Source organism: Durio zibethinus, chromosome 12, assembly GCF_047325235.1.
Source record: "Durio zibethinus cultivar Kanyao isolate XHJ-2024 chromosome 12, ASM4732523v1, whole genome shotgun sequence".
NCBI classification, from domain to species: Eukaryota; Viridiplantae; Streptophyta; class Magnoliopsida; order Malvales; family Malvaceae; genus Durio; species Durio zibethinus.
In genome coordinates, this window is record NC_143173.1 from 3,207,543 (window position 1) to 3,279,631 (window position 72,089).

At 30.6% G+C, this 72,089-nt stretch overlaps 5 protein-coding genes across 17 annotated transcripts; 4 read left to right on the forward strand and 1 right to left on the reverse strand.

Moving 5' to 3' along the window:
* The first annotated feature begins 11,297 nt into the window (after positions 1-11,297).
* Positions 11,298-12,235, forward strand: LOC111297273 (uncharacterized). The gene is made up of 3 exons (XM_089741598.1): positions 11,298-11,501; positions 11,595-11,659; positions 11,973-12,235. The coding sequence occupies exons 1-3, from the start codon at positions 11,414-11,416 to the stop codon at positions 12,120-12,122; spliced, it is 303 nt and encodes a 100-aa protein (XP_089597724.1). The 5' UTR covers positions 11,298-11,413; the 3' UTR covers positions 12,123-12,235.
* Positions 12,236-18,998: 6,763 nt separating this feature from the next.
* LOC111296544 (cyclic dof factor 1-like) lies at positions 18,999-22,695 on the forward strand. Its single transcript, XM_022890912.2, has 2 exons — positions 18,999-19,430; positions 20,846-22,695. Exons 1-2 carry the CDS (start codon positions 19,356-19,358, stop codon positions 22,211-22,213), a joined length of 1,443 nt encoding a protein of 480 aa, XP_022746647.2. The 5' UTR covers positions 18,999-19,355; the 3' UTR covers positions 22,214-22,695.
* A 2,353-nt stretch (positions 22,696-25,048) lies between these two features.
* Positions 25,049-27,989, forward strand: LOC111296491 (F-box protein At3g56470-like). Of its 5 annotated transcripts, none has more exons than XM_022890834.2 (3): positions 25,055-25,190; positions 26,362-26,461; positions 26,537-27,989. In XM_022890834.2, exon 3 carries the CDS (start codon positions 26,649-26,651, stop codon positions 27,720-27,722), a length of 1,074 nt encoding a protein of 357 aa, XP_022746569.2. In that variant the 5' UTR covers positions 25,055-25,190; positions 26,362-26,461; positions 26,537-26,648; the 3' UTR covers positions 27,723-27,989. The 5 variants fall into 5 exon arrangements, with proteins under 5 accessions (XP_022746570.2, XP_022746569.2, XP_022746568.2 ...); XM_022890833.2 differs by having other exon boundaries at positions 26,362-26,456; XM_089769074.1 differs by lacking the exon at positions 25,055-25,190 and adding an exon at positions 25,193-25,344 and having other exon boundaries at positions 26,362-26,456.
* A 5,451-nt stretch (positions 27,990-33,440) lies between these two features.
* Positions 33,441-36,369, reverse strand: LOC111297427 (cation/H(+) antiporter 4-like). The gene is made up of 3 exons (XM_089741599.1): positions 36,109-36,369; positions 35,011-36,003; positions 33,441-34,826 (listed from the first exon to the last, which is right to left on the reverse strand). Exons 1-3 carry the CDS (start codon positions 36,367-36,369, stop codon positions 33,702-33,704), a joined length of 2,379 nt encoding a protein of 792 aa, XP_089597725.1. The 3' UTR covers positions 33,441-33,701.
* Positions 36,370-40,120: 3,751 nt separating this feature from the next.
* On the forward strand, positions 40,121-49,678 carry LOC111295840 (WUSCHEL-related homeobox 11-like). 9 transcript variants are annotated; one of them, XR_016346828.1, is made up of 3 exons: positions 40,121-47,816; positions 48,615-48,790; positions 49,393-49,678. XR_016346828.1 is itself a non-coding variant. In XM_089769081.1 (3 exons), the coding sequence occupies exons 1-3, from the start codon at positions 47,235-47,237 to the stop codon at positions 49,408-49,410; spliced, it is 753 nt and encodes a 250-aa protein (XP_089625207.1). In that variant the 5' UTR covers positions 40,127-47,234; the 3' UTR covers positions 49,411-49,678. The 9 variants fall into 9 exon arrangements, 7 of the variants coding, with proteins under 7 accessions (XP_089625208.1, XP_089625207.1, XP_089625204.1 ...); XR_016346829.1 differs by having other exon boundaries at positions 40,121-47,793; positions 48,604-48,790; XM_089769081.1 differs by having other exon boundaries at positions 40,127-47,793.
* Positions 49,679-72,089: the final 22,411 nt, after the last annotated feature.

The following is a 72,089-nucleotide window of genomic DNA, read 5'->3' on the forward strand; positions in this document are numbered from 1 at the left end:
CATTTCTAAGTGCCCATGGTACTACCATCACCGTTCAGAACTGAAATTATAATGTATGTGCAATTAAGACCATCAAATCATGATCGCGTTACTACAACAATGAAAAGATCATTGATTACAGCTTAAGATATGCATGGAAGGCAGTATCAAAAAATGTCAAATGCAAAACAAAGTACAATTAGTATCACGCATAATAGCATGACCTTATGCATTTAACATTTTGTCTTTATTTTTGCTGCGACTATTGCCACTTGGATTTGATTCAGTGGGTTTTTTTCTTCTTTCTTTCTTTGCCTACAATATGTTATATATTTTTTTGTCCATCAGTTATCTTTGAATTATGGTACTTATCTTTTTAAGACACATGCTTCAGGAATTGTTGCCAGTATATTTACTTTTTTGCTCTCTTTTCATTTGGTTTTGTTGTATTAACAGGAAAGGCAACAAAAGCGAGCTGCTGAAGCAAAAAAGATGGGTCCTGCTGAGACCGCTGCGGAAGCAACCCAGCGAATGCTAGCTAGAAAGGTATCACATAGCTTTTTTAATTTTTTCTTGCGTAAGGTAAATGGCTGAATAGAGAAAATTTGTTCTGAGATTTTTGGTTACCCACAAACTGCACTTTCTCGGAAATGGGAACAATGTAGTTGTAATAATTCAGCTACTGGAATATTATCATCAGAAGTAGCTTTGGGGTAATGAAAATGAAACTGATAATGATCTCTCCCTTGATGTCTGTAACCTTTCCCCATTACTGTGTAATTTTGAAATAATAGGCAATCATAAATAGAGGTTTTATATATGTATATATAATCCCTTTGTCACAAAAGTTTTGCTGAAAAGAGCTTTATCTTTGAATTGGAAGGAATGATTGAACAAAGTGACATGAACAAGGTTAAGAGAAACTAAGTAATACAATATCATCATTTGTTAATATATTAATTTCTTGACAGTTATAAACCAAATGCACTCAAATTTTTTAGGATATTGAGAATTTATTTATTGAAATAATGTCAAAAGTTGTCATCTCATTGAATCGTACTACCTAATGAAAATGGAAACCTTGAACAGGAGGCTAATCTTATCCTCCTATTCCAGCCAATCTCTTTTAAATGAGATTTACAAGTTTGTAATTTTAATTTGCTACGCCCCAATAACCAGCTCCTGAGTCAAAACAAAATGATCCTGAACATAAGAGTGCTGATTTTCCTTGGATCCATTTGACAGGCCTAGCATTTGCACATTTCTGTTTGACTATAAGTAAAAGCAAAGGTGCATCTGGAATCCACATCTGTTGTTATAATCATACATTTGGGCAGGTTCTATTGTTTATTGGTGTGTCTATGCGTTGCTTAATTTGTCTCTTCAGTGATAGATATAAATACGGCTTCTATGCAGAGACTAAGCTCAAAAATCAACTATGATGCATTGGTGAAACTTTTTGATGAACCGGTAAGTTTGTCTAATTTGCCCTTAATTTTTCAAATGAATAGGTAGTTGTAGACAGACAAACATATACACATATATTTAGTACTTTCTTTTGTTTCTGCTTTTGTATACTTCAACACAAATACTTCCTCATTTGGGTGTTATGCTAGTGCTAGCTGATATTCGCTTTAGTCAGTAAAACCCACAAATTTCCCATGTATCTTCCTTTCATCTAATGTTATTGATGTCCTGCTATCATGATGCCGGATGTAAAATGTCGAGGCTTTGCTGTATCTATTAATGTTTGCACTTTGCCTCAAGAATGAAGTGCTTAGACTGAAAAATGCTAAATTTAAAGGGTTCAGCACTTTTGCCAACAGGATGCACCATTGTTGGCTATATATATCATTTTAACCATATTTAAAACATTTTTTTCTATTACTCTTTCATATAAAAAAGATTAAACGTTTGAAAATCAGGTTGTAACTTGTAAGTTATCTAATTCTTTCATCTGGGGTGATCAAGTAACTGAAATTTTTGGAAGCATAGTCAATTCATTGCTGCTTGGCATGCTTTCTGTTCTCCAAAACTAACTTCATGAAGTTGTCTTAGCTTTAACTTGTTCAGTAAGATCTCCATTTGTATTTATTTATTTATTTATGTAATTGTGGTTTGGTTTCTTTTCTATCACAGGTGGCTCCAGAGAAACCCAAGAAACAAAGAAACCAATCACAATCCTATGAGAAGGAAAAGAGGGTTTCTAAAATTGGCATAGAAGAACATAATTTAGCAGATGAACATAATGACGACAACGAAGATGAAGTAGATGAAGGAGGAATATTTGACAATAACCTGGATTTTGAGAACGAATCCTATGATTATGATTATGATTATGATTACTGACTCGTCTTTGGGCACCTAGTAATGAGTTAAATGTACAAATGTTAGTATGTAAAACCTTGAATCTTAAAAACTGTACGTGAAATTTCTTTTCCTGTATTATATTTTCAGTTTGTGGCTAGGATGAAGTTAAATTAAATTGAGTATTCAAAACAATAGTCATTTCTAATCCATTTATCTATGTTCTTTTATGTGAATTTGAAATTTCAAAGTTCTTAAAGAGAAAATATTTTGTTTATTTTCTTGTAATTTAATTCAATTAATGAATTAGGTTTAACTTAAAACTTTCTTAAGAAACAAAAAATTCGTAATTTTTTATGAAATTTTTATTGTATCTTATATATATTATTATACATAGTGAAAAACATTAGATATATTCATATCTAATTGATGCATAATTTTTAAAAGAAAAAATGATTTGAATATTTTATTTTTAAATGAAAAAAAATCAACAAAACCAAGAAGTTTAACAAAATCAATTAAATCATAGGAAATTCAGAGGACACAATTAAACAAAAAATTTGAACAGGTCATTTATTTCCTTCCCAACATGTGCCCAAAAAACATTAAAAAAAAAAAGGCTATAAATTAGAAGTTGGCAGACAAGAATACTAAGCTGACAAAGCATCCATAATAAACAGTAGTTGCATTTATCAAAACACCAATAAGCTTCAAAAACACATGTCAGAACAGCATGGCTTTTCCTAAATTTATTTTCTACTTCATTAGAATATTCATCAGGATAATTAGAGCAAAAACAAATTAGCTTCATTGGTTCACTGTAAGGGTTCCAAAAGAAGACAAAAATGATCAAAACCAGCCAATGAAAAATGATGTAATCCATAATTTTCTTATGATTCCAATCGCATTGTTGATAAGGGATTGATGTAGATGAATGATTTTTCAATAGTGTACTAGACTAAGCATGCAGGCGCAAACGTGTGTTTGCAATTGAGTGTTTTTGTTGGTGATCATAATAATGGGAGATGGCAGATTTAATAAATCAATGTAAATTTTTTTTCATCTTTCCTCTTTATCTGATTAGCTAATTGAGTAATGGAAAATTAAAATATATTTATTCAAAGCTGAGAGCGGTATCTTAGAAAATATAACGTCCTTGAAAAACTCTACACACTAAATATCTCACAATATCAGAGAATATTCAACAATGTTGACAATTAAGGTTGGATGGTAAGATTGGTTTTGATCACTGGTGCTGGTGTTGGTAATGAGATTAATTATGAGTAAGCTGAAATATGAAAATCAACGGGGAAAATATATATGTTTGAATGCAAACGCAACAATAACAGTGAAATGGGGTATTGCTTCGGCTGTCCCACAAAATACAGTGTACTGTCCTAAGTAGTTTACCGTCCTAGGGTCCAATGGGTTCACTGGACGATTTTCCTGTTAGAAATTGGGGAGGCAGTGCAGTTGGGGTGCTATCGTAATGCATCATACCATACGGTTGGAGGCAAAACCCCTGATGCAATGGAATCCAAATGAGGCCTAAGTTTTATCTGTCTAAACATGGATTACAGTAAATTCAACAATGAGCGGACAAACTTGTTATGATCTTAGTGCTCCAAGAAAAGGATTGTAATGGTCTTTATCAGCTTCTGAACTGTGGTAATCAACCTGCAAAAGTCCATCTGGTAAACAAATTTTTACTTCTATCAGAATCAGAAAACAGTTGTAACATCACTACCTCTACATTTCTTTCCAAACCAAATTAAGCCATTTATACTTTCAGGTTGCAGTAAAAGCAAGCCTTTCAAGTCTGTTAATTGAATCACTTCCTCTACATTTCTGAATTCTGAAGCATCCAATCAACTTCATAAGGCCAGCTACCCCACCAGTCCTTCAATTTAGACAAAACAAACAATATAGGCTTTAAAATTAAATTTTCATTCAAGAGAAGTTTGAGCATAATGTTTGATCTACTTCCAAAAAGCTAGTTCTCTCCATAACCAACAAGAATCTGTGCTTGAAATTAGTTGTCAAATCCAACTTGCAGGCTCAGGTGCAAAAGCAGAATAAAATAAAAATGCTCACCAAATCTTTCTGCTTAGATTAATGACTACAAATTTCCATTAACTAGATGTATTCTGAATTGGGCATATGATTGAAACCATTAGCCCTATTTTATGCAACATTCTTTTGAATCATGGGCAGCACCTAGCCAGGGGAATAACTAACTGCAAGTCGGTTTGTACTGGTTAGATGTTGGTATCAGTCATTGTATTCAATAATTGGGGAATGTTTCATAATAACTAAAATGTTGAATAATTGCCAACAGCCATGTGGTCTGTTGGCATAGTATAAGACTTTTAGTTTCCAATGTTTAAACCCAGACAACCTTAGATAATAATAAAAAAAACTTGTTGAATAATTAATTCTATTAGTTTTCAATAATGTCCATTAATAAAGGGAGACACATTTTAAACTTGAGGGATGTATGTTGCGTTATTTTTCACGAAGCAGTGTTGTCACACTGCTATATTTTGTGCCTGACAGAAACATTAGCTTGCCATTTGGAAGCAGCTTTCAAAATAAATAATATACTTTACATATACAAAATTCACCAAGAGGACTGATAATTCTATGAAGAATAATATAAAATATAGGAATATGTACTTGTGAGTTTATAAAAAAAAAATAGATGTACGACACTCTCCAACCATTAACTAAAAATGGTTGGAGGTTTTGGCAGTTTCTAGACCTTTTTCTTTGCAAGTGGATACATTGGGCCCAATGCCACCTGCAACAGATAAGAATAGCATATAACAATGAACAAGGAAAAGATTTCAGGATGGTGGACACACTTGATAACTTTTGTAGCTTAGACCAGAAATTTCAACACATTGTTTTATAAAACGGCAGCTGCAACAGATGTGGCATGATGGATGCAACCAGGGTAAAGGTACTGTGCTGTGTGGTGAAAGTGAAATGAAAAATGTCAACTGCTACTCTGCTAAGTGCTTCAATCTGATTCCAGGGATTGCATTATTGCATTGAATTATTTACATGGATCCCTCTGAAAGAAAAGAAAAAGTTTTTAGGTCATTCCAAAATCTGAAGTTTCAACAATGTCCACTAAAGTAGGCCTTATACTTCATTGGCTCCTTCTATCACTCTCTTAATATCAAATATGAATCTAAGTGAATGCCCGCGCACAGATGAAAAATTCAAATTGAATACTCATTTCTTATTTTGAGATTCTAATAATATATTTGCATGCATGCAACTTAAATATTTAAACTGAATAAATTTATTTATTTCTTCCAAAAAAATCTCTTATTGTAGTTCCTCTTAATCTTAGATGACATTTGGTATGTGTTACCAAAATGAAATATCTGTTGGGAATAATATCTCAAATCTCATAACAGATTTATTTGAAATTGACTACATATTGTTTAATGAATAAAAAGATTTGCATAAGAAGAATTCTAAAAAGAAAAAAATTCTCAATAGGCAAGTTAGAATGCTTATAAATAGGTGAAGTCTCTATTGAGTTAAGTATGAGAAAAATATGTAAGAGAGTTGTATGATTTTATGGAATAAATATTTCATAAGACTACTAAATATTTACGTCTTATGGGTATGTATGTATGTTTAAGTGGACTAGAGGAGAATAAGATAGTCCATATAGGTATGTTAGTGTGAATGTTTATAAGTAAACTAGAGGAGATTAAGAGAGTTCATATAAATATAGGTGTATTAGCGTATATGATTATGTGTTTGTTTAGGTTGATAATACTTCAAAGGATTAGAGAAGATTGAGATGATTTATGTGTATTAATTGTCGAATAGTTAATATAATTTATACGTTTGTAATTCTATACAATTAATAAATATTTTTTCTCATCCTTGGACGTAGATCGGTTGAGTCAAATCACGTTAAATTATCATCTCTTATGTGATTAATTAATTACTTAATTATACTTCCACTGATTTAATTGGATTGGAGCATTTTATCCAACAAATGATATTAGAGTTTTTGTGATTCCTAAAAGTAGATTAGTTTAGAAACCACTTACCGATAAATACTGCATAACTTGATTTGAAGTTCCAAATCTTTGGAAACTAATGGTGGGATTTTAAACTGATCTAAAAACAGAAGAATGCAAGGCAAAACAAGCTTCGAATTTTTGCTTTCCTTAGTACTATAAAACACACACACGGGCTAGTACATTGTTTGGATAATCTCCTACCCATTAACACATACCTTATTTGACTTTAACTGATCGACATGCTATAATTCATTCCCAGATTCCTAATAGAAACAAGGAAAATACGCATTATTAGATTGTTTGGTCAAAATCATGTAGGGAAAGAAAGGCCAGTTTCTGACCGCAAAAATGCATTAGAACTGTCATATCTCTATTGGTAATAAAGCATTATCGTATTCAAAATGCCTCTCTCACATGACTTTTTTTTATATGATCAGATTTTGAATTTTAACAAACCTATGTTTTTCAAGGGTATCAATCATCTTCATCATATATAGTGCTCTTGATAAATATTGAAAACAATATCCACTTTCTTTGGTTTTGAGAAACTTGCATATCTTAATTCGACTTTCCATATCAGAGATTTTAATTCAAGCTGTATCTGTATTTTACTAGGTAATATAGATACTTGAAATTCATGGTCTATAAGGAATTTTAATATATATATATATATATATATATTACTTGAATCTAAACTATCATGTAAACAACGTAGTATATGCCAAAGAATATGAAAAAAGTTCCAAAACGTGAAGCTCCAAATAAAACACATGAAGTGTTTGATACACATGCATTGCCATTACTTCTGTTTACCCTCTTCCTATTTCGTACCATTTAGCACAACTCAATAAATTAAGGCATGAGTTGCAATGAAGAATGAGCATCTTCGATAAACTGTTAGTTCAACAGTATTGGAGTCCGCTTTGAGTCTCGAGTTCAAACTGTAATTTTATAGCCCAAAACCTTAAAAAAAAAAAAAAAGAATGAGTATATAAAAGAAATGAAACTGGCAATAAAAAAAGAAGAATTTTATCACCACTTAATAAATAATATTGCCGAATCATATCAGGGGTTCTTTCCGATTAGGTTTCACTATTTTAAGGAAAAAACATATGGTTAATTGGTGATGCAAAGAAATGGTAATATCGACGCAAGTGGGTCTTAATTATTTTGTAAAATGTCGAAAGTAAAAATCATATGAAATCGATGTAAGTGGGTCTTAGTTATGAAATTAGTCAATAAACATGTTTTTTTTTTCTTTCTTTCTTTCCCTAGTTGATGTGTTTGCCATGAACTTTTCATGCGTATAAATTTGTTTGGTTGCTAGTTTGACATTTTCCTTTCTTGTTTTTCTTTCAAATGAAATGCTGACGTTAGGGTAGGGTAATGACTAAAATGATGACTTCAAAGAATTCAACTATAGTCGTTCATGACTAATTTGACTTACTTGTGATTTGATTCCCTCTTGAAGTACATTTATAAACTCCTAGAAATATTGAAAATTGCTTTGAATTAAGCTAACCTAATTTAACCAATTTGTGATGCTAACTTGGAACATTAATTCTTGTGATTTGAGAAGAATTTATCTAAAAAAAAATTTTTTCTCTATTGATTGGATGGATGGAAAATTCATTAAGCATAGTGGAAGAAGTATCCCCCGTCATGTTGCCAAATAAACCTTGAAACCATGGGCGTGAATTGGGGCCAACCTCAGCCACCCCTTGGATGAGAAAATAACACAAGAGACAAAAATGTGGCATGTCACATAAATCAGAATGTCATTTATTTGTTTGCCCACCACCCAAACTCAAATTTTTGGAAGCTTTTGCGTCAACTATAGCCTTCTTTAGATTCCATTATTCCTAATTTTTCATTCTCCTTTTTTTTTTTTTTGTCAACATTTAATTGTATAAGTCAAATTATTCCTAGCATAAGTCATTTATATATATATATATATATTAGATTAATTAATTTTTATCATGGAAATACATTTATTATTTATTGAGTGAAATATTCATGTATTAAATATTGTTTTATTTTCTTTCTTTCTTTTTTTTTTTCCACTTTCAAAATGAGCTTTTAATGCAATTATCAATTATCATATTAGTAGGCATATAGAACTGAAGCAAATAAAATATCTTTTATAAGAAAATCGTAACTCGAAGATAAGAGAAAAGATTAAAAGTAAATTTGATAAATTTATTTTTAAAAAAATGTGTTCTGATATGAAAAAAAGTTCAACGTTGATCTTATTTTAGGTTAACCTAAAATGTTTTTAAAACATTAAACTAAAATTTGAGGTGAAGGCAGGAATTGATTAAAATAGGTGTCAAATAGTAATTTCAAAAGAAAAGGGGGCCAAAATAATATTTTGATAGATCCGGATACCGTAATATAAGAGAGGTGAAAATTTTTTAAGAGGGCTGTAGCTTCTGCCTGTCCCCTGGCTTTGCCCTTGACTAAAACGCTAAATTAATTGAAACTAAAAAATAAAATAAAGAAGACGAACAATATTCGAGAACATTGAACTTCATGGCATGGAAACCTCTCTTTGAAGAACTTAAAAAAAAAAAAAAATTCCTTTTTTTTTTTTTTAAGAAACGAAGACTTGAATTATACTTTTAAAATCATGCATCAATTACTAAACTAAAATTTGAAAACTCAAGTGTCAAAGTATTTCAATATTTACGTGTACAAAATTTTTATAATTATATATATAACGGTTTCAAATTGTAAAATAAAATAATTCTATCTTATATCATAAATCTCATATGATTCATCACAGAATTCAAACTTTAAACTTTAAAAATGAAGAGTCAAAGTTTGAGAGAAATTTGACGTAATGAAGCAACAAATAAAGGTTTCAAGTAGGTATATTTGCCAACAATTAATATCAATTGCATGATATGTGAGGGAAATTTAAAGATTGGAGAAATCTTCTCAAGATGAATGTGAGTGGAGACAACCACTAAATCTGAGTCGTGATTTTGGTAACCAAAAATAAATAAATAAATAAATAAATAAACTCCAATTCCTTTATTAGTATCTTACTAATAAATTGTCATTTCTTACTAATAAATTGAAATTTTTGTCATTTCTTAAAGGGTGATGTCCATGGTATTTGTTAAAAAACCAAAAAAAAAATTTTTTCTTTATTGAATAATATGAGAAAATGCTATATAAAGGTATTCTATTTATGTTAAAAAAAAAAAACTTTCACTTACTAAAAGAAACTAAAACCAAAAAAAAAAAAAATTCTTTATTCAATAATATGAGAAAATTCTATATAAAGGTATTCTATTTAAGTTAAAAAAAAACTTCAACTTACTAAAAGAGAAAATTCTATATAAAGGTATTTTATTTATGTTAAAAAAAAACTTCAACTTACTAAAAGAAACTAAAACCAAAAAAAAAAAAATTCTTTATTGAATAATATGAGAAAATGCTATATAAAGGTATTCTATTTATGTTAAAAAAAAACTCACTTACTAAAAGAAACTAAAACCAAAAAAAAAAAAATCTTTATTGAATAATATGAGAAAATGCTATATAAAGGTCTTCTATTTATGTTAAAAAAAAAAAACTTTCACTTACTAAAAGAAACTAAAACCAAAAAAAAAAAAATTATTTATTGAATAATATGAGAAAATTCTATATAAAGGTATTCTATTTAAGTTAAAAAAAAACTTCAACTTACTAAAAGAAACTAAAACCAAAAAAAAAAAAAATTCTTTATTGAATAATATGAGAAAATGCTATATAAAGGTATTCTATTTATGCTAAAAAAAACTTTCACTTACTAAAAGAAACTTAGGAGAAAAATCCCACACGATGTTGTAATTATATTGTAAACTTAAATATTATTTTAATTATAATATCATAATCTCTGATGTTATGTTTGATTATATAATTACATAATATTATAGAATATTACATTAATGTTACAAAACATTACATTAACAAAATCAACTATACTATATTCCTTTATAAATTGTTATTATCACATTTATATAAATAACTTAGTCTTCAAAACATAATAAAATATATAGTTTTACTTCCTTAAAAAAAATTATGTAAAGTCTTTTGTGCATATTGGACTACAACAAGTTACAATTATTGGCCTTAGAGAGTTTTTAAATTAGCCATCGAACTACATGGCATTATGTGAAACTTATGAACATTTTAAACAAGTGGAAAATGCAATTTACCCATAAATAAATTTCTCTGGAAAAACAAATTAATGAAAATAAAAACAGATCTAAACTAACATAGCCAAATATAACTCATAATTTACATAAAAAATTTATATAACTCATAATTTTGAGCAACTTGAATATACAATTAGAAGGATCTACGAAATTTGAGCATTTAACTCAATAATAGATGTAAGTATTCTTTAATTAAAAATCAAACTTGAATATTCGTATCTAGATAAAAAAATAAAAATAACAATTAAATATGTAGTGGGGTGAGTCCAAATTAGTTAGAATTCATAAACATTAGTCCCAAAAGCTACTCTTCAATTCTTACAAATAAAAACTCACATACTTTTATCTGTAAATATTAATGTGCATACATTTTTTTTACAAGCAATTTTATGTAAAAGTTATTATTTATTGATATGAAAATGACATAAAAATAAAAAATTTAATTCAATTAATTCATACAATTATTTATAAGAAGTGAGATCCAATAAATTTATAATTTAAATCTTAATAATTGTAATTTTTTCTCTATCTTACACAAGAAAAGGAAAGGAAATAGAGTTAGGCAAGTGGGATCTCACCCGCAATAAAATAAAATAAATGGAAAGAAGTTGACCTTGTGCTTTTTTTCTTTTTTTTTTTTGCACGAAGCTGTACTTATAGCTGTATTATTGCTACTTAACTTCTTTTCAATTCTTTCCAATTTCCTCATTGATTAATTAGAAAAATGTATTAAAGATTAAACAGAGAAAAAAAAAAGGGGGGGGGGGGGGATACTTCGCTTCTTTATGCTATATAAAGTACCAAGCCCTCACGCTTTCCTTTGCCATCACCAATTTTCTTTCTCTTTTGTCATCATTGATCATTAGCATGGGGAAGAAAGCTTTTGTTAGATTGATGCTACTTTTTCTGAGTTTCTCTTATCTTCTGCTTTACTGTGCTGCTGTTCCCACAACAAGTAAGCCTAATATTTTAGCTTTTAATTGTGGATTTTGGTGTTAACCGTTTGGTTTAATTATTTATAAAAATTAAATTTATTTGGTTTATACAGGAACCCTCAAGTCAAATAAGGAACTACTCCTTTCCTCTTCTTCTGTCCCAGAATTTCTTGCTCAGGTCCCTTCTCTCTCTCTCTCTCTCTCTCTCTCTCTCTCTCTCTCTCTCTCTCTCTCTCTCTTTCAAGTTTATAATTTTTCTAGGCATATAATATATATATGCATATATATATATATATATGCATAGTATTGAACAATTTTTTTTTTTAGCAAAAAGAAAACTTGGAATGTCAAAGCTATGACAACCAAGGAAAGCTGTCAGGCTGAAATTGGTTTTTTTTTCTTAAACCAATGGACATTCTTACAAGTTTTCTCTTCTTTACATTGGTTGTATGCAATAATTTGGGTAAGGTTGTCCTTTGTTTCTTTTGCAGGATGTAATGAAATTGAGTGAAGCTGATCAGGAATTGTCTGGGGAAGGAGATGCATTCAATGAGGAAAGGATGCTAATGGAAGGCACAGATTATCCAGGGCCAGGTGCAAACCATGACCATGATCCCAAAGTACCCCCAGGGAGAGCTTAACTATAATAAATTAATAAATAAAACAAGCCCTTTATTTTTACATATTTCTTCAATTAGAACTATCATGTCTCTATTGGTAATGAAGCAGTATGGTATTCAAAATGCTTTTCTCAGTCTACTTTCTTTTATATGATTAGATTTTGAATTTTTACATACCCTTGTTAATTTTTTCAAGGGAATCAATCATCATCATCATCATCATCATCATATAGTGCTCTTACTTGATAAATATTGAAAACAATATTCATCATCATCATCATATAGTGCTCTTACTTGATAAATATTGAAAACAATATTCTTTCTTTGTTTTTGAGAAACTTGCATATCTTGATTCGACTTTTCAATCAAGAGATTTGAATTCAAGCTGTAACTGTATCTTATATATATATATATATATATATATATATATATATCTTTACTACTTGAATCTAAACTATCATGTTAACGCCATAGTATATGTCAAAGAAAATGAAAAGAACTATGGAGATGATGCAAGTAGAAATCATATGAAATTTGAACTATGGAGATCGATGCAAGAGGTTGGTTTTCTTACGACATTTGAGAAATTATAAAGGGTAGAAAAGTGAAATTGTGATTATGGGATTGAATGAATGAACAAATAAAAGGTGCTTCTAAATGCATCCATATATTTTCTTTTTACACTATGTTTTATTTTTTTTTTCAAAATTATCTCGCACCCCTATTCCATATATACATTTTTCGTAAGTTATATAATTTATGAAATTTTTATATCCTAAGTTATTTAAACTTAAAAAAAACCCTAAACTTTAAATTCTAAATTTAAAAACTTTAAACTCTAAACCTTAAATCTAAAAATTCAATTGAGGAAAAAGAAATCTTTTATCTTGAAGAATTCTACAACATTGATAAAAACAAGATTTGTTTCAAATAATTATAAATTCATTTATAAATTGATATATATATATATAAGCTATACAGTACTTGATTACAGCATGTGAGTTTTTGAATTTCTTTTTTATTTCAATAATTTGAGGGAGAGAAACGACTGATGCTCCTAAAAAGATTTCTAAATAAACTTTTGGTATTAAAACTTCTCTTGAACCATTTCATAAATTTCAAATAGAAAGATGGGTTTCTTTAATTGGAAGATGAAGTTATAAAAATATTGAAATAAAATTTAAAAAAAAACAATGACACCCTATGAGAAACTACCTAACCTAGTTCTATAATAATCTCTCTCATCTCCAACCAAATATAATCTCTCCCGTTATCCCAGCAACGAGGCACACAATTTTTGAAAAAAAAAAAAAGAACACCAATTGGGATAGTTAAGTTTGAATCCCTCTCAATTTCAATTATAAACAGATCAAAGGAAAAAGAAAAAGTTAAAAGAACAATAATTTTGCTTTTTTTTTATCACATTTCTCATAATAAAATAAAAAAATTTGTTCGATTTATTCTCAGTAATGTTTTTTAACTCTATAAATAGAATTAATAAAAATGATATTTAATTCTTTTTTATGGAGTTTTAGGTGGTAGCCCACTAAAAGATCCAAGCCCACATAAATTATTTTCTTCCAGTTATGATAGACATTGGTCCAAGTAAGCCTAATTTGGATTAAGATAGGGTTGTGCCAGTTTGCGTGTGCTCTGAATCACAAACTAATCCAGCCTGCTCGAGTATTTTGTTTCATAGACTTCAGCATTCGACTTTGAACTCGAACTGGATTTGGATGTAACCGGAGCCACGTTTCAATATGATTATCATGATATTTTGTGTAATCGTGCTGTAGTAAGAAGTTTGGGTAACAAATTGTGGTGCGATTGTTGTAAAATAATTCACGCTGGAACCTCATTTTTGCACCGGAGATTGACCTTTCCAGTAAAAGTTCTTCTGCCCACTGCAGCATTTTTTCCAATATTATCTAACTTTTTTATTTTTTTTCCTCTTTCACTCTTAAAATTATAATAATGAACAAATATATCTTTACATTTATATATTGTACATGATCTACTTTGTAAAAAACCAAAAAAAAAAAAAAAGAAGAAAGGTTTGTGCCTAACTTTTGCAGTTACATAGTATTAAATTTCCCCCCAAAATTTTCCAACTACAAAACCCCTATTCATCAGGTGTTTGACAGGCACGATAGAAATTCTGACTAAACAGACTGAGGCTAATTTATTCCTTTTGCACTTTTCCTTCATGGGGGCCAAAAACACTGCATTAACAATTAAAACCATCTCTTTATGTTTGCTTTAATGGTCACAAAAGAGATGAAATGAAGTGGCAGCTTTGTCCTCTTAAAGTTCAGGACTTTAGATGCTATTGTTTACTTTTGAAATTTTCTTCCGCCAAAGGCTGGCTTCATTTAAGCCCCTAGGGAGCTTGCGTTTTATGACCCACGTATTGAAGGTATTGAATTTAATAATTTATATTATATAAAATATTAATAATTTATATATTTATATCATATTTTATATTAAAATTATATAAAATAATTTAAATTAACATAAAAATTAAAAGATATTTATTTATAATTTTTATTAAAATTTTAAATTATATTATTTTTATATTATATTATTATATTATATTTTAAATTTTCATAACTCAAGATAATTTATATGTATATTACAATTGAGGTTTGCTGCTCCATGAAGTAACAAGAAAAAAAGGGGCCCCGAGTTAAAGTTAGCTAGTTTTTTTTTTTTTTTTTTGTGGGGCCAATGAAACCTTTTCTTTTGGGCACAAGCAAAAGGTAAGATTTTTGGGTGTCAATAAAAGTTTGGGAGGGTCCACTTTTTGCCAAAAGTAGCCATCACAAAAGGCCTAAAATGGGGTTGAGGTTGTTCTGACATTTCTCACCATGGCGTTGAGATCTTTATCTTGGTGCTCCAAGCCCTGGCCACATGTACTGGTCCCTATGGAAAAAACACTTGTGGGACTTTATCCAAAAACTACATCTTCTTTTTTTTCTATTTTAGTGTTTTGAACATTTTGACCCAAATTCTCATGGATTTTGTGGAGAGCACTTTTTTTTTTAATTTTTATATTATAATTAGTTTATTATAATCATAAGTTATGTAAAATTTATCAAAATATTTACTGTTATCAAACTTCATTTTGATACAAGTTAACATTATATCCAACTTTGCATCACTAATTTGGGTTTTTTCCTTTTAGTTTTTAGGGTTAATTTTTTGAGAAACTCTTAAATTATAATTGAAATATTTAATGTGATCATTGAATTTTAAAAATCTTTGTTATCATACATGAATTATGAGTTTTTAATTATTGTGATACTTAATATTAACATAATTAATTTTAAATGATGAGACATGATTAAATAATAGCTCTTTAATCATTATATTATTTAATAAATTTATAACTCATGTGTCATATTAAAAAAATTTTAAATTTAAAATTCACATTAATATTTTATTATAATTCGAATATCATTCAACTATTGATCACAAAGTCATTGAATTAAAATTTCAAATGCCATTCTCTTAAAAATGAAAATATCACTTAATTCCATAATTAATACATTATTTTGCTGATTTAAGCATACAAAAATTAAAATTATTATATTTTGAAGGTCATGTCCTTAGCACTTACACATGATTTTAAGATACGCACTTCATTTATATAAATAATCACATCATCACCAATGAAAAATAAAAAGGAGTTGATAAAGATATTATTAATTTTGCAAACTATTCTACCATTATTGTTCTACTCTTCTTACCTTTAACCTATTTTTTTTTTTTTTAAAGAGTTTATATTTGATACACTGTTAGTATATAAATTTTATACACTGTTAATAAATCAAATAATAACACCTCATTAATGAACAAATATAAACATTTAAAATAAATATATAAAAATTAATATTTTTTTAAAAATTACTTATTAATAAAATGACATCATCTAATTCACTTTAGTAATAAGATGGTATCATTTTATTTTAACAAATCTTGCTCTCACCAAACTCATAAAATATGTCAACAAAATAAATATGAAATTTGAAAAAAAACCTTTAAGGTATTTATAGAAAAAAAAAACATGACACACATTAATATCTTTAATCAAATATGATCGATCGTTCATTTGAAATTAAATTTCCACTTGAACTCCTCTTAATTTAAACTTTGAACCTCATGCTCTATTTTCTTTTCTAAAATCTTTGAAGATGTATAACATATTTTTCTTAGGCCTAGTACAATCTTGGTTCACAAAATTGCATGTACCTTTTGCTTTCTAAGAACTTATATATATACTTGTTTTATTTAACTAAAACTCCTAAAAATTTTGTTTTGTGGAATTTATGCCAAGTGACACTGTTCGATCATTGTTTGACTACACTTAATAAAAAGATTTTGAACTAAAGACAATTTTTCTTGGTCTACAATGAGACCCACGATGGAACAATTTCAATTGGCACAAGTAGCATTTCTCTCCCATTTGAACATTTGAATTAAGCAATTGATATATGAATTTTTATTAAAAAAATAAATTCGAATTTCTCATTATTTTCGAATAAAAAAATTACATCCATCAACTTGATCAATTAAGTCAACCTAATTGATGAATTAATTGAAAAGTTTTGATTCATGACATGATGCACAAGAATAAAAAAGTACAATTGGATCCAAGTAGATAGAGTATTGAAGCTTTGCAAATTGCAACAAAAAATTTGGACCCCATTTGGACTCCCAATTGCTAAACAAAAATATGAACATCCAAATCCAATATTCCCCATATTAAGTTGCTAATTGCTTACAATTTTTAGCAAGCTTTTTCTATCAATCCTTTTCTTAATGAAGGTGACTCCCTTTCTTTGCAAATTTCATTGGAAAAATCCAATCAATTTCCTCACAAGTTGCTAAAATAAAAATTAATTAAACTTTTGAAATATTTGATAAAATAAATAAAATTTTGGGGTCTCAAACGGACATTCAAGGCGGCGTCAAAAGCGACTCTCTTTCAATTTATTTTTATTTTTATTTTATTTTTACCTCTCTCTTTTTTCTTATAAAGGGCCCACATTTTTTGCCCTTTTTGCTTTTTCTGGCCCTTTCTTTTGTCTTTCTTACGTCATCTCCGTCCTTAGCCACTACATCTCTTGGCTATAAAATCCTTTCTCATTGCTGATTCGGATGACAGCTGGCACCAACCCCATTTATTTTCTCAATAAATGAAAGAAAAAAAAAAAAAACAATTTCTTAAATATGATATGTTAATAAAATATTAATTTTTAATTTTAATAATTAAAATTTACTCTCCACCGTCTTAAATATATATAAAAAAATACATAACTTTAAAAAATTTATAGTACAATAATTGAAAATCATTTGTTTAAATAATCTTAAAGTACATGAATGATTGCATTATATTATTATCTTTAAGATAATATGAAAATGAATACCTAATAATCTAATTATTACTATAAATTATAGATTATATGTTATTTTAGTAATTAATATATGAATATTTATTTGATACATTTTACTATATAAATTTTATATATTATCAATAAATTAGATGATAATATTTTATTAATAAGTAATTATCAAATTTTAAAATAAATATATATAAATTAAAATTTTTTTAAAAAATTATTTATTAATGAGATATCGTTATTTAGTTTATTTCATAAATGAATTATCATTATCTAATTTATTAATAATATATAAAATTTATACACGAACAATATATTAAATATAAACTCTTAGTATATATTATATTATAAAAAAATGTAAAAAAGTAGTTAAATTTTGTTCTTAATTTTTTTTTGTTACATCAAAAGAATAAAGTACTAATATAAATAAAAAGAAAAGAGAGATATTTAGTTTGAAATTAGGTCTTTGATATCTCCTTAAATACCTTTAACTACTAAACTAAAGGTTGAAGGGAAATGCTTCACAATTATGATTTTTTTTTTTTTTTGGCTAGAAGCTTCTCATTTATAGTTTAATCCACGTGGGATACATATCTTAACGCTTACTCATATTAACGAAGACAAAAGAAAAATAATGCATTTTGATATAAATAGGGACAAATGAGTAATAGGAGCCAAAGGGGACTTTGGTCCTCTCAAAATTTATATCTCTTTTTCTTTTCAATTTTAAATTACTAAAAATATAAAAAAATTCTCATAATTCACTGATAAATTGTGTAATTAATAATTCTACCATTAATCATAAATCTTAATGTTATTAAAAATACAATGTTTTAACAATAATAATTTTGTTTTATAGTTTTATGAACTTCTTGTGTTTTTGTTCGTATATTATTTACATTAATAAGTATGATAGAATATTAAAAAAAAAACATATATTATATATCATTAATTGGCCTTTTCAAAATTAAATGTCAATTTTTTTTATTGAGTATAAAAGAAATTATAATTTAAAAATAAAAAATTATAAATATTAAAATTTGAATGATATTCTACTTGAATGTTATATTTTAAAAATAATAACATAAATAATTTGAATTAAATTTAAATTTAAATAAAGAAATGGGATATGAGAAATGTTTTTGAGAATAACATAATGTGGACAATTTATTAAAAATGTACCTTCAGTCCATTGGAATGGTAAATTTTTTAAAAGATTTTGAAATAATTTAAATTATTTTTGGTATAAATAAGATTATAAAATCTTATGAGTCTTTTATTACATTTATAGTTTATTATTAGATTTAAATTTATAATTAATACATTATATTTTATTAAATTTAGTTAAATGTAATTTTTAAAAAATCATATTTATAAATACCAATTAATCCAACATTTTTAATCAAATAATTTATCAGCACTAAATTTGAAAAAAAAAAAATGTAAGTGCCGAATTTTTTATTATAAAAGTAAGATGACATGACCTAGATTTTATAACCCTGCCAATAAATAAAAACAGGTTTCCCTCACAGGCAGCTTATCTTTAAAAAAATAATAATAATAAAGCGAAAAAAAGGCAGAAAAGTTTAAAAAATTGTACTCTGATCCCTCACGTTCTTTATGCTTTATCTCAGACTTTTCATCGAAAATTTTCCTTTATACACTTTTTTTCTATGTGTTTTTAGAGAAAAAAGACTAAAAAACTCTATAAAAAGTTGCGTCCTTTCTCCTCCAAAAGAGTCTCCTTTTTCTCTCCTTTTTTCTCATTCTAAAAACACCCTGTTTTTTTGGTTTTAAGAGTTATGGTTCTTGCTCTTCGTAGTAGCAAAAACACCAAATTTGTTATGTAAAAATGAATGGTGGAGATCCAGCCTTCAAGCTGTTTGGAAGGAAGATTCCTGTGCCTGAACCTCAGATTCATGCTGGGGTAAGCTGACATAAATTCAAAGTTCATTTCTTTTTTGTTTTTTCATTGGTTTAATGTTCTTGTCTTGGTTTTTTGGTGATCTTTTTATGTTTTCTTCTGAAGTTAACTACCCATTTTAGCTGTTTTTGTTAGCTTAATATTTATGGGTTTTTGTTCTTCTTTTGGTTTTGTTATGATTTGTTGCAAAAGTTTGAGTTTTTCAAGCTCTGTTTTAGTCCCAAAGTTGAAGTTTTAGGATTAAAAGACATGTTCTTCGTATCTTCAGTTTCATATTTACTTATTTTTATTCAATGCTTTTATTTGCTTTTATGGTATTCAAATGAGAAACGATTTCATCTTTTTGTTTGTGTAGTTTCCTTTCTTTTTCTTTTTTTTTGTCTTTAAAAAATTTTTTGAAACCTTTTGGTTGATTTTGGCTGTAGAGATTATAAATTTATCAGGAATTTTCTAAAACATGTTTCTGTATTGAATTTGATTATAGGAAACTAAATTTCTTGCTGCCTTTTTTATTTTCTCTGTTGGGATTTTTCTAATATAGAATTCTTTATGTACCGGGGAGGTTTGGCCACTGTAACAACATTAAATGACTATTGTTTCCTTTTGATGAATTTTGTTTGAATTGATTTTTATAACAACAAGTTTCATGAATGTTGGTGCATACCTGTTCCTTGATTTCTGAAAATGGGAAGTTAGTTTTAAATTTTAATTTTCTTGGATGTTATAAAAGTTTTCATAGACAGAAATGAAGAACCAACAACCAGGTGTAATTTGTTTTTTAAACTAGATTGGATCATGTAATTCTGATATCCTTTTAGACTATCTTTTCCTGATTTCTGAATAAAAAAAAGGCTTTATAAAGACATATTTTATATATTTTTATTGTCTTGGGGTGATAGCGAAAAGCAGCTAGTCCAAGTTGAAGATGTTCTTGCCGGTACCTTTGCATAAAGTCATGTAATTATTACAGTCATACTTTCTAACTTGTTGCTAATCATATTCTTGTAAACTTTGGAATAGTCAGTCTGAACATTATTCTTCCGAATTCGGTCAAGAACAACTTTCTTATAATTTTACTTTAACTACAATTTGACTGATAGGTTGATGACTGCTAATTGCTTTTTTTTGTAACTGATATTTTGTCACAATCATGTTAAGCATATGCTTTGTTCTTTTTTGTCAATAGGAATATCGTTGGAGAATCCGAGAGTATTAGTCGGTTCTTTAACTTTTCTTTAAGTCTTTTTATTTGTGAATCACATAAAACAGAACAATATTTGTGATTTTCATTTCAACAAGAAATGTAAAAGACAAGAAAAATGGTATCTAGTGTTTTGTGTTTTTATTTTTTTTACTTCACCAAGTTACTTATGATTTCCTGTTAGAAATGAAACAGCTATTTTGATCTTGAATTTCAGGATATGAGTAGTGATGTAACAAACCCAGAAACTGAAACTTCTCACACAATCATATCTGGTGAGCCAGATAAGTTCATTGCAGTAGAAAATGATAAGGAAGAACACCAAACTTCTATAAAACCGAATGAGATGAAAATCGACTCTAAGCCCAAAGATGAACAGGCAGAGACAAATAGTACAGATCAAGAGAAAGTTTTTAAGAAGCCAGACAAGATCCTTCCGTGTCCACGGTGCAACAGCTTAGACACAAAATTCTGTTACTTCAATAACTACAATGTCAACCAACCTCGACACTTCTGCAAGAATTGCCAGAGATATTGGACAGCTGGTGGAACAATGAGAAATGTTCCCATTGGTGCTGGTCGGAGGAAGAATAAGCACTTGGCCTCTCAGTACCGTCAGATAATAGTTTCTTCTGATGGAGTACCAATGACTTGGGTAGAAACCCCCGACTCAGCAAATCAACAGCTTCAATCTCCTGGTGAATCTACACCTGTTTTTAAGCCTTCCATGGGAAATGGAACAGTTTTAAATTTTGGTGCAGAAACACCTCTTTGTGAATCCATGGAGACTGTGCTTAGCCTTGGAGACCAGAAGAGATGTGTTGAGACTGGTACAGTCAGTTGCGGAGAAATACGAGAGGAACCATCTTCTGCAACACCTTGCAGCATACGGGGGAATGAATTACCTGGACATGTCATGCAAAAAGAGAGAATAGGTTTGACAGGACCTAATGAGCTGAATACGCATCATCCGCCGCAGTGCTATCCTGTTCGACCCTGGATTCTTCCTTGGAATCCAGGTTCACATGGTGTAGCTCCCATGGCAGCTGGTCAGTGTTCTTCTGAGCGTATTGGTGCACCAAATAGCAGTACTTCCAATGCAGTTCAATGGTGCTCTACACCAATGGTGGCTGTTCCGGGGTTTTGCCCGCCAAGCATTCCTTTACAGTTTCTGCCTGCTTATTGGGGTTGTATGCCTCTATGGGCAGCTGGTGGAGGAAATTTGTCAGTCAGTGGCTCCAATGGTTGCCTATCTCCATCCTCTACCAGCAACAGTTGCTGCTCAGGCATTGGCTCACCAACACTAGGCAAACATTCCAGAGAAGCAAAAGAGGGGCAATCAGAAAAGTGCGTTGTGGTTCCAAAGACGCTAAGAATTGATGATCCAAATGAAGCTTCGAGGAGTCCTATATGGGCTACATTAGGTATTAAACCTGACCAGAAGGATCCTTTACAAGGAGGTAAAATTTTCAATGCCTTTGAATCTAAAGCAGAAGCCAAAGACCATGTACCAGATGGCACTCATATTTTGGAAGCAAACCCTGCAGCCCTTTCTCGTTCTCACAAATTCCAAGAGAGCACATAAGGGTCTCTCATAATATTTGCCCGGAAATGTCACCGTCTGATATGCTCTGTGCATATTGAAGGCACAAATTTCATCAGTTCTTGTGAGGGAGATCTGTTTTCTGGTCTGAACACTAAAACTCTAAACTCATGGGAAGAAAATCTGCTCCGGTTATTGACAGTGTAGGCAATGTATCAGTTCTACTTTGAGAGTTCTGTAAATAGTTGAAAACAGTGATTGAGTGGTGTTCATCATCTGCGGCCTATTCTAAGATTTCATTTCAGGCAGTTGCATATCTCTTTTAAATGTAACTTGACAAACAAGAAACAAAAAGATGAGCGGATTGCCCTTTGATTCTTATCTATTCGAATTATGTTAGCAAATACCCATGTTTGGGGTTAGTTTTCTTCTGAAAATATCGTGTACAATATCTCCAGTTTTGAACATGGAGAAAATTTTCCTAGCAAATAGATTTTCACTATTTTATGTTTTGTTTCCTGAAATCATCTGCTGCTGCAAGATCAGTTATTTAGCGTTGCTGAAACAATATTTTTTTTATAAAAGAGGCTACAGTATCAGGATAAGAGAAGGAATTACAGGAATTAAGATTTTAATTTCAGGTGTATCAAATGCCGCTAACTTGCACATGATGGAATTTGAATTGTAAATCTATTGAATCTCAAACTTACAGTTCAGGATAGATGTGTTATATAGAATAATAATTTAAGATCAGTAAAAATCTTGAATGCTCTAGATCAATGTAGAAGAGTGCATTCTCAAACAAAATAGCTTGGGGAAGGGATTATAGCTACCAATCTATTTTCTTTCTGTTTCTATTGATACTCTTCCTGTTCAGTCAGTAGCTCACATTCTCAAGAAAGATGGAATATGCAGTCTTAGTTGCTACCAGCTATCAACAATAGAATCAGAAAAAAAGTCATGGCTTATTCATCGCCATAACCATAAAGTTTGATCATTAAATTGTATGATCCCTTTGCAATCTTTTATCAGCGAGTTATAACATTTTTTATATAAAGAAGGCCGCAATGAAAAAAATTTATAGATATTAAAATTTAAATTTTATACATATTAAATATCATCTATAATTGCATAAATTAATTTGAATTTCATACATATAAAATATCATTTGTATCTACATGATTAACTGGTCGAAGTCTTGAATTCTTCAATCAAAGTTATAAATTATAAATTTCAACCGATTTACTTGCTTTTTTTTTTTTCCTTCGTTTCGAAAAGAAGTTTGAATAACATCAGGCTCTTCTTTCTCTTATGAATTTTTTGTTCTAATGCATTTAAGCAAATCAAATGCAGTTAATCACGGAAGTCTGTATTTCTTCATATGGGTAGACCATAATATCAATCTTCTTTCAACTCTTTTTTTTCTACATCTTTTTCCTATAATTTCATCCCAATTTCCAATCTTTTTTCCATTGAAAAAAGCAGAAGCTAGAAGCTTTCTTCAACCCCCAGAAAAGGGTTCAATTTTGAAGATTTGTATACGTTTCCTTCTTTTTCAGCAAAAGTTTCTCTTCTTTTTGGTCACAAAGGAAGAAGATTCAACACGCCTTGGGAATATATCCTTCCCTTATGACTCATTTCCATCAAAGGAAAATGGCAATAAACCATAAACTCATCCTTATCATCATTCTAATTACCTTCCCTTAAGAGGATTAAGGAAATGTTAATTCAGCTCCCTCTTTTTTGGGATTCTAATTCCAGCTTCTAAATACTTTTTCCTTTTTCAAATAAAGCCGTGGTTAAAGATAGAAAAAAAAGGTTGAAAGTACTACTACGATGATCCAAGTGCCAAAAAGTTCAATTTTCTTTTAGTAAATCTTCTGAATAAAAAAAATAAATTTAGAAAAATTTATTTTCTTTCTGAAATTGGACTCAACTTAATTTCTGATTAATCGAGATTTAAAATAATTATTAGACATCTAAAGATCTTTGACAAAAAAAATTGAGAGCATTGATATTTAAATTATAATTTATTAAATGTCATATTTAAAATAATTATATAAATTAATTAAATCAAATACGAATTAATTTTTAATAATCATGGATTCATATAATTCATCTAGACAAAAAATGAAATGAATATTATTGCTTTTTTTTTTTAACATTTTGGGAAAATATTTTATGACAATAGAAAATTTTGATTAACACACCTGGATATTTGATGTAATAATTAATAAGTATTTTTGGCTCAAAAAGTTAGATTATCTTAAGAAGCATACATTAATAGCAAATAAAAGTTAATTAAATTAACATACCTTAAGCCTTAAGGAACACAATTTTAGAAAGTTTTGGAATTTTCTATTAGGTTTAAGGAAAAAAAAAAGCAATTTTGCTATTAAAAAAAGAAAAAAATTATTTTTTATATATTTCATAATTTTGCTTTTATTATTTATTTTTGAGTTTAAATTTGGGTCTTTATGCAACACAGATTATAGAATTTGAAGGCCCATGTTAAAAATGTTAAAGCCCAACCTCCTATTTGGATTAAAAACGCAAATCTTTTTTTTTTTGAATAATTAAAAACCCAAACCCTTAAATTGCTTTTATGGCTTGAAGCTGGTTAATGGGTCATGAGCCATCACAAATCAATTTTTTTTTCTTTTTTTTTATTTTTTTTAATTTATAATAATTTTATTTAAATTAATTATCTTTTAAATCAATTTTAAATCAATTAATATATTATTAAAATTGATATTTAAAAATTATTAATTTATAAAAATTTATGTACATATTAATTTAAAAATAATTTTTTAATAAAAAATTTCACTAATTTCCTATAAAATAAAATTGTAAAAGGGAAACAAGATAAAGCTTAGTTAGCACGGCAAAGAAAGGAGCCATATAAAGAATAAACTGAAAATAGAAATTACCATAATCTTCTTCTCTTATCTAAATCTTCCTTCTCTTAGGACGGCATCGGTTCTGGGTATTAAGTTGATTGAAAATCGTCAAATATCAGGTGATTTGCTTCACTCTAGTTTTCGTTAGGATTAATTCATTCATAGTTTTTTTTTTTTTTTTTGATTAACCATCTTTTAATCATTGTTTAAAGGATGATGGGGTTTCCTTTTTTTTTTTTTTAGTTGATCATTACTTTCCTTTCATATTTTTAGGTATTAAGTCTGATTTCGATGATGGGTTTTTCCTTTTGTTTAAGTTTTTGTAGAAAATAATATCTAAGTTGATCAAATTTTGTGTTTGAAGATTGGATCTTGGTGCACCTTTAATTTTATAGGTTATTCAAACGTACAAGTTTCAATTTGATATCTAACTCTAAGATGTTTGGTGTAATTCTGATAAACATATAACATTTAACTGTTAGGGCTTTACCGTTGTTCAGTACTAATGCTTTCTCATAACACATCCATTTTCTCAGTTAGTAGGATATATAGAACATAGCAAGTTTGGTGGTTGAAAGTTGTTAGCTATCAGAAAATTTTATGTTAATTTGATGTAATCTTGATTTGGGTTTTCGATATATCAGAGTAGTACTATTTGCAAAGAACGGAATATCAGATTTATTGATGATGTGAACTAGCCAAAATGTTTGGTTTTTTTTGCAATAAAGTTTTAATTTTATTTTTACAAGTTAGTTCTTGTTTCTTGTGATGGCATATCAGAATGTTTTGGTGTGTGAGTTTTCATTGCATTTTCCTTTGTTTTAACCGTTCATGTCGCTTTAATTAAGAGGAGAGACTTATAAAATGGGAGGAAATTGCATCTCTTGAATGATCTTGGATTTTGTTTTGTTTTGAATTTGTTGCTACATTATTCATTTTTTGTATGCTAATTCCATAACCTTCTTAGGCGTAGTTGGCATTCGTGATGAAGCTGTGATAATTATGTTTGAAAAATGATGGTAAAAAGTCACATTTTTAAACTAAAATCTCAATTTGAGCTTAAAATTTTGTATCGTTCGGCATTACGGTTGTTGTTCAATTCATAGTTTCAAAACCCAAGCACAATGTCAAACTTAATCTTAATTTTTCAGAGCATAAGAACTTGAGTTTCTGAGAAATGCTTGAAGTTTTGGTTGCATTTTAGTATTCAGTAACCAGAATTATTTCTGGACTTTTGTTTTATTTGTAGCCCAAATTATCTCACTTTTCTTTTTCCTCTTAATGGAGCAGGGTAAATGTTTCTAAAGTTGCAAAAGCTATCTGCTAACCGAACAGCAAGGACCAAAAATTTTCTTTAGATTTATGATGCTTTTGCAAATAATATAGTTGGGTATAATCATCTGGTTTTTCTTTGTGTGATGAGGAATTGTTCGGATTACTTACAACAGCAATTTGAATCATGCAGCAACCAGGACTGAGCAAGAATTGAGATTCCAGCTTCCTTGCTCTAGTTAAAGTTCTTCAGTGGAAGAGAGTGTTTGCTGTCTAAAGAGGGAGTTTGTGAGGAAAGGAAACTTATGGCTGATGGACAGAAGCATATTTGTTGTGCAGAGGGGAAGCAGATGCAATATAGACCATGGTCTCATCTTCCTGTTGATATCCTAAATTTGATCATCAGACGACTTCCTAAGATTATTGATCAAATTTACTTTAGGTTTGTCTGCAAAAATTGGCATTTGGCTAAAGTTCCTCAATATGAAGGGAATGTTCCATGGCTACATGGCCTCCAATGGGATTTTGATATAAATAATGGAGGTGCCATGACTCAGCTGAGTTCATTCCATATTCCATCTCCTAATAACCAATTTCACATCACAAAGAGCATAGTGAAGAAAGAGGAAGAATTTTTTGGTGCTGGAATTTGTGCTTCCAAGTATGGTTGGTTGCTGTTACAGAAAAGTAATAAATCATTCTTCTATAGTCCTTTCTCTAGAAAAGCAATTAAACTTCCCAATATGGAGATTAACTTCAACAGGGCTACATTTTCCTCAAGTCCAACTTCTCCAGATTGCATTTGTTTTGTAATCGAAAGTTCAAAAAGCATTGCCAAAATTCGGATTAGTATTTGTTCCCCTGGTGGTCTAGAATGGCGCACCATTGCTGTGGATGGTTTTAAGAGGGCAGTTGAGGATGTGGTTTATAGTAATGGATGTTTTTATTGCGTCTTTAGTGGTGGGGTACTTGGGGCATTTTATGTTGCAGGTCGTGATTGGAGGGTGCTTACAGATATGGAGCCAATTATCGGAATTCAGTTTTGGGCCAGATCACAATTGGTTGAATCTAATGGGGAGCTTTTGCTGGTTTGCCGATCCACAAACTTCCATGTTTTCAGGTTTGATTGGTCTGAGATGGGTTGGATAGAGATACACAAGCTAGGAAACCAAGCATTGTTTCTTGGTTGTACCTCGTTTGCTATAGCAGCCGAGTGGAAAACATCAGCTTTGGCAGACAGGATCTACTATCATGGCGAATGTCACCGTTCTTATTTTTATTATTTGCCTACGAACAAAAAATATGCTTGTGAGGATTTTTATCCTTGGGTTGTTCACGATGCCATGGAAAGAGTTTGGATTGAACCGCCCTCATTTTAGTTCTTATGAATTCAGGTAAGTGATTTTCTGTCATCTGTTTGTTAGATGCCAGGTCAATACAACAGGTTTAGCAACTTCAGCTGTTTTACTTCAACCTTATTAATGGCACCTAGGAGTTTGCCATTTTATGCAGTTTTAGATTTACTGTGAACTCTTCTATGTATCGACAAGCTGTTGCATTTGGATTAGAACTATACTGATTAGTTTCAGTCATCCATCTCTGTCTCTTTCAAATTTTCTTGAATAATTTTTTTTATTAGAACTTAACCATATGGGCATCCTTTGTGATCCAGCTTACTAGGTTTAGCTTATTTTATTTCACTGTTAGCAGAGTACATATCAATTTCTTGATTTCTTGTTTTCAAAATATTGGGATTAGAACTCAGCTCTATTTTGAGATTAGTTCATTTTGTTTAAACTTTACAAACGAGTTCAAACTTGAATTTTCAAAATTTTTAGTAAATAAGCCAAGCTCGAACATACGAGTAACATAACTTGGATTGTTTGAAATCCATTCGCCTTTTAAGGTTTTGTCTTTCTTTTCTTACCTCCCCATAATTGTAAATGATCAAGATTGTACTAATTTTGCTTTTTTTTTTTTTTACAGAATTGTAACACTGAATTATATCATGATTGTTTGACACAATTAATTTTTAAAGTTATAAGTGAAAATTGTATATGGATTTGATTATGATTGTTCGATTTAATTAATTTTCAAAGATATTGATAAAGATCGAATATGAATTTAATAAAAATAAAAAAAAATGTTTCATTTTATTCTTGTTTAACTTAAATTGTAATATGATAATTTTTATATTTTATATATATTTAACGAAAAATAAATATGGGAATTGATGTATCTCTCTTATGATATTCTATATAGAGCAATAAAAAAGTGAAAATTGTTTGAGAATCACATCATGATCAGGAAGTAATTCCCCTGTAAAAGATAAACCAATGTTGATGATAACAAAAACAAACTAACTAGGAACTATTAGCTACGGATTCCATTATCTGCTAATTGATCTTTTGAAAATTATACATATGCTACATTTTCAAGCGATATTTGTGGATAAAAGCAAAAGAAGTACTGCCTTGAGATGACCCATTTCCGAAATTTATTGCACCATCCATGCTTCATTCAATCATAGCAGGGGAATAATTGTTTATGTGAATAAGAAGAATCTCAGTTCAAAAAATTTATACTAGAAACTACAGCTTAGGGGGACCAAAAAAAAGAAAAAAAAGAGCCAGAACCCATATTGTATATGCACTTGATTTACAGTTATCGTTGCTTTTTGAAACTGTTTAGGTTGAATGGAACATCTCTCCTGTAAAAAGAAAAGTCTTAGTTTCAGTCTCCATCAGGATTTCATGTCTTTTACGGTGCAATACGATTAAATTTATTATTTCATCAATCAAATTTAAATATTAATTTTAATAAAATCAAATTTATATAAATTTTATTAAAATTTTTTAATTATAATTATATTATATTTTAATAATAATAATAATAATAATAATAATAATTTTTAATTTTATTATAATTAATTTTATCATCCATCTAAATAAAGCTTAAATCTATAAGTCAAAAGCTAGGTATGGAATTAAAAAAAAAAAAGAAAAGAATTAAATTGAGTATTACCTTCATTAATTGGTTTAATAGATGCTATTTGAAATTAGATAGACAGTAATAATTGGTCTATCATCTTATAATTTCCTCAAATTCATGTATGTTGAACATGCCAAAGTGCCCCCATGGAACTATAAAAGATCAAGAAAAAGAAAGGAAAATGAAAATTGCTCCTGGTCAAGTTTTAAGTGAAGCACGAATTATTGCGTCAGAAGTAACATGTTTGGTCTATTTGTGATCCTGGTCAAGAAGCAACGAATAATTTATTGATCACTTCATGTTGGGTTTGTGGTCCAATCACAAATTGCCAATTTTATTTTTGTATTTAATAAAAAAAACTGTATCAAATCGGTCACAATCAGGAGCTAGCAGCGGTGAAACTGAAGTATAAAATGGTGTACGAAAAAGGTCAAAAAAAAAAAGAAAAAGGCTGTCCTGCCACAGTGAAGATTCCTTTCACCGTTAAATCAGTAGGAAGTTTCTTTAATGCCTAGAAAATGTTGTAAACGTCACAGATGTGGCAGTCTACCAAACGCCCACGCCATCTGTCCCATGCAAACTAGTATATATTTTTTAAAAGAGAAATTTGGAGATAATCTGTAGGGGACACCGACCAACATCTGGTTCTGCTTTTGGGGCACATGTAGTGAGCGTTTTCGCTTTGATTTGCTTAGTTCGACGGTGGCCAGTTTGAGCACTGTGCGTATCACTAAATTATCGTGGCGTTTGATTTACTCGTTATAAGATTTAAGAGAAAAAGGGATTTAGGAAGAAATTACTTAAATTTATAAATTTTGGAAAGTAAGTGATTTGAATGTTTGATTAATTTTATTGAGATGGAATTTTTTTTATTTAATTAGAAGAATATAACATTACTTAATTAAAATTTTTGTTATAATAATACGTGATATATAATTATAATTAATCAATTAACATATTTATTTAACACATTAAATTATTTATTTAAAAATAACTAAATAATTTAATATTTTTTGTGAAATTAATATAAATAAAAAATTATTAAAACTATATATCAAATAATATTTTTATAAATAAATATTTTAAAAATATTTGTATATTTATTTTGTTCAATTACATGAATTTTAATTATTATTTTAACGTTAATTATTCCCTATCTAAAGAAAATATGCAAATCAACTTCTGCGAGGGTGTGCATGTTTGTTTCACCAAACTATTTGTTTTTTTTTTTTTTTTTTTCAACATACATAATGGCGCAAAGCCTATATTAATCAAAAGCATTGCACTCGTAACAAAGACAACAGGTCAGCTGGCATACAATAATCCCAATCAATAGGACATCCCTGTCGAGTCATCTTAGCAACATAATCTGCAACACAATTGGCCCCTCCCCTAATATGACAGAAAGAGATGAGCTGTAAGCGTGCCATCAAAAACTGAAGATCATCTTCCATAGCCAACTTCTTCATTCATCGCAGCTTGATGACAAAGTTCAGCCTCAAGATTAACTTGCTATTATCAAATTCAAACATGATTTATGCCATCCCCTTCTTTCAACTAAAGTACAAAATAACGTTAATGCTAAGCCTCAGCCACTAATGCAAATCCTGCTTGCACGAGTGCGTTGGTTCCATCAATGACAAGCCCACTATTGTCCCCGGCACCACAGCAATTCTTGCATTTTTAGTTTTAGAATCAAACGAAGCACCTTAATCCAAGCAAGAGGGATTTTTGCCATTGCGAATGGTGCCTGGAGCTATAGGAGGGAAGAGATGGGTGTGTTAGTTCTTCAACAAGCTCTTGAAAATCTCTAAAAGCAACTTGCCAAGTGAGAACAGGGTCACCTGTTTTACCTTCAAACAAAGACTCGTTTCTTTCTTTCCAGATATGCCAGTATAAACAAGCTATGAGTCCTCGTACACTAAAAGAGTTAAAATCAGGAAAGGAGCAAACAAAATCATTCCACCATTTATGGAAACCCACGAAACCTTCGTAATTCTCAATCAATAGTTGAAACTTGAGGCAACCCCAACAGCTCCAGCAAAGGGCAAAAGAATAAAATGTGCTCTGTATCTCTTTGGGCCAAAAGAATATTAGAGGTAGATTGCATCCGTCGGGCAAGGTTTTTCATCGTTTCCAAAACATTATGACACGTGCTTCATACAAAAAATTTAATTTTTGGAGTAACAAGCAACTCCCAAATACTCTCCCAAAATCTTTCAGCAAGTTGATCCTTGTCACTTGAATTTGCAGACAAAGGAGGGCGATGTATTTTGAAGAAGCTTAGAGCCATATTTGACTGTGTATGCTCCATCTTTGGTGAAATGCCAAACAATAGAATCCCTCCCATTAGGGTCGCCAACAGGAATAAGGCTTATAGCTTTAGCCTCATTCACATTGAAGAGATCCTTTAGCAATCGAAAATTCCATGCGCTTCTATCAGGTTTAATAAGGTGTTGGACCAACGAAGGACCATTGCAATGAGGTCAGGGGGAAGAGATTTGGAAAGAAGGAAGTGATGGGACCCATTTATCTTGCCAAATGGAAGTCTCGTCTGCCGGAAAAGGTTTATATGAAATTTTATAAGTGAAATTTATAAAATTTTATATTAAAAATGAATAAATAAAAATTAAAAATTAAAATTGATAATTTAAAAATCTCATCACATAGATTAATTTTATAAAATTTGAAAATTTTTAATAAATTTTGATATATTTATTAAATAATATTTTTTATAAAATATTAATAGAAATTTTATCGTTAAATAAGTATTAATTAAATTTAAATTATAAATAATTTTTTTAATAATTTTTTTACATATTGTTAAATTTCATATTAAATTCTATCAATCTATTAACTTGAATTTTTTTTAAAAAATTTTTATTTACTCATTTTTAATAAAAAATTTCACAAATTTCATATATAAAAATTTATATAAGTTTTGTCCTGACATGTTGAAGTATGTCATAAAATCGATTGTATACGCTATGAGATCCATTTTATATTAAGTATTGTTATTATTATCTAAGGTATTTTTTATCTATAAATTTATATACATATATTTGATATTATTTATTTTTTATAAATAAAGTTTTTAGAATAAATATATTTTACAAAAATTTATAATTATGAAATTATTTTTGCATCAAAATATTATTTCTAAATTGTTCATAATCAATACTTCATAAAAAAAAAATTAATAAACTTGTTGAGATCACCACATGCTTATGCTCTAAATGGTTGAAGTTTTGCTAGCTTATTTGCAATAGAATTTGCCTTTGGAGAGACGTGATTCAAGGTGTCACCTTTAAGCTTGCTTTTGAGGATTCCAATGTCATTAAAAATATACTTCAACCGTCAAGGGGCAGTAGCAGGGTTGTTGGCCCAATTGGGTTAGTAAAGTATGAGTAGACAAATAATCAACCATTGTATAATGAAATTCTACCCTAATAATCTTAAGTTTATGATTTATAATGATAAAGTACCGATGCACTCTAAATAATCAGTAAACGAATAAAATAAAAAAAAACGCTTATTCAGGAATGACAGTTCAATTTATCTTTGATGGGTTTCGATTCGATTCAATTTTTTAAGATTTAATTTTTTTTAAAAAAAATTAGGTTTCGGATTAAATAATAGTAAAAAAAAGTTGAAGTCAGATTTGTGAGTCGGATTTTAGACAAACTTGATCCAATATATATGAAAAGTTAATTTTAATAAATGATTTAATTATATATATTTATATAATTTTATATTTATATTAAAAATAATATTTTATATTTTAAAAATAAATATTTTATTAATTTTAAATTAAATTTAATCGGATATAATTTATACAATATTAGATTGGATCGAGTTCGAATATAAAAAAAAAATCATCAAGTTAGATTGGATCAAATTAGAAACAAATAAAAATCTATTCCGACTCAATTCGTTATCATCTCTATGTATATATATAGTTATTTTTAACCTTTCCTTGTCTATTTTTGTTTCTACCAATCCCGTGATCTAACGCATCATTTCTGAGTTTTTGTCTTAAATTAACATCTAAAGATTGCTTTAACTAGTTGAAGACTAGATTCATGAATCAAAGTAAGGGTATTAAATTTCCTAATCATGCATTCACATAATATTCTATTCTACTTTCGCATCATGGAAAAATTAAATTAAAAAAAGAAATAAATAAAGAATTGAGAAATCAATCCATTTTCTTTTCTCTACAACTCGGATTGCGTCAAACACTGAAATAAAAGTTTTTAATGTTGTTAGAAACACCCAAAGGTAAGTCCCAAATTTACAAGTGTACACTACAAAGGAAACGAGTGAGGAAGCAAATGGCAACTTCGGAAGATCATTTGTGCTGGGGCTTATGCAGTCATTTGTTGTTGCTGCACAATTAACACAGAATAATTGCCACCAAAATCTGCTGATGAAAGCAAGTCTCCAATAATCCCAATCTCTTGAAATTCTGTCCATTCTTGGAGACCAAGAGTTCGGGGATCTTCATGGTTATATCGTCTCCCAACAATGATAAGCTGGTAGTTATCCACAATGGGTCGAAGAAATGTTGAAGTTTGAGGTCCATCATTTACTTGCTTCTTAATGTATGTTATATTATATGCACTTTCCCTAATATCCTTCAACATCTCATCATCAAGCATTCTGTCAGACTCATCTAAGATGGAGCCTAAACCGTTTGCAGCTTTTAGATGAATTACAGTTAAGCTAATGCTTTTGTCTTGTGAAATGCGTTTGGCTAACGATAGAGCCTCCCTATCATCTTTACCCCCCAAGAAGATCATAGCAATGATGTATGATGACGAGTTATCTGGTGATGATTTATCTTTAGAATTGGAGTGTTTTAGATGTCGGCGTCCTTCAATAAGGATGCCGACTGAGCAAGGTGCTCTTTCTAGGATATCGCAGTTCAGGCTCCTTATGGTTTGGTCTTCTGATTCAATGCTCCCATCGATGTACCATCTCCGGTGAAATGGAAGTATTATAAAAGAGGCGAGCTGGTCCATGGCAAGGTTGCATATATCCTCGTGCATCAAATTTGGTGGAGAGACTGCGGTGAAAACATTCACTGATATAGCTTCCCAATTATCTCGCTCAAACTGATTAAAAGCGAGGACTACGTTCTCAGAATATGATTCGTTGGATAGGGTTTTCATGTTTTTTTTATGAGCGATAAAAATTGGTGTGGCTCGCCCGTTGAGCTTAATAAGGTGAAGGACATCAAGATGAATGGGGCTTTCTCTGGTTGGATAGAAGGCATTCAAAATGTTAATGATAGAATTGACATTACATGGTACGTGAATGCAACCAATCATTCGCAGCTCCTCATTGAGCTTGGAATGCATGATGCTCCTTTTCTGGTAGGATACATACTTCCCTGATGGATCATAGAATCTTTTCACAAGTATTGGCACAATGCTTGCTACCACAATGATGATAATACTCATGAAAGCGAATATATCCTCCGATATCACCTGCATTTGTTTTAAGTGAATGGGTGTTTGTAATAGATAGGTCTCAAGTTTTCAGGTTTATTAGCTTACTCTATCTTTTAACAAATGTTAATTCATCAATACTTGTACTTGTGTATGCGTGGTTGTGAGCCAATGATTACATGAATATACTGAAAAGACCAAAAACAAAAGATGGAATACGTACCTGGGTGTCATTCAAGAAGCTATAGGAACCCATCTCAACGATACCTTTGGTTATCATTATAAAAGCAAGTGCTAAAGAATCCTTCATGGGCATCTTGCATAATAGAGGTAGCATCAGAGAAATCCCAAATTTGACAATAAGTGTTACTATAGCTGCAATTGCTTGGTGCGTTGCAAAAACGTTACTCTTTTTGAGGTAAGACAAGTCAACCCTCATGCCACATGTTGTAGCAAACAAAGGCAAAAACAATCCTGAAATAATAGGGTCCAATATTTCGAGAAGAGCAGATCCCATTGGGGGTCCATCAGGAACAGCCAATCCTAGAATAAATGGGCCAAAGAGAACGAATATTCTATATAGTTCGGTCATCCTAGGTGACATCATGAACGCCCAAATGACGGCATAAGGGAGTATATCATTTTTTTTGCTACCCTCGGGCATGTGTTTCACCATCCATTTCATCATAGGTCGCAACGCAAACACAACGGATAAAACAAAGCTTATAGACAGTCCAGAATCAATCAGAACCACTTCTATTCCTTTTTCAAGCCCAATCTTCACCCATTGGCTAACATTCATAAGAACTAGTGACACAATGTCACCAATAAGTGCTGTTGATAGTCCTAGCCTACCAAGTTCCGAATTCAGGATTTTCAGCTCGTTAAGAAGGCAATGTATAACCGGAAATGAAGTCCCGGAATATGTTACAGCAAGAAAAAAACTTTTGTTTGTAAACAAGTCGCCTTCTGTGTGAAGGGCCTTAATCGTTATCAAACAAAATATCAGAGGCACCACCACTGTTAGGAAACCAATACATACGGCCTTTCTTCCGGACTTGTATGCCATGCTCACGTCCATCTTCACCCCACTTAAAAATAAAAAGAATACATAGCCCAAGGATCCCACCGTACCCAGAACTGCAATACTATCCTCTGACCTTGTAATCAACGAATAGGGATCTTTGAAAACCGTAGGTCCGAGTATTATCCCTGCCTGCATTAAGAATATACAACCCTTTATTAGAATTTTCTCGCGGGCTGTGAATGAACTATTAAAATGAACAAAAAAACAAATAATCATATGAGATCATGCACGTACAAGAATCTGGGAGATAAACATTGGCAATCCCAAGAATTTGAGCATACTATGAATTGTTTGAGTCAGAAGAAAAGTGACAACCATCTGGAGATGAAGTCTTGGTCCAGCAAAATCCATGAGGCTTTCGTTCTTTCCTTTCTCCCAAAGCAGCTTAACCAAGCCTGGAGAGCTTACTTTGGGAGGAAATTTAAGACAGACCTCTTCCTCTATTCTCAAACCATCCGTTCCAGTGATGTACGATCTTGAATTATTAAATGCCATCGTGTATTGGCTACAAAGATATTGAAGGGAGCGGAAAGAAAAGAGATAAAGAAAAGATTGAATTGATGGATAAAGGGATTGGGAATCATTTCTTATATAAAGTTTTTTGTTTCTTTTTCAGTTTTATTATTCTTGGTTTGGAATCAAGTGGACCAACATCTTGTTTAACAAATTCTTGTTTCAAACTTCCTATCACAAACTGAAATTAATTTTATCACTTGGACCATATATCTTTAGTATTATAGTTAATTCCTAATGGTTAACTCTGTTTTCCAACTAACTTATCTTCCTTTGAGGCAGCAAAATTTTTATAAGCCAATTAATTGATCCTATTGATAAAGTTTATTTTTCCTTTTTAAGTTTCCTCAAGTACTCATTTAACATACTTTTAATTATTGCATGTATATATATTGTGACATCCCAATTTCATATCAAGAGATTCTGTGGATCTACTTTAATATATAAGTAGAGATTTAAATTTAAACCTGTATGATATTATTTGTTTTGATCTAAAAGTCTTACGATTTTATCTTACAAAAAACACCTCACAAATTTAGCATTAAGCTTTTATATACATATATATTATAGCAAATCGACAGAATCTTCCTATATAAGATTGGAATGTCACAAAATTTCCTTGTTAGAGCTTGACTTTCCCATCAAGCTCAACACAAAATACACAAATTCATCGAATCACACCAAATATATATATATATATATATATTATAATAGATCCACAGAATCTCTTTATATAGGATTGTGGTGTCACAAATTTTCCTCGTTAGAGCTTGACTTTCCCGTCAAACTTAACATAAAATACACAAATTTGTCGAATCATACCAAACATTGGGCAAGCATAACACAAAGCACACACAGATCACAACATTACACTAGCATAAGGATTTTAGAGGTGGCTCCCATCTTATAGCACTTAGTTCTCGTAGAATTCTAGAGATGGCTCTCACGATATAACATTTAACTTTTGTTCAATGGTGATTGCTTTGATACCATTTATGGACTTGAGATTCTGTAAAGTATTATTTTTGAGATTTTGATTTAGTTTGATATCTGTTGCCTTGCATGCTTGTGAGATTCGTCTCATGAGTATGTGACGTTGTTACGTCCTAAATTTTCAAGTTTGAGGCATGACCTACACCTAACCTGTGAGATATTATTTGCTTTAACCCAAAGATCTTACAGTTTTATCTTAGAAAAACTCATCACAGATTTGGGATTAAATTTATATATATATATCATAGCAGATCCTCAAAAGCATTTCAATATGAGATTGGGGCATTACAAACTTTTTTCTTTAAAACTTGACATCCCCATTAAGCCTAACACAAAGCATACAGATCTACCAAATCACATTAAACATTGGGCAAACCCAACACAAAACATACACAGATCACATGATCATACCAGATGACGTTCTCATTAAGCCCAACACAAAGTACACACAGATCACAAGATCACACCATATATTAGGATTCTAAAAGTGATTCTCACTGTATAACACTTAGCTCCCACAAGATTTTAGAGGTGAATCTTACAGTGTAGCACTTAGCTCATGTTTGACTGGTGATTGCTTTGTTACCATTTGTGGAGACTTGCACTCAACTTGCGAGGTTTTGAACTTTTTTGACCTGAAAATCTTATGATTTTGTTTCACAAAAAGCGTTTTACAAGTTTAAGTTTAAGTATCTACTTGTATGTCATAACAAGTCTATAGAATCTCTCGATATAGAATTGGAGTGTCACATACACACATATATATATCTTAAAAAAAATTTCTCAAAATTAAATTTCTTTTTTCAAACTTATAATTACATTTGCATTTATGAGCTTTTCTTTTTGTCAAATAAAACAATTCTAAAGAAAAGAATATTTGATTTTTTTTATAAAGAAATTCAAAGTTTAAAAAAATTAACAATGAAAATTTTGTAAGTTTTATGATTAAACTTTAATTTTGTGAAAATTCATCTCTTAAAGGAAGTAAGAGAAATATTTGGACTAAATCTCGATTCCATATTTCAATTTTTAGTTCTATAAATAAAGAGATATAAGCCAATAAAATCTTTCTACCACTAAATCAATTTACTAGATAAATATATTGATAATATTGTAAAAGTTTCTTACATTATATTGATTAGAAGTTGAAATAAAATTTGAAATTTATTGTTTATTAGTATTAATATTGTACAAATGCCTTGGACTATTTAAGTGCAATTTTGTCATTTATTTTCATTATGTACTTTGTAATACGACTTCTATTTCACATTGATGTGGAAATTTTAATTATTTATAGAGAGAATTGATGAGTGAAGGATCAATTATTTCTATTTAAACCTTATATCACTCGTCTTTTGATTTTTTAATCAAGGAAAATGAATTTAAATTCGACTATTTAAGTAAAGTATATGCACTTACTATTTTTTTTTGGTTTGGAACTCTTCGAAATTTTGTAGTCACTTTAAGTCTTGATTAATCTGAAGTCGAGTCGGATCAAATCTCATAAAGAAAACAAGTTCTCCTAGTGCTTGTCTTCTCCATTCATAAGTTTCGAAATCAAAACTTTACTTAAAAAGAATTGAGTTCTTGTCACTCAGATCAATAAGCGTTGCTTGTGCATTTACTATTTTAACAACCATCACTTATCTTTTTGACATAAAATATTTATATATTAAGGGTTGTTTCATTCAAAAAAAGAAAGACTTTTAGTTGAAATTTTACTCTTTGTAATTTAATTTCTTAATTTGATTTACGGAATGTGATTTTTAAAATTTTTTAAATTCTTAACAACTTCAAAAAGGGAAAAATAGGGGAAATATAAAACTCTCCTTTCCCTGAAATTTTTTAAATTCCAGAGGAAAAGTAAAAATTTTACCTCATTTGCTCTTACTTAATTACATTTTCAAACTATACAAACAATATTATTTACCTAAAAAACATAATAACTTATATGTTGCTTTTTATTTAATCTTCAGAATTCAACAAAAGATGACATTTTTAAGGTAAAATATTTTTTCTATTGAAAATATTAAAAAAAACTATTTTTCATAATTAAATAAAGATAACATTTTTAAGAAAAAAAATGCTCTTTGTTGAAAATTTGAAAAAATTTATTTTTTTATAATTCTTAAATTTCAACGAAAACAACAAATTTAAGATTAAAAACATGATTTTTATTGAAAATATAAAAAATTTTACACTATAATAAAATTTTATTATTACATATAAAATTTATTATTATATGTAATATATGTGCAATAAAATCTAAAATAATTTAACTTAAATAATTTAACAAAAATATCAAATACATAACTTACATGTTAAATAAATAAAAATTTAAATAAATCATTAGTTTATTCATGTGTTATTTATGTCTCACATGTTATAAATATCACATGTTATTTATATATATTAAAAATAATATAGTAAAAATTTTTATTAAATAATCGTACATTCCTCTAATCAAATACAAAAACTTTATATTTTTTAAGTTCAACAAAATTTAGGAATCATACTTTTTTCTCCAAATTTTGTTTTCCAAAATCTTTTTTTTTTTTAAATCTAAGAATTCGTGAATTTAACACCCTATATCGATTTATGAAACACATATATATATTTATATCTTATTTTACCATTCTTATACTATATAATAATTTAATATCTTTGCATCGACTTTTTTACATACAAATTAATATATGTATAAATATATATATATCCAAACTTATTGAGATTCCTTTAACATATAAGAAAGAAAAAAAAAAAAAAACAAAGCACCATTTTGTCGCTGGCCCTTACCGAATAAAAACCAAACCACGATGCATCTACACGATACAAATCCTTGGAAACTAAGGCAAACGAAAAAAAAAAAATAATAAAGGCAGAAAAAGTAGTTTGACAGGCCGAGCAAAAGAGAGGGACGAGTTGAAGCAACAAATTCTTGAGGAAGCCATCTTTTCAAATGAAGACATCAGGAGCCGCAACGGAGTTTTAAGGATGGAAGCAGAAAAACCATGGAAGTGGGAAAGTTGCTTGGTTTAGCTATCGATGGAGATGAGGAGGATAATATTGACAAGCTGGTGAACAAAGAAAAAGAAGAGGGCAACTGGGCAGAAGTCCTGTACGTTTTTAATCCCACGATTTTAATTCTTTGTCTCTTGGGTTTTTGGTTGAAATATGAAGATTATCTCCCTGAATATTAGAGGTATTGGTAAAAAGGAAAAAATAAGAGCACTTCAAAGGCTTATATGCAAAGAAAAGCCTTCCATGGTCGATATTGAAGAATCAAAATTTATAGGGGTTTCAGACAGAATTATCAGTCAGCTCTGGGGTAGTAAAGGAATCGGGTTTGTTCATAGTGATGCTTGTGGGTTGTCAGGTGGTCTGAATTGTATGTGGTCTGAGGTTGAATTCCTGGTAGATTCTGTAATAGTTAACGATCGTTATATCTGGCTGAAAGGAAATTTTTACCAATGCTCGGATGCTGTTAATTTGGTCAACGTTTATGCTTCTAATGAGGTTCAAGAAAAGAGAATTTTTCTGGAGGGATTGGCAGATTTAAAAAACAACGATAATGAGCTATGGTGCTATGCAGGAGATTTCAATGCAGTGTTAAATGAGGATGAGAGGGTGGGTATCTCTGATGTTGATCGTTCGGCTTATGACTTTGTTAATTTCACATATTTTGTAGAATTGGTGGATCTTTCCCTATGGGAAGGACATTTACATGGTACAGAAGAGGTATCTCCATGGCTATGAGCAGGCTCAATAGATTCTTGCTATGTTCTAACTGGTTGTCTACCATCTCAACCATTAATCAGTGGTGTCTAGATTGCTCTATTTCGGACCATGTTCCTATTTGCCTAGGAGTAGACATTGTTGACTGGGGACCTAAGCCTTTTAGGCTGTTTAATGGTTAGCTTGATGATGCTGAGTTCAATAGCTTGGTGGATAAAAAATGGAACAATGATTCAACACAAGGATTTGTGAGTTTTAGCTACAACAGAAATTGAAATGGTTAAGGAGAGACATCAAAATGTGGAATGGCTATAAGAGGGGGGCATATCAGGCTCAGTGGAATCTCTCAACAAGGAAATTGCTGATTTGGAAAAAAGGCATGAAGAATCTCCTACAAATAAGGAAATCGGCTCTCTCATCAATTCCAAAAGGGGCGAGCTTTGACAGCTTCAGAGGATTGAAGGAAGAACTTGGAGTCAGAAAGCTAGAGTTAAGTGGTTCCAAGAAGGAAATAAAAACACAAAACTTTTTCATTGCTTAACCAAAAGCAGATGGAGGAATACTTTCCTGAGTAACTTATCCTTTCGAGGCACGTGACTAAACACTCCCAAGAAAATTAAGCAAGCTGTTGAATGTTATTCCAAAGAGCATTTCAAGAAAGGAAATGGAACAAGTCTCACCTGCGTGGAAAAAACAAAGAAAGTGTTGGTGGTTTGGAAGGATATTATAAGTCTGGCAAAGGATCAAGGAGCTCAAAGATTCATTGGGACTAATAGCTGTAGATGGTGTATAGGTGATGGGAAGGAAGCACTATTCTGGTTTGACAAGTGGTGTGGTGATAAGCTGTTGTGTGAATCCTTTCCTGGACTTTTCCTGCTTGCAAGTGACAAACATGCAAAGGTGGCAGACTATTCTCAAAATGGTAAATTTATGCACTTGGATTGGGAGTCTTTTTTCAGAAGAACATTGTTTGAATGGGAAAGAACCTATCTGCTGAGCCTGCAAAAAAGTTTGGAAGGTATCAGACTTTATCATTCAAGAGGGACCGAATTGTGTGGGAATAAGATAAGATAGGGAGATTCTTGGTGAAGAAATGTCTAGAATGTTGGAGCAAGCTAATCAATCGTTAGCAATGCCTGAACTGTGCCATTTATGGAAGCTAAAAATTTCTCCGAAGGTGCAATGCTTCTTCTGGTTAGTCATCGTGGAAAGAATACCTACCAAGTCTTTCCTGAAAAGTTAAGGTATGCCTCTTACTCCTTCCCACTGCATGCGCCCATGGTGTAATCAAACTGTTGAAGAAGTAAACCTTGTTCTGTTCTCTTGTGATTGGATGTATTTATTCTGGTGTGAGTTCATTGACTGGTGGAGCATAAAAGCTGTGTTTGAAAATAAGCAATTAAATGTGGGAGAGTTAATTTTTTTGGTTAAACTTAGATCAATGTTCTGGATTAAAGCTTTGAATGAGGATGCTCTTATAGCTGAATCTCCATGGTGGATCAACCCCTACAATGTGCCCCACCTAAAGCAAAAAAAATTGAAAAGCCTAAGAGTTCATGAAGCCCTCCCGAGGGAGGAGTTCTAAAGTTCAATGTTGACGGTGCAGTGAGGGGACAGCCAGGCCAAGGGAGTTGTGGGGGTGTTTTGAGGGATTCAAATTCCAGAATCTTAGGAAGTTTTTCTTCTCTTCTTGGTAGTGAAGTTTCCAATGTGGCTGAATTATTGGCTGTCAAAATAGCTCTACAATTGTTCGTTAATTGGGATAGATTTAGAAATAAGAAATTGGTGATTGAATCAGACTCATTAGTAGCAATAATTTGGTGTACCAGAAAAGAAATTTGCCCATGGGAGCTGTGGTCTATACTGACTGAAATTGAGGAACTTATGGGAAACTACGAGGTTTTTATCTAAAAGATAGCCAGAGAGGAAAATGGTTTAGAGGATGCTCCAAACCAGGGGTTGACAGAGATCATTGTTATGTTGTGTGGTGTTAGGATCATAGCAGCTAGTGTTACTCATAGTAGCAGGTTTGATCTGTTAAGTCCCTGCAAACTGTATAACAAAATATCTCCCACGTTGTACAATGGTAGATGAGTTTAGGCGTCTGGGATGGTCTTCATTGGCCATTTATGTGCCATTGATTAGTAATCTAATAAATCTTAGCTTTACAAAAAAAAAAGTCTCACCTTCTCTAATTTAGACCACCCAGAAAAATTATCTATTGCTCAGGGTCAGCAGCTAAAATTCCCTTTCAACGAAAAAGAAGTATGTGAGGCAGTAATAGGTTGCAGTAGCGATAAAGCACTGGAGCCTGATGGTTTCAACTTCGACTTCATTAAAAAAAAATAGGACATTGTTGAAATCGAAGATAATGGAGTTTCTGCAGGATTTTCATTGGACAGCAAAGATCCCAAAAGGAGTTAACAGCTCATTCAACGCACTTGGTCCAAAAAAGCAATGTGCAGAGTCATGGGATCATTAATCCACTCTTCTCAATTGGCCTTTGTTAAGGGTCGTCAAAGCATGGATAGTGTTTTAATAGCAAACGAAACTGTTGATTGTATCAAGAAGTCTTACAACGGTGGCTTGGTGTTCAAACTAGATTTTGAAAAAGCCTTTGACAGTAGTGACTGGAGCTTTCTCTTCTTTATTATAAGTCGCATGGGTTTGGTAATAAATGGATCGATTGGATTCAAGGCTGCTTATGTAATGCATCTGTTTTGGTACTCATAAACTGCTCCCTTCCAATTCAATTATGCTGCAAAGAGGTCTCAGCCATGGTGATCCACTCTTGCCTTTCCTATTCAACATTGTTGCTGAAGGGCTGAGTTTTCTACTTAGAAAAGCTGTTTCAACTGGTTTGTTTCAAGGAATCACTGTGGGACATGGGAACTTGCAGGTCTCTCATCTTCAATTCGTTGATGATATAATAATTTTCTGTCAGCCACATAGAGTACTTACTTGCTATTATAAAGTCCTCTGCTGTTTTCAATTGGCCTCAAGCTTGAAGGTAAACTTTCATAAATCTGCCTTGTTTGGTATCAAGGTTGAAGCCTTGATTTTGGAAGAATGGGCTTCGAAAATCAATTGCTGGGTTGACTCCTTTCCTATGAAATATCTTGGCCTTCTTTTAAGAGGCAACCCCAGACCCACTTGGCAGCCAGTTATCAACACTTTCAGAAACAAACTTAGCCTTTGGAAAAGCAAACTTTTATCCTTGGGAGGCAGGGTTTACTTTAATCAAATCTGTTCTTTCTAATCTTCTGGTGTGTTACATGTGTATGTTTAAGGCCTCTTGTGGAGTTATTGCAGAACTAGAAAAGATCCAGAGGCAGTTCTTATGGGGTGACTGTGAGGAGAAGAGAATATTGAGACTGATTGACTGGGGAATGATTTGCAAGAGCAAAAAGTATGGCGGTTTGGGGATTGCTAAGTTGCAGTACGCTAATCAAGCTCCATTGTCTAAAAGCCGTGGAATTTTGGTACAGAATGGAACACCTTGTTGAGGAACGTGATCCGTGAAAAGTATAAACTACTCATTGAAGATTGCTTCTCGCCCGCCCCATTCTCTCTCTTGTATTTGGAAGGACATTCAAAACATACGGTGTGGAGGAGTTATATAACATCATGTATTCCAATTTTTTTTCTATATAGGTGAAGGCTCTAAGATCCATTTCTGGAATGACAGATGGATTGAAGGCCACTTATTGAACTTAGTTTTGGAAGAATATATGCTCTTACCGTAAAAAAAAAGATTGTTTCATCAAGGAATTTGGAGAATGAGACGATCAGACTTGGAAATGGAACATAGAATTGAGGCGTAACCTCTTTGATTGGGAAAAAGACCAGTGGGAAGACCTCTTCAAGATTTTAAACTCCGTCTCACTGTCTACCTCGACCTCAGACAGATCTATATGGATTCACGCTACCAATGGCGTTTTAGTCCCAAATCACTCAGACAAGATTTGGGGGAAAACATCATTTCACGAAGCATCCATCGAAAAGCTCATTGGGAAAGGCATTGCTCCACCATAGAAGTCTTTGTATGGAAAGCTCTAAAGGCTATATCCAGTTAGGACGTGCTTTAAATAAGATAACTAAGGAACGCAAAAATTAAATATCCATTCTGCGAGGAGACTGAAATTGTCAACCACTTTTTTATTTGATTCCATTTCTCTTGGAAATTGTGGAACAAATACTGCGGGCAATGGAATATTTTCTAGGCTATTCCTGGGACACTCAAGCTCCTCTTTCTCTCTTGGAATTGCCTGGCCATGCAGAAGGGTGACAAACATGTATAGGATACTCTGTTCTATGCTATCATTTGGTCAGTTTGGTTGGCACGTAACGAAAAGATTTTCAATCAAAAACCTTCTCAACAGATGAACTTTACAACCTGATATGTATTAGACTTGGATGGTGGCTAAAAGCCAAAATCCCAGAGATAAGCTTCTCTTTCCAGGACGTGGTCTCTAATATCCAGGATATATCGGTTTGGCGCAATACAAAACTAGCATGGAAAAACATTGATTGGGCCCCCTCCACCAGAAGGAACGTGGAAGTTAAACGTGATGGTTCGGCAATTGGCAAACCAGGTCCAGTAGGCATCGGAGGTATTCTTCGAGATCACGAAGGTAAAGGTAATCCTATTATTTTCCAAAACGTAAAGGAATTTAAGATTCAAACTTTGCGAAATTGTTGGCTGTCTTTGAAACTCTATCCTTTATCGTTGAGGCAAACAATGACTCCTTCCCGAGAATTATTGTTGAAAGTGACTTATTGCTTGTTACTTCTTGGTTAAACACAGTATCTAAAAGCCCATGGAAGTACAACAACATCATAAACAAGCTGCATAATCTTTTTGCTCATGTAAAGATAATTTCATTTGTGCATGTATTCAGAAAAGTTAATTATTTTGCTGACTCCCTTGCTAAACTTGGAGTCCATAGAAGATCAGATTTTGTAGCATGGCTTTAGCAATGTATGCTCATTTATTAATAAAAAGTCTTTAATTAAAAAAAAAGGAAAAAAAAAAAACCAAAGACCGAAATCTGCAACTGAGAAAGCCGGAGTTGTTTCTTAATTCTACTATTTATAGATAAATAAACTTCATATGCATGATATATATTATGATGTAGTATTTTTTTAATTTATATGAATATATGTAAATACAAAGAAAGTGAGAGAGATTTGACGGCAGGGACCAGGTGTTCGAATTTTAAGCCAACCTTTAAGACATTTTCGTCCCGTCGTTTAATATGAAAAGTTCAATGAGAAAATGACATGCAGTGCCACTAGCCATTTTTGTTTGATGTCACACCCGCCTCCCCTTAATAAATTATTCCACCATTTTTTGACCATCACTTTGGATTTTTTTTCCTTTTAGATTTTATTATTATGAAAAAAAAGAAAAGAAAAGAAGTTGTCTCTTCCCTTTACACCGACCCAGCTTTCCATGCATAATTCCTTCACATGTACTTGCAATATAGCTGAAACCCTAGTTTACCTTCTCCAACCCTTTCGCATTCCCTTTTTTTTCTTTGTTTCTTTTACCATTTGGCCACTCTTTTCAAGGTTTTTCCCATGTTTTCTCTCTTTTTTTACCATTTAGTCACATAATTACTATTCAAAGGGGGGAAAACGTGTAACATTGGCATTTTCTTGACTGCTACCTAATTATGTTTCAGTGTTGATCTAAAATAATATTGATAGACCAAGTCTAAACCCACCAAAAAGAATGCTTTTCACCTTTTGTCAAGTGTGAAAAAGTAGATGAAAAAGTTTGAATAATAGGATAAAAAATTCTTAAAACAGGGAATGCTATCTAGCTAGAATTGAGTCGATTGATGGGAAATAGGAGCAAGAAGGTAGAACATTTTGATAAAGCTTTGAAGAGGCAATGAAGTAATTTCAACTCTAGGAGGTGCAAGCAACATGAGGGTGATTTGGTAACTTTAGAAAGTAACATTCCATCAGGGTCTTTATATAAGTTCACCCCTCTCTAATGTATTCTAGCTGTGTATTCATGTGCTTTTGTTTTTTCTCCTATATTTTAAACTTAAGTTTCAGCTTCAAGGGCATTTTCTTCTTGGGGGGGTTTTGTTTTTTTCATCACAGTAATGGAAGATCAAGCTCCAGATCCTAATAGTCCGAGCCATGGTTCAGAGAGAAGTGAACGAGTGAGGTCGAGGTGGACTCCAAAGCCAGAACAAATACTCATACTTGAGTCCATCTTTAATAGTGGTATGGTAAACCCTCCTAAAAGTGAAACTGTGAGAATAAGAAAGCTGCTTGAGAAATTTGGTTCTGTTGGGGATGCTAATGTCTTCTACTGGTTCCAAAACAGACGTTCAAGGTCTCGCCGCCAACAACGACAACTGCAGGCTAGCCTTGCAGCGGAACATAGAAATAACCAAGCACAACTACTTGCTGGTGGTGCAATTCAGTATGTAAATAGTGGTGTTGCTATGGGGTTTGCAAATTCTCTGTCTAATTTTTCTTCTTCTCCACCTTCATTCCTAGTTGGTTCCTCTTCTTCTTGTGGTGTTATGGGTGATGATGGAATGGAAAATCTTCTCTCAATGTCTGCTCTAATGGGGTTTCAAGAAATTGGACAAAGCTCGAGTGATACATCAGTTTTGTGCCCATCAGAAACTTCGAATTTGCACTACCAATCTGGTAATTGCTTGGCAGATCAGAGAGTTAGTTAATTCCTTCTTTTACTTACTAACATTTTCTTTTGCATCTTAATTTTTTTCATGCAATTTATAAAATTATTCTTATGTTATGTTTGGCTTAAAAATGACAAGTTGATGGAATATTGTGGATTATTGTCATCCACTTAAAAATTATAAAATTTCTTTTCCCAAATTTATGTTATAAAATTCATGAATTTGAAAAGTCAGATTTCTTTTTTAAGATTGAAAATGACAGAGAATAAAGGCTCTACAACAGTAACTTTCTTGTGATATAACAATGTATTTAGTTAGTGTTTGAAAATAAAGCTGCACTATACCCCATATATATGCTGCATTATATATATATTTTCATATTTAACCTTTCTCTTGCCTGATTCAAGAAATTTTTGAGTTTTGAAGGGGTATCAATGTCATACAGGAGGAACTAATGATTGAAGAAACCTAAAAAACCTAAGCCAAACACTTCACTTTTCTCGAGTTTTCTTAAAGATTCTCTACTTTCTTCCAATATTTAAGGGAAACAATGATAAGGAAACCCTTAAAATTGATTTCTCAATTTCTTTACAGAGTCTTGAGACCTAAAAGCTAGCATTAAATTTGGAGAATAGACTGTTGTTACACCAGTAGTTCAGTTTGCAGATTTTCAGCATCTAATCTGCAGTTATTAAGTGCTGAAATCCTGCAACTGATCACCTAAAGCTGGAAATCTGCAGGACTAATAGTAGAAAAGAATAAAGTTAATTGTGAATCTAAGCCATGGATTCCCTTGTAATTACTGGGATTCTTTTAGCTGCTTTTCAGGATTCATCACAGTCTTCATCAATGGAGTGCCAACAGAAGTTCCAAGGGGGCCACTTGACATGAAAGCCATGTTTAGTCAAGATGTAGTGTTGGTCCACTCCTCGGGTGTGCCTGTTCCCACGAATGAGTTTTGCTTTTCACTTGAGAGTTTACAGCCTGGCGAGAGCTATTTCCTGGTAAGTTCATTTGGAAGATAATTAAGTGCCTAGCTCTACAGGCACCAAGAGTTTTACATCAGACTGTTGCTGTAAAATTCTATGTTTTTCAATGATTTTGATTTCACAGTTCTTCTTCTATACATCTCCTCACCTCAGTATACAGTTGTCTCTCTCTTATCTGTTTGCAATGTCTGCTTCAATTTTCCTTTCCGCCGTATCTTAACACATACTTTTATTTGTCTCTAAATTAGGAAATTTAACTTGAGAAGTATAGAGATTTTGGTTCCATTAATTATTCCATATAGTTGTACTTTCTTTTTAAAGCTCTTTCAAAGACAAAGAACACAAAAATCCCAAACTGAGAGGGAATTTTTTGGAATTCTAAAAAGATTCTCACATGCGCACACAATCATTATGTTTATAAAATTAAAAGATATGCTTAGAATATATACGGTATAATTATTTCATGTTGTTTAGGGTTTGTAAACTTAATTTTAAATTCAATATTAATGCTTAGAAAGTATAATTGCACTTATCTTCTGACCCTCAATGGTACGAAATGTACCAATTACATCTCATATTCTCATTTAATTTGGATATAAAGAAAATTTTGATTACAGGTTTCAAGGACAACTTGAAGAGGAATTAAAGCTGCAAAGTATGCAACAACACCCAAAGTTTCCCTAGCAGCTTTGGTTTATTTTTATGTCTCCTTAATTTCTTTCCTTTTACTTGTTTGTTTAATTCTCTTGTTTTATAGGAACTTAGTCAACCTAAAATCACATAAATCAACAGAAACCTTGTCTACAACCCAAGAGAGATTAGTGAAAGCATGGGATACATATATTCGTGTATATATATAACCAGTTCGCAGTCTGTTGATAAAGTACTAGTCTTTTAATTTTAGTAACTTAGGTTCAAATCTTGATAGCATCAAATATATGTCATAATTAAACTTATTAATTATTTACTACCAAACGCCCCGATAATGCTGCCATTACATACATGCCTAAAATGATATTCTTGTTTCCAATACATATCGCTTTCCATGGTTTCCAGCTATTGTTATACCATGTAAATAGGATATTTCCTTGTTTCAAATAATAGAAATCTGTCCGTTTATAGGCATTTAAGTCAATCAATTGGGGCTTTCAATTTCCTTATTGCAATTGCTTTATCCCAATTGGAAATGGCAATCTCAAAGGGTTAATTAGTTTTTCTAGGATAACAAAATAGATTAATATCTGGCCAAAAAAGAAAAAAAAAAGAAGAAGAAGACTACTAAGATTTAAATTAACTCATGATTCCACATGTCAAAACTTTCTCATTCGATCGTCCCAATAACTTAAGCAATTGCCTTAAAATGTTAGCTAATAGAGGGAATTGAGAGGAGCAAGTAGGAAACTTAGTCAATGGCGGCAAACATAATTAAAGGAAGTTTACTTGTTGAAAAATAGGGGTAAAATCACCTACAACTTTTCAAACTATTTTTTTATACTAGGAATTGTTAGGAATTGAATTTAATTATTAAAATTAAAAGTTTAATACTCTATTAATAGATCAAACAGTTGTTCTATTAGGAATTGAACCTAATCATTGAGATTAAAGTTTTAACACTTTATTAATAGATCACATTATTGTTGGTAACTTTTCAAACTATTCATAGACTTTTTTTATTGAATCAATTACATTTTTGGTACTTGAATTTGGAGAAAATATACAAATTGGTATATAAAGAAATAAAATATATAATTTGCACCTAAACTTTCAAATTAGTTATCATATTAACTTAAAATCTAATCCTACTAGCTATATCAGCTTATATATAGCTTTTGACAAATATTATTATGTTATGTATTTACCACAAATACTATCAACATCTTTTTTAATATAAATAAATAAATATTTTTTTGAACTATAAAAATATTTGTTTAGGATCGATAAATTATTATTTATCACATTACATCTAAATAAAGTTTTTATAAAATATTTAATACTTTTATTTAACAAATAACAAGTATATAACAAATTATACTAGTTAGATACCATAAAAAATTAAATTAACAGTATTAGAATTTGTATTAAAATAATATATTATTTGAAATTAATTTAGAATGTAAATTATATATATTTTTAAATACCAATTTATATATTTTCTAAAATTTAAGTACAAAAGTATAATTAACTCTTATTTATTCTACCATTCACATACCAAGATCCACAATTTATAATAAATAGATTCTTTTTCTTTTCTTTTTTTTTTTAAATCATAACAAAAGAAAATGTTGAATATTAATATTGGTAAAATGTAATGGAAGCTAAGGAGGATCAAACTCATTGTTCTATACAGTCTTTTACTTTCCATGTCATGGTTCGTACCTTTGTTGCTTAAAATGTCATATGGTTCTTATTGTTTAGAATAATAACTCAAATTCGATAAGAGATTTATTTGAGATTTGTTAGAGATTTATTTGGAATTTGTTAGATATTGCTTGATTGACAAGAAGACTTGTAGAAGAAGAATTCTAAAAAAAAAAGATTCTTAATAGGTAAGTTTGACTTGTAGAAGAAGAATTCTAAGAGGAGAGAGATTTTTAATAGGTAAGTTTGTATGGTTATAAATATGTGAAGTCTTTGCAGGGTTAGGTATGAGAAAAAGATGTAAAAGAGTTGTAGGGTTTTGTGGGATAGACACTTCATACGAGTACTGGGGCTTTACATCTTATGGGTGTGTATGTTTGTTTGTGAGTGGACTAGAAGAGATTGAGAAAGTTTACATAGATGTGATGTATGAATGCATATGGGTATGTGTTTGGTTGTGTTGAAAGGGTGCACATGGGTTTGTGTTTGTTTAAGTTGAGAATACTTCATAGGACTAGAGGAGATTGAGGGGGTTTATGAGTATTGATTGTTGAGTGGTTGATATATTTTGATGTATGTTTGTAATTCTCTACAACTAGTGGATCTTATTTCTCATCCGTAAATGTAGTTAGTTGGACCGAATCACATTAAATTACTGTCTCTTGTGTGATTGATTGATTGTTTGATTTCATTTTTGCTGGTGTGATTGGATTTTACATAGATGTGATGTATGAATGCATATGGGTATGCGTTTGGTTATGTTGAAAGGGTGCACATGGGTTTGTGTTTGTTTAAGTTGAGAATACTTCATAGGACTAGAGGAGATTGAGGGGGTTTATGAGTATTGATTGTTGAATGGTTGATATATTTTGATGTATGTTTGTAATTCTCTACAACTAGTGGATCTTATTTCTCATCCGTAAATGTAGTCAGTTGGATTGAATCACATTAAATTACTGTCTCTTGTGTGATTGATTGATTTAATTTTTGTTGGTGTGATTGGATTGAGATTTTTTAACCTAACAAGTGATATCAGAGCATGGTTCAAAACATGGGAAAAGACAAGCTTAGAGGAGCTCGATTTAAGAAAAAATTTTGAGTTTATATTTTAAGGATCAATTTATGTGAAGCATGAAGACACACAAGAGAAAATGATTGTGAGACTTTCATTGTAGGTAGAGCCAAGCATATCTAGCATGAAGACAGATGATTGATGGAATTTAAGTCAATGTGAAGATTGTTAGAAATAATGACTCAAATCCTATAAAAGATTTGTTTGAAATTTGTTAGAGATTTATTTAGGATTTGTTAGATATTGCTTGATGGACAAAAAGACTTCTAGAAGAAGAATTCTAAAAGGAAAGGGATTCTTAATAAGCAAGTTTGACTTGTAGAAAAAGAATTCTAAGATGAGAGGGATTCTTAATAGGCAAGTTTATATAGTTATAAATAGGTGAAGTCTTTGTAAGGTTAGGTATGAGAAAAAGATGTAAGAAAGTTGTAGGATTTTATGAGATAAACACCTCATAAGAGTACTGTGGCTTTATGTTTTATGGTGTGTATGTTTGTTTGTAAGTGGACTAAAAGAGACTGAGAAGGTCCACATAGATATGATGTATGGGTGCATATAGGTATGCATTTGATTGTATTGAAAGGGTACACATAGGTTTGTGTTTGTTTAGGTTGAAAATACTCCATAGGACTAGAGGAGATTGAGAGGGTCTATGAGTATTGATTGTTGAGTGGTAGATATATTTTGATATATGTTTGTAATTCTCTACAACTAGTGGATCTTATTTCTCATCCATGAACGTAGGTCAGTTGGATCGAACATTAAATTACTGTCTCTTGTATGATTGATTGATCGTTTGATTTCGTTTTCGCTGCTGTATTAGATTGAGATTTTTTAACCTAACACTTATTTGAAAGATTCTTTCATTTAATTAAAGAGGAAATGACAGATCAAGTTGTCAAAGGATGGCCAACATTACCTGAAAGGTTACTTAAAAAGCAAAATTTCCATCTGTTTAATTTACTTTTAATCAGATTGAATAAATATTGTGAGACTAAGTGACATTGAAACTTATTAGGATAATATTCAAGAATTGATTTTCCCATAAAATATAAGATAGATTAAACAAATTAAAAGAATGAAATTTATCAACAATGGTATTGCCTTTGCTATTGGTTTTTGCAGGATGGAGAATGTGAAAATTTGAGGGTTGATTTTGATGATTGCAAGAGTTAATGATCATATAATTTTGTGTGTTTTTTTCTGTTTTAGTTTGCCAACATCCCCAATGTTGCTAAAAACGAAGTCTCTGAATTTAATTCAAGTGATATAAGTGTATCACTCTAAGTTTTAGTGATCATATTCCAATCCTATTAATGACAATTATGAAAAAAAAATCTATTGATTTTTTAGAAACTGTTATCAAGGAAATTTTGAAAAATCTTTGGAAGAAGTGTTGTAAACACAATTGAGATGAATAAAACCCATTTTAGATTAATGAAGATTGATGAAAGGCCTAAGAACATTAATTCAAGTAGATCATTTGTTCTAGAATCTTGGGTCTGAATTCAACTATTTGTTCATTAGTTTTTCACTTTTTGCTTCAAAAATAAATTGTGCATCTCCAAACCCAATAGTCTTTACCACATAGTCCAGAAGTCACTCCTAATAAGGATAAGTTGCTTAAATGCAAATGACTTATTATTATTTTTTTGACATAGAAAATATCTCTCCAAATATAATAACAACGGTTGAAAATTATGTGTTGAAGCAAATCATTTCATCTCCTATCATTATAGCATAATTAATTAATTATAATTTAAAATTGTACGTGTCATAACTTATAAATTCGTGAACTTATAGTTAGGTTTGACTTTAGGAGTTACCACCGATATTTTTTATTTAGGTGCAATTGATCACCTAAGTGAATCTATCCTTTTTTAAAGAGAAATCTCAAGCTTAACTTTGGTATATTTAAAAGGTAGATTTTAAATCTACGAAATCAAGACTAGATCTAGGAGTACGATTACGTGTGAGAAAGGTTATAGTACTTTCACAATGCCTATCAAATGATGGTACTGGTTTGATTTTATATTATCCAAACCTTAAAATGTGTTTGTATTTACCTAATAAATTTAACATTGAAAATTATTCTTAAAATTACTTCAATAATTTGATAGCAATTTAGGATAATTTTTTTACTTTAGGAGTATTCATAGAGACTCATGTTCCATTATGAAGAAACTTCATTTTTAGATTCATTAACATATTTTCTAAGAAATCATTTTTTTGAAATTAATCAATAAAATCTTTCAATTATTTGATAAGATTTTATATCAATGCATATTCCCCAATCGTTTAGTAGGATTTTTGTTGAAAATTTTTTTATAATTTTTTTTAAAACCAAAGTCATTGAATCCTTCAATAGTTTGGTAAGATTTAACGAAAATTTGAATATTTTAATCGTTTGGTAGGATTGAAAATTTATTTTTTGAAAATTCATTGTGAAAATTTCTAATTATTTGGTAGAAATCATAATTGAAAACTAAAACCATAAATATCCTTTAATAGTTTGGGAAGATTCATGAAACTTAAATAAATAATATAAGATAAAAATAAAAAATGAAATAAAATAAAAAAATACCAAAGAAGAAAGCTCAGTGTCACAGTCTTGAAGTGAAGCCAAGAATCCCACATTGGTTAAGTACTGGAGTTGGTCTTGGGATATAAAAGGTTCACACATTCCTCTCATTGTGAGGCATCTTTTATGAGATAAAATAGTGAGGCCAGAGGTACTAGAACGGATAATACCTCACAAAGGTATGAACCGATATAAATAGGCTAATCTAGGACATCGGATGAATGCATGCCATGGTCTTAGGGTTACACGAGCCTGGAGGTTGAGTCTCGACCAGTGATAAGTGATATCAAAGCCAACTCTAAGGGTACTAGTGATATGTCATCGAGGACAATGGGCCATCAATGGAGTGAGGGAGGATGTCATAGTCCTAAAGTGAAGCCAAAAATCCCATATCAATTGAGTACTAGAGTTGGTCCTAGGATATAAAAGGTTCACACATTCTTCTCCTTGTGAGGCACCTTTTGTGGGATAAAATTATGAGGTCAGAAGGGCCAGAGCGAATGATACCTCACAATGGTGTAAACTAAGGCAAGTAGGCTAATTTAGAATGTCGGATTAGTGCATGCCCCAGTCTTGGAGATGTACAGGCCTAGAGGTTGAGTTTCGGTATATGAGACTCAACTTGGCTTAGATGAAGCAGCTTGGTTGCAGAAATCGATTGACTATAGCAGCTTAGGGTGATAGCTTAGCTCAACTCAAGCTTCAGCAGTTGGAGGTGGGTAACAAACCAGATCACGCTACGTGTCAAATTCATAACTGGTAAAGTGTGCAGATCTTAGACCTTTTTATTTCTCAAAATGGTGTAGTTTCAATAAGGTATAAAAGCCCAAATTTTTTTTTCAGATTTTCCCCTATCCCTTTTTTTTCCCTATCTTTTCTGTATCTCTCTTTAGAATTTTTTGAATGTGATCGAAAATCCAAATGAAACCTAGATCACGACAAGAAGTCACCAAAAAAGTCAACCTTTTTCGTCAAAAAATTCAATAAAATCTAGAATTTCCAAAATTTTTTTTAGAAATTTAAAAAAACTTGCAAAGATTTTCAAACTAATTATCTTCCTTTCAGAATCCTCCAATATCCCTGATCTAATTCAATCAAATTTTCAAACCTTCCCCAATTTCAAAATATTTATATTTTTTGCCAGAAACTCTTAAAAAAATTTTCTATTCTTTTTCTTTGCTTTTTACAATCTTTTGCTGCTAATTCGTTTGTGATTTTTTCATCCCCCCTTATTGCTTGATTTTGGTTGTATTTATAAGGATATGATTATAAGAATCCTAAATAAAAAAAAAGGGTTTTAATTTCACTTCAATTTGAACTTCAAACCTTAATTTTAAACTAAACATTATAACCTAAAGAAAAAAGTCCCAGACAAACTTAACCGTTTCAAACTCTCCTAATTTTTTCTTTTTTCATTTTTTTAAACATTTAACAAGAACAAATCAAATAGTTACAATCCCAAACAAATTGAGGTGTTTATAGTTGCTTTTCTTTGCACACTTCTTGTGAAATAAAAATTATGAAAAAACGTAAACAACTCATATATTTCCAAATAACTGACTTGAGATTTTTTTTTGTTTGAAACTCTTTTAAAAAGATACTCAAACTTTTTGAATAACATAAAAGCTCCTCTAAACAGAGGCTTAATCACTTTGAAAATATAAAAGGCTTATTTTAACAAAAGCTCAACAACTTTAAAAAATATAAAATGTTCTTTTCAACAGAGGCTTAATAACTTTAAAAATAAGGGCTTCTCATTACAAAGGTATACAACTTTAAAAATAAGGGTTCCTCGTGACAGAGGCACACAACTTTAAAAATAAGAGCTCTTTATAACAAAGACACACAATTTTAAAAATAAAGGCTCTTCTTAATAGAGGCTTACAATTTTAAAAATAAATAAACACCTAAAGATTTTGACGAACATACTTGGAGGTTTTATAGATCGTGTCTGAAGAAGTTAGGAGATTATTCCTGGTGATCTTACAAATTGTTCCTAATATTGAAAAATGCTTATTTGAACAAAGGCTTCACAATTTAAAAATCTTTCTTGACTATGATTGATTTTCTAAAAAATATTATTTTCAAGGATTATAATCTTATCTCAGGTTTCTTCTCGAATGAGAAATTGAAATTTCTTCACTGGAAATCTTTATATATATCTTCTTCATGCGAGATCTTGCAATATCCATGTTTTCTAGATTCATGCACTAGGCATTCCTAAATGCAATACATGCTATGTATATGTCAATTAATATCTTTTCATTATGGTACACAGGTTTTCAAGCCTTTTTCTTTTGGACCTTGAACTTTTCAAGCTTCGAACACTAAAACCATACCGATTTGATTCTCAATCATCTCTTTTATTCAATGCTAACACCCATATTCTTATTTTAAAGAAATCTTTCTTTTCCATTTCCAAATGCCATGTCCTTACCAGGCTGTGAACATTTCACCTTTGCCTTTATCATTTTCGACCTTTCCAAGGTAATGTAGAAATCTTTCATGCTATTATTTATTTATCAATCATTATTTCAATTTCAAAAAGTAAAAATGCAATCACATATTTCTTCCATTACAAGGTATTCAAAAGAAAAGAACAGAAATGGATTGGGATTTTTTCCATTACAAGGTATTTAAAGAAAAAGAACAGGAATAGATTGGGAATAAATGAAACATAAGCACTAAAAGAAAGACACAAGGAATAAAATGAAATATCTCCTATTTGAAAAGAATGATTAAACAATTTTGGCCATTGAAAGAGGAAATGTTACAAAAATGGGTTATTGGGGTAACAATGCCCAAAACACACATTTAGATCATCATGATAATACATCTTAAAGTCTTTTTGAAAACTCAACCACTTGATGCACTTAACAACTCATAGCTCATTAGAACATGCTAGTTTTCATGTTAGTGAGTTCTTAAATTCGATGCTGTATCCTCCTCATTTAAGTTACCCTTTTTTTAAAGTGTCATATTTCTTCACAACATTAGAATTTATAGGATTGGATAAATCATCTCCATTATTCTCTATTACTATTAATGCTCTGCTTGGAAAAACTTTTTTCACCACATATGGTCCCTTTTAATTTGGAGTCCACTTTCATCTATTATCATGCTGGCTTGGTTGAATTCTTTTCAAAATCAATTATTCTTTTCTAAAATAATGAGGTCAGACCTTTTTATCATAAGCTATTATAATTTTTTTCTTATATATCTAACCACGACACAGTGCTATTAGTATATTTTTTTCAATAAAATTAAATGCTCATAGCACTCTCAAATTTATTCAGTCTCTTTTAATCCAACTTCCTTTAAAACTCTCAAGGATGGGATTTTAACTTTCATCGGCAATACAATTTCTATCCCATAAACCAAAGAAAATAAGGTTGCCATAGTAAAGGTATGCATTGATGTTCGATAGGCATGTAGAGCAAATGATAACTTTTCATGTCAATCTTTTTAAGTTTTGGTCATTTTTTTAAAAAATTTTTTTATATTTTTGTTTGTCACTCCAGTTGCCCCATTCATCTTCAGGTGATATGGCATCGAATTATGATGTATGATCTTATACTAGGCACTTATTTTCTTGATCATTTTACTGTTTAAATTTTTGGCATTATCTTAAATGATTCTTTTTGAAAGTCCATATCCATAAATGATTTCTCTCTTTATGAACTTGTGGACCACAGATCATGTAATACTTTCAAATGAAGCTGTTTTCACTCATTTCATGAAATAATCTATCATCATGAAAATGAACCCATGCCTATTAAAGGCATTTGGGGTAATAATAACAATAACATCCATGTTTTACATAAAAAATGGCTAAAGTGGTGCTAACACATGTAAAGCAGTAGGCGAAGCATGAATCTGATCATCACAGATCCAACACTTATGATATTTTTTAACATAGTCAATACAGTCACTCTCTATTATCAACTAATAGTACCCAACTCTTATGATCTATCTTACCATCATATGTCTATTTGTTTATGCTCTACATATTCCATCATGCACTTTCTCAATAATCTTTTTTGCCTTATCTTATTTACATAACTTAATAACACATGATCCCAACTCTTTTTATACAAAACATCACCATCCAGAAAGAAATTCATAGCTAATCTCCTGATGACTTTTTTATCATTCTTAGTTGCTTAGTCGAGGTATTGTTGATTCTTAATATACAACAAGATATCATAATATCATGGCTTCCCATCCTCTTCCTCTTCCATATTAGAACAATGAGCTAACGTATCTTTAACATTTAATTTGATGGGTTGAATATCGATATTATCATTAATTCAGATCATTACTATTAGAGTAACCAAAGCATCAACAATTTGATTCTTAACCTTGCCATTTTAGGATAATATCGTTCTTTATGAGAGATCAAAATTGCTTCAATCCTATACCCTGAGGCATTGGCAACTCCATCAAAGTAAATTCTCCAAAACTTCTTCTTATGCCCTTTTTCCTCAAATTAGGAAATAGTTATCAAATCTTCGTATGAAAACTCTAACCTCATTGGCTCATAATTTTCAACAGCACGATATGTGAGAAACTCAACTGTAGCACTTTCTTTGATTACTTTATGGCTCACATATATGATGTCATATTCTAAAAACATCACTTATCATCTTGCAATTCTTCCAAACAATAAAGGTTTCTCAAAAATATATTTGATTAGATCTAATTTTACTATAAGCCAAGTGATATGATAAATCATATATTGTATGAGTCTTTTGACTATATAAGTTAATGCACAATACATTTTCTCTAAAAAAGATACTTGAACTCATATTCGGTGAATTTTTTACTCAAATAATAGATAGCTTTTTCTTTTCTACTAGACCATCTTATTACCTTAACACACATCCCATCGATTTTTTGTACACTATCAAATATAAAATCAAATGTCTCTCTGGGATAAGTGACACCAATATTTGAAGATTTGATAAGTACTGCTTAACTTTATCAAAAGTATCTTAGCATTCCTCATTCCATTCACTAGGGTTATTCTTACGAAGAAGCTTAAAAATAAGATCACACTTATAAATGAGCTGAGATATGAATTGAGAAATATAGTTCAATCTACCCAAAAAACCTCAAACTTCATTCAATGTGCTTGGAGGTGATAAATTTTGAGTAACTCTTACTTTATCTGGATCAATTTTAATCCCTCTTTCATTGACCACAAATAGCTTTCTCTTTTCTACTAGACCATCTTATTGCCTTAACACACATCCTATCAACTTTTTGTACACTATCAAATATAAAATCAAATGTCTCTCTAGGATAAATGACACCAATATTTGAAGATTTGATAAGTACTACTTAACTTTATCAAAAGTATCTTGGCATTCCTCATTCTATTCACTAGGGTTATTCTTACAAAGAAGCTTAAAAATAAGATCACACTTATAAGTGAGCTGAGATATGAATTGAGAAATATAGTTCAATCTATCCAAAAAACCTCAAACTTCATTCAATATGCTTTGAGGTGACAAATTTTGAGTAACTCTTATTTTATTTGGATCGACTTCAATCCCTCTTTCACTGACCACAAAACTTAGCAATTTCTCTAACTTAGCTTTGAATGTACATTTGGCTGGGTTCAACTTAAGTTAAAATTTTCTTAACCTCTTAAATAACTTTCTGAGGTTGGTAACATGATCTTTTTTTTCACAAGATTTTACAATCATATCATCTACATACACTTCAATCTCTTTGACTGGGTTCAACTTAAGTTAAATTTTTTTTAACTTTTTAAATAACTTTCTAAGGTTGGTAACATGATCTTTTCCTTCACAATATTTTACAATCATATCATCTATATACACTTCAATCTCTTTATGCATCATATTGTGAAAGAGCATTACCATGACTTTTTGATATGTTGTCCCAGCATTCTTTAAATGAAAGGGCATAACTTTGTAGCAAAATGTACCCTATATGATCATAAAAATGATCTTTTGCTTGTCATCTTGAGCCATATTTATTTGGATATACCCCGAAAACCCATCCATGAAAGAAAACATAGAATGTCAGGCTGTATTATCCTCTAGTGTGCCAATATGAGGCAAAAAAAGTTATCTTTTGGTTTAGCCCTATTCAAGTCACAAAAATCCACACATATTCATACCTTCTCATCTTTCTTAAGGACAGGAACTATGTCGGCTACCCATACTGGATCTTGGTCACTTCCAAAAAATGTACATCAAACTGCTTCTTCATATATTCTTTAATCTTTAGAAGTATATCATGCTTTATTCATTTTAGCTTCTGTTGGATTGGTTTACATTCTAGCTTTAGGGGCAATTTATGTTTCACTATTCCTGTGCTAATCCCAAGCATATCCTAATAGGACCAAACAAATACATTTACAAATTCTTAGAGTAAATCTTCTAATCTTTGCCTATTTATCAATGAAAGTGATGTACTGACCTTAACTTCTTTCTTATTCTTCTCATTGTCTAAGTTTACCAATTCAGTTATCTACTAATGAGGTTCAATTAGTTTATTTTCTTGCTTAATTAATCTCATTAGGTCTAGAAGTAATACATATTCCTTAAAATCATCTTCGTTATCAAGTTTATTAGTATTAATCAAATTTTCAAAATTAACCCTTTTATCATTATCATGACTATCCTCATGTTCATTTAAGGACCTACAATTAAATAAAATTAGGAATGTTGGCAAGATGTGTGGGGAAAATGAAAAATTAGAGTAATAGAATAAATGAATGAAAATGCATCATTCCTAATCTTTATTGAAATAATAATAGATAAATGGTCCATACATAAAAGATCATCCCAATGCCTTTGGCCATAAGCTATTATGATGTACAATTACATTGAAAAAGTTTTAAGGATAGCAGGCATTTCAATGGTGCCCCAATTGTTCAGCTCGTAACCTGATGGAAAAAGATGGACCCACACTTCATGTTCATGCCTTTTTTCATCTCTAATTGCATAATGGCCAATGCAACAAATGCCTTCTCCACACTTAATTTTGGCTCTTCTTCAAAATCTTCATCCAACTCTAGATACATGAACCCTCTAGGCCTAAAGATATCATAGAGGTAGGGAATAACTATCAACATAGCTTTCAGTTCATAACCTTTGAGTTTCGACATCCCATTTTCCTTTTTGTTCATTTGCTTTTTTTTTTCATTTTTCTGCCTTCTACTTCATAGCCCAAACCTAGCCTCTTACTATTGTTAATTATTATCGGAGGCTCTCTTATTCCTTGTAAATTTTTACTTGGTCCCACTGCAAGATACCAACTTTTGTTGATAATTTGATTCACCACTATGTTTGTGAAATAAGGTTGGTTTATCTTAGATCTTTCACCCACAAAATTGACAAGCTCAAAGATCGATAGGAACATTCTAATGCCTCACAACAGCCTCTACATATGGGGTAATTATAGGTCAAGTTACCAATATATCTTCTTCTCCAAACACAATGATCAACTGGCCTTCTATATTGAATTTGACTTTTTAGTGTAGGGTCAGTGGGACAACACCTGCTATATAGATCCATGGCCTTTCTAACAGGCAGCTATAAGATGAAAAAATACCCATAACTTGAAATTTAACTTAAAATTTTTTATAATAAGAAGATTTTAAAGTACTTAAAAAAAGCACCATAGTTTTTTTTTTTTTTCAGTTAAAGGTGACTAAACTTGAGTAGCCATATCCTTCTACATTTGGGCATACTTCTTAAATGACTTAGTCACCTTCTTCTCTATATTCTGCAAAGAAAAATGATCATGAGCTAAATCTATTATGTGTTGGTATTGACTGATAAAGTCGTGAGTTAGCTCTTATTATATATGAATGTGAGATGAATCCAGCTGAACATACCATCTCATTGTAAAACTAGTAAGGTTGTCTTGGAATATATGCATCATACTTTTCAAACTCTGAAACTTTGAATTTTGAGGAAATAACATCTGAGACTAAACAAAACCCAGTAACATCTATTGGACCATGAAAACCAATTCTCTCTATTACTCATAACCTTTCTTCAAGCTTGTTCATCTTTTAGTAAGCTTTTAAGCCCTTCAGTAACTTGATCACTTTTAACTTTAACTTTTTTTTCTCTTTTAGATCATCCAGATCAGGGACTTATATTGGTTTTAAGGCTTTCTTCCCAAAGATTGGATTAACATAACTTTGGAACTAACCTTGGGCAATAGTAGATTGTTTTCCTAGGTTAGTGTATGGATAGGCCCCATGAAAATTTACTTGTGCTCCTTAAAAAGGTTGGCCTTGATAAGGTTGAATCCTGAAAGGTATAAAAGATCAATTACATTTTGCACAAAATGCTTTAGCTAACTTGAAACTTCTTCCACCCATTTTCTTTTATTTAGCTTATTCAAAGCTTTTAAAATTTTTTCCAACTCTGCCCTGAACTCTTATTGGGCCTTTTCAATCTTGTCAAAATGATTGGAGTTTTCTTGTTTCATCTATCTAGCTTAGGCTTTGGTGTTGTATTGGTGGTGAATAGGGTTTTTGGAAGGTGAAACTATTCTTGAACCTTAAGTACCACAATTGTTAATTAGAGGACTTGTTTATAACTCAATATGAAAATTAAAAACTTATTATGAATGAATGTATGAGATATAATCCATGAGAGATGATATTTGCCCTTTAAATAATTTTTAACAAAAATAAACTTTTATTTATTCCATAAAAGTCTATTTACATATAATCTATAATTCTTAATTTGAAAAGACGTTTGACTTGTTCATATTGGTCTTTGGCCTCATCAATGAAGTTCAACAAACGTTGTTCATGCTTTTCTATTGGGGTGATTACTTCCTTAAGAGCTTTACCTTTTTAGTCATGTCCCTTATCTTGATCATTGCCTTACTTATCTAGATCATAAAATGCTCTATGTACCTCTGTTGTCCTAAGTTTGTCACACCAAACTTGATATGATAACTTCTTATGCTCTTTGTAAGTACGACGATATGATTCGCTTGCTCATTTAATTTTTATTTTAAAACCTAAATATATTGTCTAAGTGCTTCATTTTTTTTTAGCTTCAGTGCATTCATCTTTTATTTGATAATATTCCCTTTTTAATTTTTCATTTTCACAACCTAAATTGATGATGTTTATCTCTTTGACTTTAATTTGGATATGTAACTTTTTACATTCTTGTTATGATTCCATCAACTTATTGAGGGTAGTCTCACATTCCTTAGCTATCTTTTGGGCTTTAGCCCTTTATCTTTCTACCTCAGTAGTCATCTTCTTACATTTTTTATACAACCCTGATAAGTCACTAATAGCTATGTCTCATTCTTTAATGATCTTCTTTATCTTGACCTCTTGTTTCATTACTTCTTTCTTTATTTTCTCTTTTTTTTCTTGGAGCCTTTGAATTTTTTTCTTCAATTTATTTTTCTCATATTTAAATTCTTTTTTTGTAGACTCCAACTCTGAAGGTAACTCTTTCATATATTATTCCATTGACTAGCAAAAATCTAAAAAAATGAACACAATTTTTTTACCTTTTTTTGCCTTTCATACCATATATCTCAGGGTGATTTTATCAGTGAAAAATCCAATAATAATCTTCTTAGACTTTTTCCATAGCTTACTTATACTATCGATCCTCTGAAAGGCTTTAAGCTCACCATATAGACAGTCTAATTGATTTAGCTTATGCGTTATAGGGATAAACTGCTTAGCTCCATATTACCTTCTTACCATGAGAAGTGCATAACTTGTTGATCCCTACAATCCTAAAAGTGTAACCCTAGTTTCATCTTCACATTAATACAACATAGGCTCTTCATGAGACTAATCACTGCACTTGACTACTTATGAGCTATTGTAGAAAACACTCATATTCATTTTTTATCTTTATTTATGGCCATTTGCTTTCACATAATTCCTTAACAGGATTTCGATTATGAAAATAAAGTTTAGAGAAAGCATTTTTTTGCATTCAAAATCACTCTTCATCCATAGGTATAACAATGGTGTGTAACCCAAAAATTGCCCTTTATCATTTTGTCAATAATGATTCAACAACCTAATAGTTTCTACCAAAATTACTGGTGAAAGATTGCATCATCTTGCTATTTGCTCAAACAAATCTACCATTTCTATCTCAACATGCCTTAAAACTTTGGGAAAGATCACCATACCATATATGACTATGGCAAATACATTCAATTCCTAGTCATTGTCTGGATGTTTTGTAATGAAGTCATGAAAAAATTACCCAGGAATACCCTTATGTGCTCATTTTTCTTGGATATGCGAATCTATAACCTCTTTGTTAACTCTCAAGATATGAGCTAACTTTTTACGATACCCAGGCTTCTATTTTTTCACATAAACTCTATCTGGTTGGTGGAGATGCATACCTACCAAAACTGAATACTTTTCTATAGTTGGCTCTATATCCACTTCATTAAAGCTAAAACAATGATAGGAAGGATCCCAAAATTGCACCATTACCTTTATAAGTGAACTCTCCACTTTCATTGACAAGAGGTGTGCAATGTGGCCAAATTTTTGACAGAAGACTTGTTGTCTTGACGAGCTCATGTTTTTCTATAGCTATTAAATCTTGCAAATCATTTTTTTTAAAGAGCAATCAGACTTTTTTAGGTAGTGTAAAAACATAGCCAGGTGGTAGACAATCTCTTTCCTTCTATTGGATATTCTCTGATTCAATTTTTAACTCATTAGGTGACTCACATTTGGCAAACATGGACGAAGCACAAACTAGATGTTCTATAAGTTCCATGAAAGCTTTTTGTTGGTAATATCTTCATGGCAAATATGTTATGCAATCTATATACATGTTTTATGAATATGCAAGAAGAAGAATAAAGAAAAAAATTGGTTAGTAAACGCAATATAAGAAAAAAAACATGTTAGCACAGAATATGATCATAAACTCCAAGTTAATTCTAAAAGGTAAAAGAGACATGGCTCTATCTATGGGTTAAGCTGATAAGGTTAACTATATGTGTTTTGGGTTAATTTTAGAGATTCTTAAATTGTTTCTTACATTAATGTCTATCACAGACTAGTGAGGCATCCCAATCATCGCCTATTATAGGCTACAAATAAAAATGATTCAATTTGAGTGAGAGTATTTCACTAGCCCATATGAAGACATGAAATCTTATAAAAGTATAGGTACTTTATTCCTTTTTAAGAGATAGAGCCCATGTATAGAGCTCATGTTATGCACATGCAAATGAATGATAAAATATTAAAAGTTTGAAAAAATCAATCAAGAAGAAAAAAAATCTTTTTAGGGAAAACATTCGGCTTAGATAACATAAATTCATTTACCGGCCTAACTTTCAGTGTCCCTAGTGAAGTCTTCAATTTGTCATAATGTATAAATCCATGAACTTATAGCTAGACTTAACTTTAGGAGTCACCATCAATCTTTTTTATTTAGGTGCAATTGGCCACCTAAGTAAATCTATCTTTTTTTAACGAAAAATCCCAAGTTTAACTTTGGTATATTTAAAAGGTAGATTTTATATCTACAAAATCAAGATTAGATTTGAAAGTATGATTACGTGTGAGAAAAGTTATAGCACCCTCACAACGCCCATCAAATGATGGTACCAATTTGATTTTATATTATCCAAGCCTTAAAATGTGTTTGTAATTTACCTAATAAATTTGATATTGAAAATTATTCTTAAAATTACTCCAATCATTTTGTAGTAATTTAAGATAATTTTTCTACTTCAAAAGTATTTATGGAGACTCATGTTCCATTATGAAGAGGCTCTGTTATCGGATTCATTAATATATTTTCTAAGAAATTATTTTTTTGAAATTAATCAATAAAATCTTTCAAATATTTGGTAAGATTTTATATCAATGCATATCTCCCAATCGTTTGGTGGGATTTTTGTTGAAAATCTTTTTATGAAATTTTTTTAAAAATAAAGTCATTAAATCCTCTAATAGTTTTGTAAGATTTAACAAAAATTTGAATCCTTTAATCATTTAGTAGGATTGAAAATTTATTTTTTGAAAACTCATTGTGAAATTCTTTAATCGTTTGGTAGAATTCATAGTAGAAAATTAAACCCATGAAGATTCTCCAATAGTTTGATAAGATTCATGAATTTTTTAAAAATATTTTTTAAAAATAAATAAAATGTATAAAAAAAAGAATATAAAAAAAAACTAGCTAAAACTTAAATAAATAACAAAAGATAAAAAAATAAAAAATAAAATAAAATAAAAACAAAAAAATACCAAAAAAAAAAGCTCAACTTGACTAAGATCAAACAATTTGGCTGTAGAAACCAGTCGACTAGAGCGGTTTGGGACAATAGCTTAGCTCGACTTAAGCTTTCGTAACTGGAGGTGGGTAGTGAACTGAATCATCCTACGGGTCAGATTCGTAACTGGTAAAATGTGTAGATCTTAGACTTTTTTATTCCTTAAAATGGTACCATTTCAATTGGGTATAACAGCCTAAATTTTTTCTTGTTTATCAGATTTTCTCTTATCCCTTCTCTCTCTTCCCTTTCTTTTGTCTATCTCTTTTTCTAGAATTTTTTTAACACTAGTAAAAAATCCCAATGAAACCCAAATCACAGTGAAAAGTCATCGAAAAAGTCAACATTTGTTATCAAAAAATTCAATAAAATCTGAAATTTCTAAAAAACTTTTTAGAAATTCAAAAAAATTTGTGAAGATTCTCAAATTGATTCTCTTCCTTCCAAAATCCTCAAATATCCTTAATCTAATTCAATCAAATTTTTAAATCTTCCATAACTTCAATATATACATATATATATTTTGCCAAAAACTCTAAAAAAATTTGCCTATTCTTTTTCTTTACATTTTGTGATCTTTCTTTGCTAATTCATTTATGATTTTTCCATCCCTTCTTATTGCTTGATTTGGGTTTATATTTATAGAGACTTGATTATAAAAACCCTAAGTTAAAAAATATTTTAATTTCACTTTAATTCCAATTTCAAACCTTGATTTAGACTAAATTTTATAACCTAAAGAAAAAAATCCCAGAGACACTACAGGGGTTTTAGTTTTTAATGACGTTTTTTTTACCGTTTAGCAACGTTTATTAATGTCACTATAAGGTTACGGTGTTTGAGAAAAAATGTCACGCAGAATGCTGCCTATACACACGTCGCGGTAAATAGCGATGTTTTCGAAAAAATGCCTCAGTATTAGTAGTGTTTATATATAAAACGCCACCATTTTAGCGATGTTTATATCTTTGAGACGCCACTACTTTAGAGGCATTTGAATATGAAAATGGCTCAATGTTAGTGACATTTATATATTTTAGTCATCGTTATTTCAGTGGCATTTTTATGAGAAAAACGCCGTTGCATTGACGGCATTTGTAACAGAAAATGCCACTACTTTAGAGGCGTTTGAATCTGAAAACACTTCAATATTTATGGCATTTGTATCTTTTAGGCACCGCTAATTCAGTGGTGTTGTTATGAGAAAAACGCATTTGGTGAAGGCATTTCTATAAAAAAACACCACCTACCTAGTGGCGTTTGCTTGAAAGAGTGCCACTACTTATAGTGGTATTTTATGCTACAAACGCCACTAAATTATTCATTTAGCGGCATTGCCCAACACAAATGCGTCATTATGTAAAAATGTATTTTTTTTAATTTCTTATAATAAATTTTGTTTTCAGTAAAGAGCTTAAATTTAGAAACTAAAATTAATATTAACTTCATTCACGTTTAAATATTCATCTAATTAATAAAAAGTTTAATAATTAGTATAATAACATTCAACTATTGTAAATACATTAACCAAATAAAAAATTAAAATGTATGAAATGAATGACTATATACATTTTGCTAGCTGCCAATTGATGAAGAAAATTTTTCACCTTGGTCACTAGCGTGCTCAACAACCTATTGAATAATACCATACAATTTTTAACACTTCATTGTATGCTTATTTTTTATTTAAAAATTTTAATATTTACTAAATATAATACCTGAGTTGATAGAGCACCAAGATCATTTTTTGAAAATTGTTGTTGCATAAAATTCATAAGATGATCGAATCGATCATGCAACTGCTGAAATTTTGTATACTCTAGCTCTATTCTAGCACGTTCTTCTTCAATTTTGGCACGTTCATGTTCTTTTTCTCTTTCATTTGCTGAAAATATTGTTGTATAGTTTGCAACTCCCCTTTCAATATTGAAATATCTCGCAAAGACTGACTTGCTGATAGTGTAAATTGTGAAAAGTTATGTCCATAGTAGGCAAATGGTGTTTGACCCAATTCAAGGCCTCGGACCCATCCATGCCCTTTTTTTTTTAGTAACTTCTATGAATATTCGATTTTTTATTTCTTGCATGTTGAGAGAACCTTCAGATGCTACTTCAATCTCAGCAGCCATTTTTTCTTTCGCTTTTTCTTGTGAATTTATCATATACAACTATCAAGTTTAATGATTAATTGATTATATGTTAAAAAGAGTTAATATTTACTTTATGTTAAAATATATGATACAAATTATCATAATTTCTTGTGTTTCAACATTCATGTAAGATCAATTTTTTTATGTGTATTACGTGAAAAAGTTCCACATGTCCAATTGTACTGCCCATTTTATTCTCCTATACGAAAACATATATTATTTGATATGATACATATCAACCGTAACTTATTTATGCATATCAATCCTGTCAATCAAGTATTAAAATTTTGAATAATTTTAATCTCTTTTATTTATATTTTGGTCATGTAACAACACAATAGTCTTAAACATACGCAAAGAATAAAAGCATTTTGAGCTTTCACACATATCAATCACGAAAACTAAATTCAATTATTTTCTCCTGGTTTAATATGAAGGATTGAAGCCATTCAATATGTTGAAAGGCATCCAAAATTTATTTGTATATTTGCCTTTTATAAGCAAAAATATTCTTAGACAAATATAACTGACAATTTTTTCTCTCATATCAACCATAGAAACCAAGTTCAATCAATCAGACAAGCTTAATATCAACTATTAAAGCTATCGAAACTGTTAAAATACAACAATAACAACAATCTGATAATAAAGGCATAAATATACGTAAACAATAACTTTTCATACATATCATCTGTGTAACTAAGTTCAAAACTTTTGATAAGTTTAATATCATGTATTGAAATAATCAAATCTATTAAAACAGAACAATAAATGTTAATTTCCATATTTACCTTTTTATGGCAGAAAAAGTTTATTCATTAGAATAAGTTAATTATCATAAACTTACGATTTCTTTTTGCTTTCCTGTAAAACTTTTTTATCCACTTGTGTGGCTATATTTCTATTGCTTTCTACTACTAATCCCAATCTGTTCTCTTTCCTATCATAAAAAATAATTGCATATATGATAGAAATACAAATATTACCAATTGAAACCATCAAACACTTTCATCGTTTCATTCTATGATACAAAGTTATAAGCTAGTATCTTTCCTTTTCTTGAGAACCAAAATCTAACAAGTTGTTCATATTGCCACCTAATCACATTACGGGGTAGATTTTGCATCATCGCCTCTACAATAGTATTTTGATCAAAATACTTATTCTTCAAACTATGCTTATAATCTTTTCATTTCTTTCCCAATGACTTAAGCACAAATGAAGTTGGTATTTCAAGTATAAATCTCGACTGTAATAATACAATAAGAAAAATTTGAATAAGTAAACAAAATGTAAAATAAAAAATTTGAATATATCTAATTAATTATACTAATACTTCAATAAAGTTTAACACATCGGCCTTAACTTCTTCTGAAACATTATGCCATGTTTCATAATGAATAGGCAATTTTATTCCATTACGAGCTAGCATGCCTAGAAATTCAATCAATAGTTGAGTCTCTTCACCAATTGGTTGTCTATCAAAGTTTGTAGACACTACAATATGCTCGTTAGGAGGTAGTGCAAACAATTCCTTCAAAGTTATCCGGCTTCTGGTCCTCCATTGACCATTGTTATCAATTGCAACAAATATATTTGTAAAATCGTAATACTTTTATCATTATACTCGAATTCTAAAATTGAAGTATATCATATGTGCATTCAAATTTAAAGCATAATCAATTGACGGGGTACTATCTAAACCTGGACCTCCTGTATTGTCAGATCCAATATCAATTAAAGGGTTAGAAGTGATGGAGTTAGATTCGACAGTATGTTCATTTATCTCAAAAGGATTCAATCCATAGCCAATATCTACAGGTGTTGTAGATTGTTTTGAACTAATATATCTAATATGTTTTCCTTTCAACCTACTTCTCCGCATTGTAGCTTACCTAAATCATAAAAGTGAATATAGAAAAAATGTTAGTTCAGAAGATATATAAAGACATTTTCAATTTAAGAAATCAAAACCTACGATATATAAAGAACATATCGATTTAGTTAAATCAAAATATAATGTATGATTTAGAAGACAATAATTATACAATAGCGAATGGGACATTATTTACATACTATTATTTACTGCATTATGTCTTAAACACTCGAATTACAAATTATAGGTGCACGGAATCATGGTTTGTAAATGCCTTCAGAAACATCTTCGTGGAACCACTAAACGTAGGTACTAGAGATATTTTCATCCAAGTTTTGTTTAACAAAAGGAAAACATTTAGTTCTATGTTCAACATCATCTTTGGTATCTAACGTCATATCAAATAAGTCTCTAGGTGTGTTTCAAAGAATAACAAACCAACCCAATTCTTTTGCATCTTCAGGGTAAAATACTTGTTTGACTTGAGATGAAAATACATAAGGTTCATTGATGAGTTGTTGTCCAGTGTGAGTTAATCGAGAAAAATTCACAAGTGTAAATTTGTACTAATCTTTTTTAAGACCCCTCGCACTATTCACATCAGCCCAATCACACCGAAATAAGATAACTTTTCACTTGTCATAATAATTCAACTCAATGATGTCACTAATCATGCCATAATAGTTAACATTTTTCTCTAAAGGGTTTGTGTCCCTAGCACTAGCATAGCTAGTAATTAATGAAGTCACAATAACTCTTGAATTTTGTGTACTTCTAAATCTCTCACAGAATTTTGTGTGAAATCTAAATCCATTGATGATGAAACCTTTGTATCGTTTCACAATTTGGTTCAAACTGTGTGAAAGACACTTCACCTCTTCATTAACAAGCCTTCCACTCCAAACCTATAAAAATGGAATAAATATATATATATGTTATTAATGTAATTTTTACTGTAACCATTCTATGTAGATAAAAAA

Excerpts from the sequence above, each read along its gene's own strand:
- LOC111296491 (XM_022890835.2), top strand. The coding sequence starts at position 26,649 with ATGGCTGATGGACAGAAGCATATTTGTTGTGCAGAGGGGAAGCAGATG.
- LOC111297427 (XM_089741599.1), bottom strand. The coding sequence starts at position 36,369 with ATGGCATTTAATAATTCAAGATCGTACATCACTGGAACGGATGGTTTG. Across the intron at positions 36,004-36,108 it reads TGTTTATCTCCCAGATTCTT|GCAGGGATAATACTCGGACC; the intron begins GTACGTGCATGA and ends TTCTTAATGCAG. Across the intron at positions 34,827-35,010 it reads GCTTCTTGAATGACACCCAG|GTGATATCGGAGGATATATT; the intron begins GTACGTATTCCA and ends AAACAAATGCAG.
- LOC111295840 (XM_089769078.1), top strand. The coding sequence starts at position 47,235 with ATGGAAGATCAAGCTCCAGATCCTAATAGTCCGAGCCATGGTTCAGAG. Across the intron at positions 47,794-48,614 it reads GAATTTGCACTACCAATCTG|GATTCATCACAGTCTTCATC; the intron begins GTAATTGCTTGG and ends GCTGCTTTTCAG.
- LOC111296544 (XM_022890912.2), top strand. The coding sequence starts at position 19,356 with ATGAATGGTGGAGATCCAGCCTTCAAGCTGTTTGGAAGGAAGATTCCT. Across the intron at positions 19,431-20,845 it reads AACCTCAGATTCATGCTGGG|GATATGAGTAGTGATGTAAC; the intron begins GTAAGCTGACAT and ends CTTGAATTTCAG.
- LOC111297273 (XM_089741598.1), top strand. The coding sequence starts at position 11,414 with ATGGGGAAGAAAGCTTTTGTTAGATTGATGCTACTTTTTCTGAGTTTC. Across the intron at positions 11,502-11,594 it reads TGCTGCTGTTCCCACAACAA|GAACCCTCAAGTCAAATAAG; the intron begins GTAAGCCTAATA and ends TGGTTTATACAG. Across the intron at positions 11,660-11,972 it reads TCCCAGAATTTCTTGCTCAG|GATGTAATGAAATTGAGTGA; the intron begins GTCCCTTCTCTC and ends TTTCTTTTGCAG.